Here is a 72,089-nt window from a genome sequence, read left to right as displayed (position 1 = left end):
TGCTTTTCCTGGCATGTGACGGGATAGCGTTCGATATCAGAGAATCCAGAACAGCCAGACGCGAATGGGAGGCTAACAGTCTAGGGGTGAACGTGCATGCAGAAAGACGTAAATACTGAGGGAACATGTTGTAAACAGTACTAATGTAAATTAGGTTATCTTTCAATTAAGTGTTGTTATTGTTCAAAGTAACTGTGAATAAAAATCGTACAGAGTGAACAAGGATAATTCTAGTGATAAATAAAGAAAATTTTTGAGTTCTCACAGCCAATAGCTAAGTAGCCTATTAATTATTTGTAGCGATCCCCGTTGCAGACAGTGTGAATCCTGTCAACAGAACTAAGCTACTGTGATATCTTCTGCGCAAAGGACACGTCCATAAAAGGTGCAGGGAGAGTGGAAAGGACATTGGAGACGTGTGTTTGAAGCAACACCTCAGTGAAATGTCCGACTGTTGGAACTAGTGCACATCACTTTTTTGGCAGGATTGCCTAGACGGAACGTTGCCAGTTGAATACCGACGTCAACAAGTAATGCACCGTCTCACCAAGAAACTAGTCCTCGTTAGTGATTATGGAGGCCAACTGTCACACCTTGTCGAAGGGTAAAGAGATTATCCTGGGCGCAGGAACACTATCATTCGACACTCGATGGGCGGAAAAAATTTCCCTAATTGATGAGTTGCGGAATACATTGACAGTTGGCTGCCACGAGACAGGAATAAATTAAACAGTATCAAGCATGTGTAATAGATAAAAGCTGGAAGTCCTTAGAACAACCTGAGCGAGAATGGGAAGCCACAGACGGAGGAAATATGAATGTCCAGTCCAGCAGTATCACATAAAATATGGAAATGCTGTGCAGTAAGAGAAATGATTGCGCAAGCTAGAAAGACTTTCAGAGTTTAAAAATTGGCAATCAAAAAGCTGCAGTTCCATAACGTTACGTTACCGAGTGCGGGTAGGTTTGTGAAGAGTCAGTAAAAGGAGCAGTTTTAATACGAGACGGCCACAGTCACAAGGCTGGTTACCTATGGTCGCAAGGACAACGGCGCGAGATGGCCAAAGCTGTAGGAGCCACTGGCGACAGTAGAGCACTTATGAAAGCGGTGGTAGACTCGCCTTCTGGGTGAGACGAGGTTCCATTTGAACTCGTATCGTGTTAACGGTGAATTATTTACACAACTAATTCAGCTACGAGTAGGGTGTGTCGATAACAAAATGAGGTATGGTGAGGTATTCTTGTACCTGTTTCTTCCTAGTCTCTGATGTCATCTATCAAACATAAATTAATCAGTCTTCTAGGGCTTTTCCTATTATTACATACTAGTCATATGCCTGGTTACATGGGCAATCAATCTCAATTTCACTTTCATTGTCATCACCGTTAAGACGGAAATCTCTTTGCTTTTCTGTGTCTCAAATATTCTTCATCACTGTCGTTGAAACGGAGAAAAGGGAATAAAAATGCAATATGGAAACAGAAGAACGTAGAAGGATTGGTCGACTGTGAAAGCAACGCGTTCAGAACATCGACTGGTATGTAAATGATTACTTTGTGCGACACGTGAACGGCCAACGGAGTGAACTAGTGTTGCTCCAGCTTAGTGTTGTTAATAGGTATGCCAGAGTATGTAAGTTGCATGAACAGCCTTAGACGTTGAGCGAGGGACACCGAGAAGCCGCGTACTGGTGAGATACAGGCAGTGCAGAGGTTGAAGGCGGCCTCATTATGAGTCCCCATATGGCCAGCCACTCCAATCGTGCAACATCCAGATTTCAGGGGAATTTGGACTTGACAGTGACTCGAAGTTGGAAAGCATAATAACGTGGTGCAGGCATACTGTTATTCCGGTCCACCATGTATGACCAAAACAAAATACTGTCGCCGTATAAAGCAACAAACCTATCGTAACACATTCACGTCTGCGTCACCGTCTTTAAACAAGTAATGAACTGCGAAATTTACTCAGTGCAACATCTTGTATCGTCCCGACTCATTGGTAGGAGACTAGTAGCAGACATTAACAGTATAACACAAGTGACACGGTTTGAAGAGGTGCCGTGTCTGGGAAGATGGACTGTTGAAGAATGGCGTTGCACTGTGTTCAGCGACGAATCGTGTTTCTGTCCTACCACAGATGATTATCTTCGGCGAGTATGCCATTGTAGAGAGCGATTTCATTTTTTCAATTGTTTTGGAGAGGTACAGCGGTGTGATGGTGACGTGAGCCACCAGGTTTGGTTTCAGCGATCTCTGATGTCACTACAGTGCGGCACGGACTTCCTGCGTCTTCGCATGTTACCTCTGATGTGGTGCGATTTTTCAACAGGACAAATCCCGTACACACATGGTACTTATCTTCATGAAATGTCTGGGTGATGTAGAGATATTCCCCTGGTCTGTTAGGTCCCAAGTTCTGTCCTCAATACAAAAGTTGTGGGCTCAGCTGGGAAGTTAATTGGGACACCTTGTAATTATACGGGACATGAAGGACCTGTTATTACAGTTGTGGGCCAGAATGCCCTAGGAGAGGATACAACGGTCTTTTGGTTCCTATCGCAATTATTTACAGTTACACGAGATCTTCTATTCCCGATAGTCACACTCTATGTTAGTACGATTAAAGTAATAGACGGCTAAAAGAATGGGGTCGTAATCGACTTTCAGACGTCTTGATTTAGACTGAGTTTAGTTTCTCCTATATCTGTAAAAGCTAATGCTAAGTAAATATTTCTTTTCTTTTGTGAGCTATTTTTTCCAGGTGAACCTCTTGAGCGTTCAGCTGTATTTATTAACAAAATGTTCCAAAAGTTCCAATCTTTTTTCTTTGTTTGTGATTTTCAGCTATATATTATACTATAGATTTTGAAGTTAACGCTAACTCAATCCACAATCGTCCAAATGGCTGTCCAAAACATTCGATTGTGTAGTAAATCTTTTTCTCTTGTATTGTCTCGTTTTGGCACACCGGTCCTCCTAGTTCACCCGCCGGACAGATTCGATTCGGAAGTCGTGCTTTAACACTCACGGCTGCCCGGCCGGGTAATCGACTACACAGTACGTCAACCATCTGAAGTACACCGATCATAGAAGATAGAATCTGTAACCCAGCATTAGATACAGACAATTCAAGAAAGAGCCAACAACTACTATACTGGCATGGAGACCCATACACCTGTCTGTTTCTGTTATGTTCAAACAACACCGAGAACTACCGTTTTACTTTTGGTCAACACTCAAGATATCCAGCACCCATTTGCACAAAGCCTTCTCACAGCTGCCATGTATAACGCACCTTTCTTTCTTTCTTCTGATATGTCTATGGCATTAGCCATTTAATTAACCTTTCAGCACTGATCGCTCCACTCCATGATACGCATTTTTTCGAGGTTTCGCACCTGTGGTTGCAGGGTTGGAATGTCCTACCAGTGGATAACCTTCAAGACAAGTACGGTCACCTTCGAGTTCCTAAATTTAGCAAATTTCGAACATTTTTTTTTATTTACATTTATAGCATGCGAAGTTCAAAACTCAAATATCGGTCCTCGAAATCAAATCGAGGCAGCTCTCAAAAACTCTCGGAAAAATTGACTTTTAAATTTTCTGAGCCTATTTTACAGGCAGTGTGCCTCTGTGATAAATGCTCTCATTCCACGTGGGTGGCCTTTGCTTAATTGCAAGCTAGGGTAACTTTCAAACAAACTTACAAGTTTCACAAGCGTTTCCGTAAAGCCTAAAACACAGAGATAAAAAAATTATTTGGTAATTTCTTAATTTTACACACTCCCTATTAACAATATTTTATAAAAGATCAATAATTAAGAGTTATATTTGAAATGAAACAAGGATTTTTTGGGTAATATGTGATTAGAACTAAGAAGACGAGCAATTTTCATAAACACAGCAATTAGATACCCTATTTAATGAATTTCGTATATAAAGGGTGTAGGTATTCGAACTGAATGGAAAAAGAAATTTAAAAAATTAGAACCGAAACGAGACACTAACCAGCGATACAGCGATTACCAGAGTCGAGCGGTACCGGAAATGACTGAACTGCGTGGGAGGGGGTACTTGCCACTCTACGAGCTATAAACTATTCTTTCCGCTTCCACTCACGCATGGAGAGCGGACGGAATGAGTGCTGAAAGGTCCTTGTGTGCACAGTAGTCATTGGGCTAATATCCTCTTACCGTTCCTGACGCAGCGATACATAGCATATTCTTAGATTATCCGTTAGTACCACTAATTGAAACTGCCTAGTAGACCTTCGCAGGACGTTAACCTATCCTCAAGCGTCCGTCAGCTCAACTTTTTCACCACATCCTGTGAGTCAAACTTGTAGGTACCGAGGGGATCTGGCTAGGACAGGCGGGAATGCGGGCACATATAGAGAATTTTTTGAAATAATCATCATTTTCTTCAGGTGCTAGGCTCTTTGGTCTTTTCCACATTAGAATTGTTCACACCATCTCTTTAAGGAATGATCAACATTCCTCTGTCCTATTTGGTTATCTAGTACTAGTAAATCCACCCATTCTTCAAATAATGGAATTCCCATGTATTAAAAAGCTTCAGACGTCGGATTACTTTAGAGATGAGTTATTGTGTTAAATATTTGACTTTAACCGTGTGAACGAGAGGTTTAGGAAGGATTCTAGATTATGCTTGAAGTTTGTTGAGAGTCGTTAAGCAATCTCACTATAGAACACTGGATGAATGTAGGTCAGCTAATTTTCGCTGCATTTTAAACAACAGCTAAATTTTGTCGCATCTCACTGCTAATGACATCACATCTCCTCAATTCTGCAGCTACAGCTGGTAAACAAACATGCAGAAACACGGAAAACGATTAATTACCATGATTTATACAGTGCAGGAAAGTATTTTGTGTTCAAACCAACTTTGTCTCCTCGGAATGGATAAACATAGGTCCTGCGTGGTTTTGAAGGGAATCAAATACCACTCTTTCTGCAAGATGGTGTCAAGTTCGAGAAACGACGATGGAGGTGGATAATACTCGTCCTGAAAGTAGATCACAACGCTCCAGTAATACTGAGACCTGGTAACTGTGATGGCCAGAACACATGCGACAATGCCTTCTCTTAATCAGAAAAGTAGTTCTGGACGTTGCGAGCAGTGTGAATAGGGGTCCTGGAAGTCAGCATCACCATTGAGGAACAGTCATTGTACCGTGGGATGGATATTGTTGTTGTGGTCTTCAGTCCAGAGACTGGTTTGATGCAGCTCTCCATGCTGCTTTTCATCTCCCAGTACCTACTGCAACCTACATTCTTCTGAATCTGTTTAGTATATTCATCTCTTGGTATCCCTCTACTATTTTTACCCACCACTCTGCCCTCCAGTTCTAAATTGGTGATCCCGTGATGCCTCAGAATATGCCCTACCAACCGATCTCTTCTTCTAGTCAAGTTGTGCCGCAAATTTCTCTTTTGTCCAATTCTATTCAGTACCTCCTCATTAGCTATGTGATCTACCCGGATATGATCAGCAAAATGATCTCGTAATGAAGGGCAATAATACGATTTTACAGAGTATTTAAGTAGCCCATGGAATATCACGATATGGCTGTCCAAATTATCGCCAAACCCCGTAATGTTTTACTCTTGGCACGTTAACTTAGCCAGAAGTTGGAAAGACTGTGCAAGAAGACTCATCCGACCGAATGACTTTCTTCCATTGCTCCTTACTCAAGGTTTAGTACCTTCGGCTGCTTGTTCTCCTGTCACGAGCCTTTTCGTCAGTGATGAGTCGTTTTGAAATTCCATTTCGACCTGCAGTTCCCTGCTGATGGAGCTTCCTTCACGTTTTCTGGGTGGTACAAGTGTTCACGAACACGCAATTCAGCTCTGCAGTGTTTTTTTCACCTGTCGTTCTCTTATATTTAGTCACAATCCTCTTAAATGACAGTGCCTCGAAATACCAAACACTGAAGCACCCACCAAATCAGCACCAACAATGTGTCCAAGCTCATTAACAAAGCTCCGATATAATGTACTCACAACTATACGGAACGCCTTCGTAACCACGGCTAACACTTGCAACCTACTGAGGCCATTGCATTGAGGATACTGCAAGGTGCCGGTCGCGCTCAGGCGTAACGGCGCAACATGCAATCTTGACTAGTATCTGCATTTATGTTCAAGCATCAATTTCTCGCGGTGTCGCCATACTTTTTTTCTGCAACGCGTGTACACACTGTGGTATATGTGGAAGCTGTCTAGAAAATGGATTGCGAATTGAGACAGTAGAAAAAAGTAAGAAATTAAAATGCTGTATCTGATGCTGTAGTTTAATGGCATGAGCAGTGGAAACGTAGTAAGCAATTAAATTCTTTTCTTTGACCTTTTCGTGGGGGCGGAGGAGGTTGTTAGCAAGAAAAAATTTCACGAACATTCTCAATTACGTGTAAAGTGCATTAGAAGTAGCTAAGTGCTCTCATTCTTAAATAATTGATGAATATAATCCAGGTATTCGCGAGCCTTCAGTTACGCTGCCTAAAGACTAACAATCGGTTTCTGGCAGTAATACTTGTCTTTATTGTCTTTAACTTATAACATAAGATTATCCTCTTTAAGAGTATATTGTGGCAGCACTTTGAATATTTAATTTTAGAAAACAATTACGCGAAATATTGAAAATCTAATTTTAGTTTCCCGTCCTAACTGTCAGGTACGCAAAATGCACGTGTAATGTGTTCTGGGATAGCTGTTCAAAAAATCTCTATCTGTTTAATAAAATCCCTACCCTATCCCATTAACGAACATAAAATGGACATTGCCTCTCCAGCTCAATATGTATTTTTCAATTCCATTTATTTCATTCAATTCTTGTCTCATATCGGTGATTTTCTTATGGCCCAGTGATGAATATGCCGCACTTTTTGTAACATAAGAATTCATATAAATTTACAGATTATATTCTTTAGATGGAATACAAATATTTGCGCGCCCAGGTTGGCTTGTGAGACCGTCATCTGTTCGATGTGCTCACGATGATACACCCATTTTCACTGTCGGAAAAAAATCCAAGAAATAAAATAGGTAGAACTGTCACCGCCAGCTGAAAGCCAGTGCTAGATAGAGCGTTCAGCCTTTATTCTACGCTCCGGGCGACGTTCAGTTGCCAACACGTGATGGCTACCCGCAGCGGTACGTAGTTGCTTGTTTGTCGGCACGTTCCGTAGGGATAGACTAACCTTACGGGAGCGACTATACTATTCAGCTCATAGACCACGACGAATTGTACTTGAACATTGCATGGGAATATGAAAGTGAAATATTTGGGGAAAAAATGTAAATTTTAAGTAGAAATTACATTGTTCAGGAAACCTGCACACAAACGCCATTCGTATTGTGACCATTCGTGCTGCTCTTCCGTCAATATGTTCAATATAACTCGTTAATCATATTTGTTATAGATCCCTTACACTCTTGTAGGATAGGTCGCACGACATTTCTGTAAGCAGTCTCCTTTGTAGACTGACTCATTTCCACTTTGTACTGGAATAAAATGAACTCTGCTACTCGCTTTATGTACGGGTTCATATCCACAATAGTTTATCCACTTGACTACACAACAGTTTCGGAGGCAGTGTACACAAATTTATAAAGAAGTCAGACCCATTTTTCACCATGGCTGTATTTCGATCATAACAGTCACTGATTTCTCACAGTCGTCTGATTTTTGTGATGTGTCGGCTCCAAGTGCTTGCACGTAAACTTGTAATTTTAAACAGACACCCAACGCGAGTCTATGGAGAGTGCATCTTCTATTAAAATGCATAATATGTGTAACTTTGTCACATGTGTAAATGACCTAGTAGGTAATGCAGTTTCTATAAGACTTTTCGTGAATGATGCTGTTGTTTACAGAGAATTCACAACGCTAGAAAATTGCAGCGAAATGCTTGAAGAGATACAGAGGACCGACGCTTAGATCAGGGAGTGGTAGTTGACGCTCAACATAAACTAATGTAACGTGCTGCGTGGACATACACAGAGAGATTGTGGTATGATTACGTGTTTGCGGAACATCACTGAAAGCAGTTACTTCTGTATATCTAGAAGCACGCGCAAGGGGCGATTTAAAATGAAACGACCATATAAAATGAATCGCAGCTACAGCAAACGCAATCCTGGAAACTCTCAGGAAGTGTAGTCCTTCAAAAAGGGAAGTAGCTTACAGAACGCTTTTTCGACCAATATTTGAACAAACTAGACAGGATTGATAGAGGAAGCAGAGATGAAGAAGAAGAGAGCAGCAAATTCCGTTACGGATTCATGTAATAAGCGCTAAAGCGCCAAGTCGATGCTGAGCCAACTCCAGCGGTTGCAAGCGATGCGTTCCTCCACACAGTGTGATTTAGTATTGAAGTTCGAGAGCATACATTTTTAGAAGATTCGAACACCATATTGCTTTGTCCTACGTGCATCCGGTCAAAAGACCGCGAAGATACAATTATAGTGAATTGAGCCCACACCGAGTCTTACCAGAAATCGTTCTTATTGCGAACCATTCGTGATTGCAACTGGAAAAGCTGAGAGTGAACTGTGCACAAAGTAGCCTCCACCACACACCTTACGGTGGCTTGCAGAGCATGAGTGGAGGTATAGCTACTGCGGTATTAGAGCAAAACTAAAACGCCCATACGCGTTGGAAGTTGTCTTCTAGAAACGTCTTTCGTAAACTGAAGCACCAAAGAAACGGGTATAGGCTAGTGTATTTAAATACTGAGATACGTAAACAGTCAGATTACGGCGCTACGGTCGGAGCGCCTATACAAGACAACAAGTGTCTGGCGTAGGTGTTAGATTCGTTACTGCGGCTACAATGGCAAGTTATCAAGATTTAAGTGAGTGTGAACTCACTCGGCGCATGAGCGGTGCGACACAGCATCTCTTAGGTAGCGATGAAGTGGAGATTTTCCCGTACTACCGTCTCAAACGTGTACCGTGAATATCAGGAATCGGGTAAAAAATGAGATCTCAGACACCGCTGCGGCCAGAAAAAGATCCTCCGAGAACGGGACCAACGACGACTGAAGAGGATCGTTCGATGTGACACTTCCGCAAGCTGCTGCAGATTTCAGTTCTTTGCCATCAACAAGTGTCAGCGTGCGAACCATTCAACGAAACATCATCGATAAGGGCTTTCGGAGCCGAAGGTCCACTCGCGTAACCTTGATGACTGCACGACACAACGGCTTGCGCCTCGCCTGGGCCCGCCAACACCGACATTGGACTGTTCATGACAGGAAAGATGCTGCCTGGTCGGACGAGTCTCATTTCAACTTTTATCGCGCGGTTGGAGGTGTACCGGTATGGTGACAGCCTCTTGAATCCATGGACCCTGCACGTCAAATGGTTCAAGTGGCTCTGAGCACTATGGGACTTAACATCTGAGTTCATCAGTCCCCTAGAACTTAGAACTACTTAAACCCAACTAACCTAAGGGCATCACACACATCCATGCCCGAGGCAGGATTAGAACCTGCGACAGTAGTAGTCACGCGGTTCCTGACTGAGGCACTTAGAACCGCTCGGCCACCGCGGCCGGCCCTGCACATCAGCAGGGGACAAGCTGGTAGAAGCTCTGTAATGATGTGAGGCGTGTGCACAGTTGGAATGATATGGGACCCATGATATGACTAGATACGATTCTGACAGGTGGCACGTACTTAAGCATCCTGTCTTCGTCAGCTGCATCCATTCACGTCCATTGTGCATTCCGACGGACTTGAGCAATTCCAGCAGGACAATGCAACACCCCACATGTCCATATTTACTACAGAGTGGATCCAGGAACACTCTTCTGAGTTCAGACACTTCCGCAGGCCACCAAACTTCCCACACATTAACATTATTGTGCATATCTGAGATGCTTTGTAACGTGTTGTTCAGAAGAGATCTCCACCCCCTCGTATTCTTACGATTTGTGGACAGCCCTGCAGGATACATAGAATCAGTTACCTTCAGCACTACTTCAGACATCATTCGGGTCCACGCCACGTCGTGCTGCGGCACTTAACGTGCTCGCGGGGCGCTACACGATATTAGGTGGCTGTACCAATTTGTTTGGCTCTTAGTGCTTTTATGTAGCGATACGCTAGTTGCTAGTCACTCACAGGGCTCAAAGACTATCTAATCCCTGGTCTCGTTTGCTAGTGAAGTCACACCTTTGGTTGTGTATTACGCAGTATATCTCCAAGCTTGCTTTCAGCACATAGCCTTGTCAGCAAAATCAGGCTACATGGCGCAATAGTCGTATTAGGCCATGTGGACCGCTCTTATTCTGCCGCTATCCATCGTCGCTGCCTGAATCAGTTAACATTGTTGCACTTGCCGGTGGTATGTTAAGATCTGACATTTTTGCCTTGTGTGTTGGAAATGGAAATGAGCGTTTGGCGTCATTGGCCGGGAGGCCCCTCGCGGGGCAGGTCCGGCCGCCATATCGCAGGTCTTATTACATTCGGCGCCACATTGGGCGACCTGCACGCCGGATGGGGATGAAATGATGAGGAACACAACACAACACCCAGTCCCTGAGCGGAGAAAATCTCCGACCCAGCCGGGAATCGAACCCGGGCCCAGAGGACGGCAATCCGTCACGCTGACCACTCAGCTACTGGGGCGGACACCTTGTGTGTTTATAAGATGGGTATTTTAGCTGTAGTATTCAGGATTTGTTGTTAGTCTTTTGCTTCCTCACGTTGCATTAGTGTAATTCTATAAGCCTGTTACATGATATTTTAGGTTTTCAGAGGTCTTTTCAGTGGGAGCGAGGTCAGCCCATTATTTGGTGACATTTCTCATATGCCTAGCGAGGATTAGTATCTACTTCGGATTGATCCATTACCGTATATTAGTCATTTTTCATTTTAATGCCTCACTCACTAATTACTATTACTGGCACGCGATGGTATATGGGAGACACCTTTTCTGTTTTTGAGAATCTGTGTTATAGCGTACTCACGTGGTCCCTTGGAAGACGTTGGTATTTACCATTCATAAACTTTCGTGCCTATTTATTGAACAATAGATAAATTTAATCTCAAGTCTCTCATGAATTATTTTCTTCCAGGAATTATCTCTCAGTTTACGACTTTTATGTTCAATACGCATGTCCTGGTTAGGCTGTGCTCAAGTTAATATCGGGTGCGTGCACAGCCTACTGCAAATGATTTGCAGTCTTGAAAACATCGAGATTTGCATCTTTTTCTGTATTTCATGCTTTACATCTATGTTTCACGTGTCTTTGCTACAAGAATAGACTCTGCTACACTTGAAGGTTGTGTTATAATGGCTGATTATTTTGTATGTAATTTCCTTTTAGTTCAGCACATATTGCAGACCCCTTTATATATTGCTTCGCGTTATGCAAATAAGTTTGCCACCTAATCTGTCTTTAACAGAGGTCAGATCAGTTTCAGATCCATTGAAGGTCAAATTTTTACACAAAAATTAGAATATTAACGAGGCGTTACCACCGGAGCCATAAATGCTAACCATTCAGGATAAATTGAAATGGGTAATAAATGAATTTCATAAAATAACACAACTGCCGTAATGCTTAAACATAAAAACTCATGATACATCACACCTAACACTGCTTTTCGCCCAGTGTCACGTATCATGAGTATATTTATGTAGATACACTGCTACCTCAGTACTGTTATTTAAGTCGTTGACGACATTGGAAATCTGTTCCCGTTCGAGTCTATTACAACAGCATTTTATATATTTAAATTACATAAACACGTTATACGCATATTGGGTTACTTTGTGAAATTGCAAGTGTAAACAACTGAAAATCACATATCGCCCAAAACAGTTGATCGTGTGGAATAATTAGCAGTGATCCCAATAGTGCTAAGTTGGAATATGTAATTGTCTTTTAATAAGTTCGTGACAGTTATGAAGAAAATTTATGAAACAAATCCACCCTGCAGTTTAACTTGACAGAAATATTCACTATGACTAAAAAGAAACCAACTTACGAGAAACTACATTTCATTGAAGTGGTCGCTACCTCCGTCTTGACTAGGAAATACTATTTTACTTGGGATGTGCGACTAAGTAACTAGTGAAATAGTGGAGGAATTACGACCGTTATTCATTATTCACTGTGTTCATACAGTCAACGTTTATGCTTCTAACAGCAAAGGTAATTCCTCATACTTGCGGATTCACACCCATCGATACACTTGTGTGGAAGGAGAGCCCAGTAATAACTTTCCGAGAAACGTTTCCTAAATTGAAAGTCAAAAATGTGAAAATATGTGTGCGAAGTACTCGTATAAGTATATCACCCGTTACTGAACAGCGTCGGGAACACCCTCTTCCAAGGATTGAAAGGTAAACCGTGAATGGAAAATTATCTCTAATGGAACCTCCTCATTGTGGAAATGAACTTCAGTCGTCAAGAAATGCGCCTTTCAGCTACCGCGTTCATGCGGAATGCTGATAAATTTGTCATTTTTTAAGTGAATGCGAGTGTACTGCTGTGATTGTCATGTTTCAACTAACAGCGCATCCATCTCGGAATATCTGATTTAATAGCAGCAGCTGTTTAGTACGTAGGAATATGTCCAAGCGACTGAGATATTGATGAGTCTGAGGACTATTAGTGCTCGGTAAAGAGGTACTTCGTATCAGATGTGTACTTTCTGCGCAAAATATTCGTACCTAGTAGGAAAGTGTACCAGGGAATTGGAAACAGAAACATGTCGCTCGAAAATAGTGACGTCCGAAAATGTCTGATAAAGACAAAGAAAGTGTTATGTTAGTACAGAAATGGCATAGACCAAGATAATAGGCAAGATATATCTGACACAGTCATATAATCAGATAGAAGTTACAGTCTACCGGCTGCCTTACAGAGTTCAATCCATAACTAAAATGATCGATAGTGAAAGAAAACATTTCTGACATCAGATAGTATGAGGTGTGAGAAGCCACAACATTGGTCTGATGATTTTGTATCGCCCTTAACACGCTGAATGTTTTCGGTGTGAAATTATGCAGCTAGAACGGAGGAAGACATTACCTGACATAAACCGCAGGTGGTAAGTCTTTCATCACAAAAAAGAATGATAACTAATTTTCACTTACCTGCCGGATAATCGATTCAGTACTTCCTTGCAAACATAGCAAAAATAATATTTTTGGAAAAAGTTCATATTATATCTTCATTGCGAGTGGTACTTGAAATATCACAACTGTCGCTAGATCTTACCAGGCAGGAGTGAGATGGAGCATTTCTTTTCCTAGGTTCGCAGACTATTCCCGTCATTTGCATACGGACGAAAATGAACGGCACTAGCGTTAATATACTTCGGAGGAGTTTCAGAACTGCGGCTGCTCTTTCTAAAGAAATGCTTCTCTCCTTAGGCAACAATTTAAGTAATTGTTTTCAAAATACATCCATTGATCTTAGTTTTATTGTGTTATACATCATTTATCATCATATACCAAAAATATACGAATGACATGGAACTACAGCAGACATTTGTGTATTTAGTACAAAGCATATAGAACATAATGTACCGTAGACAACTGCTTCTCCAATAACCGTTTCGGGAGTTTCTTCTGGAATAGGACCATATTAAAGGAAATGAGCTACAATGAAAATTAAAAACATTTGAAATACTTAACGAATGAGCACTTATCTACATCTACATGACTACCCTGCAATTCACATTTAAGTGCTTGGCAGAGGGTTCATCGAACCACAATCATACTATCTCTCTACCATTCCACTCCCGAACAGCGCGGGAAAAACGAACACCTAAACCTTTCTGTTCGAGCTCTGATTTCTCTTATTTTATTTTGATGATCATTCCTACCTATGTAGGTTGGGCTCAACAAAATATTTTCGCATTCGGAAGAGAAAGTTGGTGACGGAAATTTCGTAAATAGATATCGCCGCGACGAAAAACGTCTTTGCTTTAATGACTTCCATCCCAACACGCGTATCATATCTGCCACACTCTCTCCCATATTACGCGATAATACAAAACGAGCTGCGCTTTTTTGAACCCTTCCGATGTCGTCCGTCAATCCCACCTGGTAAGGACCCCGCACAGTGCAGCAATATTCTAACAGAGGACGAACGAGTGCAGTGTAAGCTCTCTTTAGTGGACTTGTTGCATCTTCTAAGTGTCCTGCCAATGAAACGCAACCTTTGGCTCGCCTTCCCTGCAATATTATCCACGTGGTCTTTCCAACTGAAGTTGTTCGTAATTTTAACACCCAGGTACATAGTTGAATTGACAGCCTTGAGAATTGTACTATTTATCGAGTAATCGAATTCCAACGGATTTCTTTTGGAACTCATGTGGATCACCTCACACTTTTCGTTATTTAGCGTCAACTGCCACCTGCCACACCATACAGCAATCTTTTCTAAATCGCTTTGCAACTGATACTGGTCTTCGTATGACCTTACTAGACGGTAAATTACAGCATCATCTGCGAACAACCTAAGAGAACTGCTCAGATTGTCACCCAGGTCATTTATATAGATCAGGAACAGCAGAGGTCCCAGGACGCTTCCCTGGGGAACACCTGGTATCACTTCAGTTTTACTCGATGTTTTCACGTCTATTAATACGAACTGCGACCTTCCTGACAGAAAATCACGAATCCAGTCGCACAACTGAGACGATACCCCATAGGCCCGCAGCTTGATTAGAAGTCGCTTGTAAGGAACGGTGTCAAAAGCTTTCCGGAAATCTAGAAATACGGAATCAACTTGAGATCCCCTGTCGATAGCGGCCATAACTTCATGCGAATAAAGAGCTAGCTGCGTTGCCCAAGAACGATGTTTTCTGAAACCATGCTGATTACGTATCAATAGATCGTTCCCATCGAGGTGATTCATAATGTTTGAACACAGTATATGCTGCAAAACCCTACTGCAAACCGACGTCAATGATATAGGTCTTTAGTTCGATGGATTACTCCTACTACCCTTCTTAAACACTGGTGCGACCTGCGCAATTTTCCAATCTGTAGGTACAGATCTATCGGTGAGCGAGCGGTTGTATATGATTGCTAAGTAGGGAGCTATTGTATCAGTGTAATCTGAAAGGAACCTAATCGGTATACTATCTGGACCTGAAGACTTGCCCGTATCAAGCGATTTAAGTTGCTTCGCAACCCCTAAGGTATCTACTTCTAAGAAACTCATGCTAGCAGCTGTTCGTGTTTCAAATTCTGGAACATTACATTCGTTTTCCCTGGTGAAGGAATTTCGGAAAACTGCGTTCAATAACTCCGCTTTAGCGGCACAGTCGTCGGTAACAGTACCATCGGCACTGCGCAGCGAGGGTTGTGACTGCGTCTTGCCGCTTGTGTACTTTACATACGACCAGAATTTCTTCGGATTTTCTACCAAATTTCGAGACAATGTTTCGTTGTGGAACCTATTAGAGGCATCTCGCATTGAAGTCCGTGCCAAGTTTCGCACGTCTGTAAATTTTAGGCAATCTTCGGTATTTCGCGTTCTTCAGAACTTCGCATGCTTTTTCCGTTGCCTCTGCAACAGCGTTCGGACCTGTTTTGTGTACCATGGGGGATCAGTTCCATCTCTTACCAATTTATGAGGTATGAATCTCTCAATTGTTGTTGCTACTATATCTTTGAATTTGAGCCACATCTCGTCTAAATTTGCATAGTCAGTTCGGAAGGAATGGAGATTGTCTCTTAGGAAGGCTTCTAGTGACACTTTATCCGCTTTTTTAAATAAAATTATTTTGCGTTTGTTTCTGGTGGATTTGGAAGAAACTGTATTGAGTCTAGCTACAACGACCTTGTGATCACTAATCCCTGTATCAGTCATGATGCTCTCTATTAGCTCTGGATTGTTTGTGGCTAAGAGGTCAAGTGTGTTTTCGCAACCATTTACAATTCCCGTGGGTTCCTGGACTAACTGCTCGAAATAATTTTCGGAGAAAGCATTTAGGACAATCTCGGAAGATGTTTTCTGCCTACCACCGGTTTTAAACAAGTATTTTTGCCAACATATCGAGGGAAGTTTGAGGTCCCCACCAACTATAACCGTATGAGTGGGGTATTTATTTGTTACGAGACTCAAATTTTCTCTGAACTGTTCAGCAACTATACCATCGGAGTCTGGGAGTCGGTAGAAGGAACCAATTTTTAACTTAGTTCGGCTGTTAAGTATGACCTCCACCCATACCAATTCGCACGGAATATCTACTCCAATTTCACTACAAGGTAAACCACTACTGACAGACACAAACACTCCACCACCAATTCTGCCTAATCTACCTTTCCTGAACACCGTCTGAGACTTCGTAAAAATTTCTGCAGAACTTATTTCAGGCTTTAGCCAGCTTTCTGTACCTATAACCTTATGGATAAGTTATAAAATAAACAACATCTTTCTTTCGCAACTTTTAAGCAATCTTCTGCCGCGATGCTTTCCGGAAATTTTACATATCACGTTCTACTTCTCTGTTAAGCTACTCCGAGTTCGGGCAGGAAATACAGAAGATTGTGCGTTTCAGCTCATTCACGTTTTATAATACTGAAAAAGCTATATGACAGAACTTCGTAGCTATTTTGGAACTTAAGTCGCCTTTATGTAGCTGCTATTTACTTTCACATCTTCACATTAAAAAAAAAAAATGGTTCAAATAGCTCCAAACACTATGGGACTTAACATCTGAGGTCATCAGTCCCCTAGAACTTAGAACTACTTAAACCTAACTAACCTAATGACACCACACACATACATGTTCGAGGCAGGATTCGAACCTGTGACCGTAGCGGTCGCGCAGTTTCAGACTGAAGCACCTAGAACCGCTCGGCCACAGAGGCCGGCCACTTCTTCACATTAGTTCTTATTACAAAATATTCGTTGTCCAAATACCAAACACAAGATAAAGATAGCAATAGAATACAAAGTGGAATCATAACAGTGCTAATAAAAAAACTGCGTGTCTGATCCAAAACTACTCGCAAAACTGTCACCTGGCAATGAGCGAGCAGTTCGACAAGTTGGTGATATCTACAATAAAATACAAAAAGAATAATTCTGTAATGACACTTTTAAATTGTGCAAAGTACACGTTTTCTCATGTCATTTCGACATAAAAGAACGATTATAAGGTCCTAAGACTAAGTCGTAAAAAGGAGGATTGTTTCGTCTTGGGGCATGACCGACGCAGCGTCATATGAACAGAAAAAAATATCATCGACGAAGGATCTACGTAAACCTATCCTAACAAAAATGTAAGACAGTATACATAATAGATTTTCGTCGCATAAATGAACTCTTAACGCATTTGGAGAAGAAACGGTAAAACATGTGTAAAACTGATTATTTATTGATTAGGTGGTCTTGAAACAAAAGTTTCAGCGTTGTCTTTACTCTTCATGTAGTACTGTTATCAGAATTTTACTTCAGAGCTTCAGTGCTGAAATCACATGCTAATGAGCGGAATTACTGATATGCACATTAGTCGGGCAATAAACGCTTCGCTCATCGCATATGTCGCTTAGGGGACATGATACATCACAAAGACCGGTAGATAGCAACTTTTCCCTCGCTTAATATACGGTGGGAATAAGACAAAAATTCGCTGATTTTGGTAAGGAATACCCTCTGTCACCCACAGTATTGAGATGTATGTCTATATAATTCTCTGTGACAGCTAGAACGGCTACATGAGTGCATAATTTTGTTCTTATTTAGTGCTTTTAGCAGAACTTGTAGGACATGTAAGTAGCGTGAACAGCGTCAGATTTTGGGTGATCATTGTGAAAGACACGGAGCTGCTGCGTACTCGTGTGAGAGATTGTTACCAACACTGTGTGCCTCCATTTGGCCGGCTCACCCGAAGTTCCGGGTATATCTGTGAGACTTTTCCTCATTTATGACAAGTGAAACTTAAAGGAGACCTCATATTCTTAAAATGATGTTGGACTGCAACTTTGGCTAACTCTGTGAGTGAGGGGTACGCTTTTGTATCATTCAAGGATTATTTAACTAAGTTCTTCGGCAACGAAAGTGATACAAATTTCATTGCACTTGCAGTCAAGGTGGTGGAAAAGTTCAAAACATTACGTGTTTGACGTGAGATTCATATTTCAACAATCCCCCCTGTTTTTTACTTGACTAAGTGACGAGTGCGAGGGATAAGGCAATCGCTCCTGCAAGAGTAACAAAACAACTAAGGAAAGGTATAGGAAATCGATAACACGGCCACTGACATACTAATACAATGGGAGATTACTGCTGGTCAGTTTATTGACATGTACAACAAACATCACGACTGATACGATAAAGAATGAGGAGATTCTTTGCAGAATCGAAGAAGAGAGGAACACACGGAAAACAATGACAAGAAAAAGGGTAGAATGATCAGGATGACAGGGCATGTCTTAAGGCATCAGGAAATAACCCCCATGGTACTAAAGGGAAACGTATGGGGTATCAGTACTATGGGCGTAGGGGCAGACAGAGATCTGAGCACATCCGACAAATAAATGAAGATGTGGGGAGCAAGTGCTACCCTGAAATGAAGAGGTTGTCGCAGGAGAGGGATTCCTGGAGGGCTGCAACAAAACCAGGCATAACTGAGGAGTAAAAGAACCAAAATAAGGTCTTCATTGGGGAAAGAAGCTATAGTACATGAATTAAGGAGGACAAAAGGAAATATAAATCCAATGGCACCTGACTACTACATAACTGAAGAAAGTGTTTCTAAAATTCAATAATACATTCATAATACTGAAAAATTAAATTTCTTCATTCGAATTACATTTATTTGGCTAAGTTCCTTCTCAAGCTGAACATCAACTGCTAACATCTATTGTGAGAATTTATTGTAAATACTTATTATCCATCGTGATCTAAACACGAGTATATAATCAGACAAAATTCAAAATAACTCCAATGAGGTGACATTATCATCATATCACTCTTTCATTTTCTTCTCCCTCTATTTAGGTTTCCTAGGCTTGACATGAGCGAATAGAGAACCAAGAGGTACAAGCAGTCTCTGCACGTAAAAGAAAACGAATACTTTTCTTTTTTGTCTTTCTTTTTACTTTCACAAATGTGCTGTCGTGAAGTGTCATAAGGCCTTCAGGTACCGGAAAAACACCTATGATCTCTCATAACTGTAACATATAGTAGGAATTAAATTATATGGTTCCAGGGATCTTTTAACGTCTAAAACACCTATTATGTACATATGAAGACTGAAGCAGTGAATGAAAATTTTTACGAATGCCGGGATTCGAATCCGAGCTATCTACCCACTCAGCAGACGCGCTCTCAAGTACGCTCTCGTGACCCTTGGCTTGCACAACTCCAGAGACCACCCTTGAAGGCTTGCAAATTCCCATTCGCACGTTAGTCCACTTGGTACCCCCCTAAACTGGAACATCATTGTAGAGGATCTCCAATTTTACTGAAATATCACCTCAACGTCAAACGTAACGGAGGATATTGTCTCAAACATACGTGGTGTACTGATCAAGGAGGCCTGGAAGTGCAGCCCGTGCTGCTGTGTAAAGCATCGGTGTCAGTGTGGCATAGTGGCTAGTGTATCTACTTAGTAAGCAGCTGACCAGGATTAGAATCCCAACCATATAAAAACTTTATGTCGTTGTTTCAGTCTCCATATGTACGTACAGTACGAAGCTACATTCTTATTAGAGCTACACTACTTCATGAGTTCTCGTAACAGCAATAGTAGGGCTACGCGTAAGTTCTCAGCCAAGTTGAAGGAGACACGAAAGTTTTGATTTCGCGTTGCTGTTACGCGTTATACAGCGACTGAAAAAGTTTACGATGGATGATATCACACACATATTTTGGAGTTCTCGTTTATTTTCAACAATGAAGACAGGAGCAACTTAGTTCAAACGTTTTTATTGAAGATGAAAAGTTTGAAACGAGTCCCAGAGGAAGCCGCCCAGATTAAAAATCGAAAAGTAGCGGATTAACATATTCCGATAGACGATTAAAAGTGTACGAAATGACGTGAAGAGTTAACAATGGGAAAGGTATACACGGATTGGCTGCGCAGTTCTTCAATTTTGAGCAACGTACTGTCGCGAAATCAACTTCTCAGGAATATTTAAACCGATTTAATGAGTGTCAGCAGATTCTGTGAACTGTTTGATATTGCGTTTGAAAATTGAATCCACTGTTACACTCTCTAAACGAAACTACTACTTGGGAGCTAGTATCCGACACCCAAATCGATCGATATCATCTGCTGACAAGACGATGTTCGGTCTTCTGTGGTACGCAAAAGAGTTTATTCATACACATCATCTTTAAAAGCGTAAAATAAATATGAACACTGGATGAGTATTCTGGATGCGAGAGATGAAATGAATTAGGAGCAGAGTGCTCGATTGTAAAAGGAGAACATCACATTCTAGAGAATCATTTCCCTGCCTGCAGAGGTGGTTTCACAATAGCAAAACTAAAAAATTTGAAGTACGAATGATGGAACGACCACAGAATGAACTGTACAGTGTACCTTCCAACTTACAACTCGTTACACTTCTGAAGAAAGTTGTGGCCGTGAAAAGGTTTGTAAGTCTTTGTGAAATTTTGTCATAGACTAACGAACCAAAGTCAAGAAGTACATTAGTAGTTTAACTGCAAACGACTTCCTTCGTGGGTGAACAGAAGTATCTTAGTATTCGTTCGACCAACCTCAATTGTTGATCTGCCTTTCCCGTGGGTTAATCATGTAGTCAGTCCATCTTATAGTCTGATTATGTATTAGGAAACTGTTGACGGTAGTCACTGCTTCCAGTAACTGATAAATCGTCCGGTCCAATGACATTCTGTATTTTCGTTTGTAAACCAGTGTCCATCACATTTACTTGGGGTTTGGTTCAGCTACTAGTCTGTGCACCAAGTAGTGGAAGTCGTCTTCCTGGTCCGAAGCTCGTGGTCTCGCGGTCGCGTTCACGCTTTCCAAGCACGGGGTCCCATTTCTGGGATTTTCACCTGCCTCGAGATGACTGGGTGTTGTTCCGTCCTCATCATTTCATCATCATTCATGAAGGTGACGAGATTGGACAGAGCAAAGTTTGGGAATTTCTACAGGCGCTGATAACCGCGTAGTTGAGAGCCCCGCAAACCAAACATCATCATCGTCTTCCTGCATACCGAAACATTTTTCTGACTTCGTCATCATCACCTATACAACTGCGTTGCTTGCTTGATGAGGACCACGTTCGATTTTCGAAATTTCGATCTTGAACGCTGACTCTCGTGACTTCGATTTCATCTGGCGTTTTAATTTATCTAAACATCTTTTGGAAATAGAGTGAGCCCAAAAATCTATCATTATGTGCAAATACTGGAGAAAGCGGTGCCTGGCGAATGATAGAGTCGAAATGGATAAATTATTAAGACAGTGGTGACTAAATACGTTAAATTTTTAAAATATTATTAACTGTACTGGATCTTTTGCCAGCAGCTTTCAAATTACTGGAATTTCTTTACTGGTTCAGTGCACACTTTAAAACATGTTCGTAAGCGTACACGAGATCTTAACTCCCAGCTTCGTATGTGTTTTCTACAGTTGCAGGTAAATTATAAAACGTTAATAAGGCGTGAAGAGCTCTTCAAACTAGTAATGCAATGTAATGTTTGTGGATCTGTGATAGGGGCGCGAAGGTAATAATGCACATAATGTAAAAAAGTTTGATTTTGGACTTACATATCTAGTTAAATTGTTATAGTAAGCTAATAACAACTGTCGTTGTTGCTTAATACAGAATCAGGAAGACAGTCAACCACATAGAGAAGGAAGAAACGTTGCAGTTTAACATTCTGTCAAAGATGCCCCAATTAAAGACGGAGCACCGCTTCCGATGGGACAAGTTTGGCTTATAAATCAACTGTGCCCTCGTTAAAGAAATGATATGTAAATATGCTGGAGTTAATTTGAAGAAACTGTGCAAAATGTAAATCATGATGATCATGCGGGGAGTTTAACTTTCATTCACCCGAATGCGATTCTGTTACCTCAACTGTTTTGCAACGTCATTTGTTATCAACTGTCAACATTGCTACATTAAATAATATATTCACACCGTCTATTGCGTCAAAGACATTGTGAGAGTGCTGTTATGGAAGTGGACCGTCCCTAATGAAACAGAAGTAACATTTCGTCCAACAGTAGTTCCCGAAGGATGTGAGCGCTGAATTGAGATCGTTGATATCTTTTTGGGAGAGAATAATGAATTTCTGCGGCTATTTAGGAATTATTGCGTTGAAATGACTCTTGAATACACGATGGCGGGTTTGCCAACAATCTTAACTTATGTATCTTTGGACTGTAATGAAAGTTTTTGATACTGTCTGCTTAGACATTCACTTTATAGATTCAGACATCAAATATTTCCTTCGTGTACTGTACAATGGTTCCACTCGTACCTTATTTCCTCCAAGACTGTGTAATTACCGGAACAGGAGGGTCACAGTGGGGGATGCAGTATCAGTGGTTCAACGAAGGTTAGTGTTGTTTCCTTACTTTTCTGATTATGTGGTAATGATGCATCGACTGTTCTCTCCCATTTCGAATATCACTTATGCGCAGAAGTTATATTTAAGTGCCTGTACAACATACCTGTGTACAACCATCCAGCTCATAAATGCTGACTAAAATATCTTGTTACGTTGATTGCTCAACGTAAGTTGAAACTTAACACATCGTATTCGGAAGCAATCCCAGTCGCTCACGGAAGATCTGTTACCCTCAGTTCACTGAATCTCTTCCACCGTTATTCCTATAAGAGTCAGAGAAAACTTTTAATTTCTTTCCAAAGGACTTGGGGATAATTTTGGAGCATCACTCAGCCTGGACTGAATACACAACTGCAGTCAGTAAGAAGGTATCAACGTCGCTTCTTTCTCTATAGATATATGAGAAAGTAATACCTCTCAAGTTTGAAAGAAAGTGGTAGACTCATTTATATTCCGATATTCCCGAAGGGCTTTGATATGAGAGCTCGAGCCAGCCGGAAATGGCGATGAATGGTTGTGTGCAACACGTTTGTGGGATTTGTTATTTTCATCATGCCACTCCAGCCCAGAAATAATTACCATCGCTATGTGCTATGAAGCCTATAGAGTAACATACCATGAGTTTTCCCTATGTCCTCTCAATCTCTGCATCGCGTCTAATTTATCTTCAACCCCTAAATTATTATCTGAACAGAACAGAAGGAACACTTATTGTCATAAACTAAAATCTTCTCTACCTACCATACAAGGCAGGCATCTTCTCAAATTCATTCCAACTTCGGAGAGATCTTCCGCAAAATAGCTGGGAAACTGAATTCATTTCAAACTTCAAATGACAGCTAATAGCCCACCTTCTATATCAATAGCTATCCTTTCCATATACTTCTCTGCAGTTCAAGCTTACCAGTTCCGGCCTTCCGCATCACATTTCCCACATACTTGTCTAAAGAGTATCTGTTCAAAATATTTTATTTCGTTAACACCGATTGTCTATCATTTCGGTTTTCTCCTCTTTCATTACCCCTAATTTTTCAGTTGATACTAAACGCGGTTTCAAAGATATCAAATAAACCAATAACACTGTTATTCTTACTGCCTTCTATTATTATTATTATTATTATCACTATTATTAATGCTAATTATTATTATTAATCATTGTTGTTATATGTGTTAGTAATTATAATTGTCCTCATAACAAATTCTCACACGTGTATAAAAAAACGACAAAGACACACAGAAATTGAGAATTTTTTGTAATTTACTTTGGTACTGGTTGTGCTTGACCCGAAGTGAGAGAGGACGTTAGGGCTCTAATTGGGCCAAACAAAATATTTTACGTTGCGTTCCCCATTAGACATCTTCCTGTTTTCTTCCTCGATAGCTGGCCAACGGCGTCTGAGTTCATGCGGCCAGTAATTATCCAGTGGACAACATCAGGACTGCACATTTCCACATTTAGGACATGACATTTGCAAGTGGTTGCATGATCGTTTTCTTGGCAGACGGATCCAACGTCCGCATTCGAGACATGAAGCCCCCATCAGTTTTATTGCTGTTGGACTGTGTAAAAATATGTACTGAGGAAAACGAAAAGCTATATGTAAGTGGGAAGCAACAATCCAGCAAATGCGAACTAATATTTTGAGAGAAATTAAATATTTGTGCAGCAGCGGTGGTAGAAACGGTTACCCGTGCCGCTCCGCGTTCGAGCTTGTTACGGCACATAAACAGAATTAGCTGTAGGAATGTTAATAGCAGCGTAAGCTACGCATGGACTGAAATACGTTTCCTTTCTGATATCTGTGTTGTCGAATGTTTCACGCTACATATTAAAACCATTAGTTGCAAGCGCACCAGATCAGTTACAAATGCCTATTGCCAGTGTAGTTGAACATGTAACAACTGAGATATTTTCAAGTGAATCTCAAACTGTAGAGTGGTTAGTTTTTAAGTTTCATTGTGCACATTACCGTATGAATACCAACGGTACAAACTGAAAAGAGGGTGTATCCTAGCAAACATTCAGTACGCATTTTTATTAAATGAAACGTTAATACTATTATCACATAGTATGACGTAGAACTGAGACTAAAACAGTTGAAGCCGACTTTCATTTACGTGTTCCTATATCCATGATCTGGTGTCAACGTTGGAATCATGCCTTACCCTGGATACCAGTCAACTATGTGAAGCAAAACGTTATGTACTTACATTTCTCGCTGTTTTATAATTTTACATATGTTGTTATGAAGGAGTTGATTATGTACAATAGTTGGTCTTAAGATCATTAGATAGCTGGAATAAATCATATTTTTTTAAAGCGGATGAGTTGAGATAAGTACATGATAATCAGTCGACTCAGTTACGCATACTTTGAAATTATGGTATGATAAACACAGCCTCTAGTGACTGAACCAAAAGCGTAAGAAAACTAGAAACAATTGAAGTGTCGTTAATTACTTTTTACAAAGTAAATACCCACAGCGTTTAGGAGAAGTGAGGATTCATGGAGAAAACAATTTTTTTAGAGCTCACAATGTATGTTCATACTAATTTCAACTCCTCTTTGTTTGTCGTTATTTTTTGCGATTGACTGTCAAGCATTTTTTATCTTCTTCTTCAGGCATATGCATACCAATACAAGTACGGTCCCCAACAAAGTCCATCGGATGTTAAATACAGTCATAGCATAAGTCTAAAATTATCTGAATATATCGCCTCTAGTTCAGAGAATTAGTAAAATGAACGTATCTGACACTGTCAGAATACGAGAAAGTGATCGTAAGCAGGTAATCAAATGTAAAATTATAAAAATTTTAAAAACATTCGGTGAAACTCCTTAAAATTTTCTAAGTTCTTCTGCATATTGTCTCAAAAGTATTTCTCATTAAAAAATTTTTACAAGTTGATGTCCAGTTTCGGTAGCATAACTACCATCTTCAAATCGCATGTAGTAATATAAATGTACAGTAATATAAATGTATAGTAATATAAATATATAGTAATATAAATATATAGTAATGTAAACATATAGTAATATAAATGTACTCGCAGTATACAACACTGTCGCAGCGTCCATAACATACTTATGATAAATCGTCAGGTAAAATATGCTGAGGCACGCTATCTGTAATAGCATTTGAAACAAAAAGCCAGTACTGCGTCGTAAAAATTTTATACATTAAAATGTCCATATAATTATTTTTGTTACACTTAGTAACTGCTAGCAGAGATTGGGAAGTAGGTTGCCCCTGCATCAGGAGTAAAACTTAAAATATTCTACATATGATCAGACGATGGTAGTTAGCTAATGAAACTGTTAATGTTAAATGAGATTAAGACAATAAACAAAAGAAATATGAAATTTTTTAAAAGTATTGTAGAAAGTTTTTAAAATTTCTGTAATTTCACATACATTATTTCTTCTTTTATCCTACAATTGTAGGAATATTTTATTCAGTGTTTCCCTGTATTCAGATAGGTAATTTCCGATCTCTGTTATGATTGTACGGATTATGTGTTGAGTATTTCGCTGTATTTCAAGTTATTGGCTGCGCTGACAACTGTATTTGACTTTGTATTGATATGCATGGGTCTGATGATGAAGACATGAAAAGCTTCGAAACGTAATGAAAATAATCACAAAGAAATACGGCCGAGTGAAAAATTTGTATGAAAATAGACTGTGCACTCAAAAATAAAATAATTTACAGCTGAGGTCGTCATTTTGCAAAGTCATGACAGCAGCAAGGTCAACCTCTAATACCTCTCACAGTTTCAATATGCGGCCGCAGTGCATTCCCTCATTGGAGCAGTGCTACTTGTCAGTCATCATCAGTGGCAGGCAGCAGCGGCCTTCGCCTACCTGACTGAGCTGCGGCTGCTGCTTCTACTGCTGCTGCTGCTGCTGCTTCTGTCGGCGTCCGGCGCAGAACTGGCGCGAGGGGCAGCCGACGCTGGGCGTCTGGCGTCGCGACGCAGCGCAGGCGTGTGGGGGTGGGAGTAGGCGGCGCGGGCTGCAGTGGGGGTGGGTGGGGGAGGGGGGAGGGGACGGGAGAAGCTCCTCTCGGCTCAGCACCTGCCGGCGCCAGCAGCTACCGTGGCCGTTACCATCAGCTGAAACGGGGGCGCAAACCTCTGCCGGGGCTAACTACGTCGCCTGCGGGACAGCTCTCTGCCCTCAAGGAGGGCCAAGCCCCTCAATTAAGGGAACCGCGCCCGCCTGCGAAACAAAGTAACGTAATAAAGAAAATACCGCTTCATAAGCGGCGGGTATCACCAGCTACACTTCTGCAGGAGAAAATATCCACGGGGAGATAAGACGTTCCGTGGGTAGCACCTTCGTTCGCGCGTATTACTTGGCTACGTACGTTAAGAGCGAGCGATGACGGTGACGATATACATTAACGTCTGCAAAAATCACAGTCCTCATCACAAAACTGAATATTATTTCTCATTTTGATGACGCATTATTACTGCAATCAGAACATCTAACACTGATAGAGACAGAGGTTGGTTGTGTCACTTTTTAAATTTAACCACTGCATTTTTATGTTAGTCTATGAAACTACAATGGTGACAGAATACTTGTTCAAATGGTTCAAAGGGCTCTGAGCACTATGGGACTTAACATCTGAGGTCATCAGTCCCCTAGAACCTAGAACTGCTTAAAATAACTAACCTAAGGACATCACACATATCCATGCCCGAGCCAGGATTCGAACCTGCGACCGTAGCAGTCGCGTGGTTCCGGACTGAAGCGCCTAGAACCGCTCGGCCACCATGGGCAGGCCAGAATAGTTGAGGCGAATAAGCTGTGGAAGAACCAGATTCCGTGCATAAGACGGATTACTTGTCAACTGAACTTAAATCGGCGTTTATCGTCGGTCTTTGATGAAGGCTTACACATTTTCCGCAGAAATAATATGTGTGACGTGGCTCAAAAACGAGGCAACAGCTTGAAGCGTATTATTATTATTTTCAATTATTCCCATTTAAAGAGAGTGTTTTAATTTGAATTCCTTTACGATGATTGTTTATGTTTCTTCTGAGCCCAAATTTTATTCATGTGTTCACTGTTTGTTTCTTTCGCTCCGCTGTCCATTTGCATCCTGGTCACTTCTGTATTGTGGTGTCAAATTTATGTTTTTCGATAATGTTCCTGAATTCAGTTCTATTTTCTGCATAGTTTGCTATTACGTTTGCTTGTCTGAGATCCTCTTCAACTTCTTTTATCCATTTTGTTTTTCCCCTGCCTGAGTTGATGACTTTAAGAATTCGCTTTGAAATTATGTTTTCATTAATTCTGTGGATATGTCCGTAAAACTGCATTCTTCTTTTCCTAATTGTATCCGTAATCTTTTCTGTGTATTTATATAATTCTGATGTTGGACTCATCTTCCAGATTCCATGCTCTTGTATCGGGCCAAAAATTTTCCTAAGAATTTTCCTTTCTTGTTTCTCTATTTCTTTGATTTTAGTTTGCCCACCTATTTGTGTTGTTTCAAATGCATGCAGTGCCTCCGAAAGTACGACAGTGTTGTAGTGTCTCAGTATTGCGTTAATGGATATGGACTTTTTGTTGTAATAGTTCCACGTGAGTTTATATGCTTTCTGTAGTTTTTTTTATTCTTTCCTCATTGCCCTTTAGGTTGATCCCTGATGGCTATATTATTTCTCCCAGATACTTAAAATATGGTACTTCTACGATTATTATTATTATTATTACTGTTTCCATAATTATTGTTACTGCTTGTATTATAATTATTGTTATTATTATAATGTAGGTCTGCATGCTTTCGCGGCTGTTCCCACTGACTGTAGGATCATCTAAGATGTTAGGATGCATCACATTTCTCTTCGAACTTCTTCACTGAGGAAGTTCGAAGAAGAATATGATGTGGCCAAACGACTCAATAGATTCTATGATCACCATCATTATTACTATTGCTTTTTATTATTATTCTTGCTCTTAAGAATTGTCAGCTAGTATATATTTGCTACGTTACAGGAATTCATTTCTCTCTGCTAAGTTTTCAACAGTTATTCCCAGCATGAAAATATCAGCTACGTAAAACTTAGGTAGCTGAAACTTATGCAGACATAGTAACATAAGTAGAAAAGGCAATGTGATTGAAATACTATTCTGTCTTTACCTTTTAGAGAAATAAATTGGCAGACAGATGGGCAAGAACCTCTCCATTTCTCCAGTGGGGTAGTGGGAGACAGAGAGAAAACATCGTGTCTTACCTTTCACAACTTCTTACTTGTCATTCAAGCTTCGAATACGGCTTCTTATACTTAGAATTACCGTAACCATCTCAGTACTTATATGAGCCATAGGATGTTTCAAATACAGCGTCACATATTCCTACCGTCGATAGTAAGTGGAAGAAAAGTTCGTATAATTAAGGGTCTGGAAATCAATATCTGTTCCCATATGGGCCTGTCTGCCCTCTCGTTCCCAGCAGCCTTTTACGCAGAAGTAAAGGCTGTAGGCAGTGGTGCATGTGGTTACCACGCATGTTGACACGTACTTCAGCTTTTCTTCGCGGTGAGTCACGCACTCATTCAGATACACTTCTCCCCATTCAACTGCGTCACAATCATTAGGAATACGGTCCTGTAACGTATGCACATTGTTAGGCGTCCACGAACGCTTGTAAATGTCCCAATAGGCCTAAATTCAACAGATTTACGTTCAGAGAACAGGCAGACCAGGCTATCAGACCTTATTTAACAATCCCCCAGTCATGAAACGGTGTAGTACTGTCACACCATCCGAGGAAAATTATCGCATGCCAAGTCGTGCACAAACAACAGTCGTCCTTTTACGAGCGTACTGTTCTTCAATGTCGCTGGTAATTCATAGCGCGAAAATGGACGGTACGTAGCACCTGTTAATCTGTTTGGCAAAGTGAATCCCTATGAGACTGCCACCCACGTTTCCTGCCCATACATCGGTACTGAAGCGATCTTGCTAACTCACATGCAACATTGATCGAAGATTTGCACCTCCTGACAGTGCATATCGTAGTTACTACGCCATCTCTTCTGAATGCCACCTTGCTACCTACACCACCGAATACTACACACTTATTTGTCACAAACAAAACACTCAGTATCTCAGCAGATGTGGTCTCTGGACATATTATAGGAAAATTCCGTCTGCTTTTGACCAATAGTGTGGGAACATGTGACAATACTTTTTTAAACGCAGTCTATCTGTTCCTTTTACTAACAAGTGAGCAGTCCAGTCCGACATGTCGAAACATGCCCTGAATTTTTTTACATAGAAAGAATACACCGACATAATGATCCTGTAAAATTTTAGCCGCTAGGACGCACTGCAAGTATTAAAAAATGTTAAAAACGGCAAATTCGTAGCTCACAAGGCGACTGCAGAAATGTACACCACTACTGCACCTGTGGCGGACTGCGCATGCGCAAAATAGCAGGCACGTATCCTTGATTGACGGCGAGGCGGTAAACATATACCACGACTCGGTGGTTGGTTCAAACGGCTCTGAGCACTATGGGACTTAACATCTGTGGTCATTAGTCCCCTAGAACTTAGAACTACTTAAACCTAACCAACCTAAGGACATCACACACATCGATGCCCGAGGCAGGATTCGAACCTGCGACCGTAGCAGTCGCGCGGTTCCGGACTGAGCGCCTAGAACCGCTAGACCACCGCGGCCGGCCGACTCGGTGGAATCGTAATTTGTACAGCGGATTTTAGTTTTCATTGATAATTTCCCTGAAAAAATAGTCCACAATTACTATTCACTGAAATTTGCAACTCATTTAATATCCAAAATAATTACCTGTAGCTTTTGTGGTAGCATATGCGGTAACATTGGAGATGAAACTGAATTAATAATAATTGTGTTTACAGCTTAATGTTAAGCATTGTACAAATTCGATTTTGCTTGATAAAACCTGATCATGAACTGAACAAATAGAAGAAAGACTTACACGAGGTAATAAATACACGCCAAAATGAAACTCTCGAAACTACGGAAGGAAATCTATGCTAAAGTTTCACTGTACAAAGTGGCCTCGAAAGCCCATTGGTACCTGCAACATCAGTCACAACCCAAAGGACCTTTAGAATAAAGATCTAAGCTCAGGGGAGTTTATTCGAGGTGTTAAACATGTAAAGCCGTTCGTGAGAGGCAGTCCACTGTTAACGACGGAGGTGTACGAGGCTGGGCCCACCGAATCGCAGCTGAGATGACCATTGCTGATTTCAAGTGTTCTTCGAACTGGATAAGCAGATTAAAAAAAAATCAATGTAGGAAGTCGCGAAAAAACGAATTTTGCTTCAAATAAAAGTGTAGAGGAAGTGCCATTAATTTTTACATGTGAGGACGGAGCCTGCTGTTTCCACCCATCTGCTGTGTCTGGCGCCGGCCGAAGTGGCCGTGCGGTTAAAGGCGCTGCAGTCTGGAACCGCGAGACCACTACGGTCGCAGGTTCGAATCCTGCCTCGGGCATGGATGTTTGTGATGTCCTTAGGTTAGTTAGGTTTAACTAGTTCTAAGTTCTAGGGGACTAATGACCTCAGCAGTTGAGTCCCATAGTGCTCAGAGCCATTTGAACCATTTTTTTGCTGTGTCTAGCGTCGATCATTGATATTTCATGAAAGAATAGCGAACAAATCGCAAGTTGTCATTTCAAGGAGAGAAAAGGAAAGAGTCTGTTCTGCAGTCGATTAATACTAAGACACAGTCCTCAGCTACAATCAGATCAATAAGTACGAGCAGATTACTATTTCCGCAGCTTTATATGTGTCTTGAGGGACCTCAAGGCATACGAGGGCTGAAAATAGGAAAGGACGGTTTAGTGGGAAAAATCTTACTATCGACCAATCGAAATCAGAAAAAATAGAAGGAAAACCGTTTAACATTTCATTCAAAACGGTTTTCTAAACAGGTGCAGAAGTTAATTGATTGCTGTTCTTGAGCTCTTGGCCCGGAAATTACGATACCTCTGCCCTTTAGGAGGACGACGAAAGGACTGTTGATATAAATTAGATTTCACGCTAAGCAAGTAACAGGACTCACGATAAAGAATGTTTTCTCCTGTGGAAAGTGTGTTTAAGGAAACTGTCGGAGCCACGCAGGATTAGCCGAGCAGTCTAGGGCGCTGCAGTCAAGGACTGTGCGGCTGGTCCCGGCGGAGGTTCGAGTCCTCCCTCGGGCATGGCTGTGTGTGTTTGTCATTAGAATAATTTAGGTTAAGTAGTGTGTAAGCTTACGGACTGATGACCTTAGCAGTTAAGTCCCACAAGATTTCACACAATTTGAACATTTGAAATTGTCGGACAATACAATTTGTTACAGCTCCATGTCATTTCTGTTTTATCTGAACCGTATTCTAAAATTTCAGTCATTTGTGCCACTTCAGTCTGCATTGGCACATTTCGCGAGTTGCTTTAAGTATGCACAGTATGCACCAGAATAATCAGAGCAACGGCCAAGATCATTTCTTATTCCATCGTATTTCTACGTAAAGAAAACTGTGAAGTACCTGCAAACACTAGTTTTTGTTTTGTCAGGTGCACCTGTAGTAAGGAAACTGTTTGTTTTCATAATTCAAATGACACTTCACGTAATTGTGAGGACTGTGGAAAATAAACAAGGAACTGTTTCATTGTTGCTATAATATGAATAACTCAAAAATCATCATAAGAAATATGCTACAGGAGATTTTATAAAACGATGTATGTGTAATGCGGCAGGGCGGGTTAGAAAACTGCGTCGTCTGTGTTTGTTCAGCGTCTCTCGTCGTATTGTTCGCTACAAAAGTTCCACCTTCCTCAGTACAGCATCAGTTCACCAGCCCGTTTCTCTGCACACGTAGATACTGTTCAGATGGCCTTAAAAGCAGCGTTGAAGAATAACACCGTCAATACTTACGTTTGCAAAGTCCGCGTAAACTCTGGCGGCAAGCTATCCTGTAATATTTCATAACACAATCTTCGGGTGGAGGACGAGTGCTTCATCTCTTTAGGAAAATGAGAAAATTCTACAACGAGTTACTTTATTTCTTTAGGTTCAAAATTGAACACTTGCAATCAGCCAGAATTTAATTAACGAATAATATCACTGACCTCAGCTCACAATTCATGCAACTCAGTATACACGATAGGCAGCCAGAAATGTACTTAAGTCCAACCCGAATTGTTACGCGATCTACGGTCAATACTCTGCTCCAATATATTAGTTTCACTTTCGGTCCTTTTCAGTAGATTTCTATTAACAGAAATTGCTCGCCAACTATTTCATAAACGGGTATGAAACATGCCACGCCGAATTCATAACAGTCCGAAAGTTCACACGTGTTTATCTTTCCAACAGATCACTTCACAAAGCTCAGATTTTCTCAATCTGTCTGTAAATGCAACGACTTTCACGGCAATACAATCCAGACGCGAGAAACCAGTAATTTCTTCATTTTACTCATAATGTAGACGGACACGCCCAACATGACCTGCACGTCCGATAGCTAGCCAGCGACTGCGTCACTGCCGTTCCTTCCTGGGCCTACAACTACTTGCAGTGCGCGCGAAATGCTTAACGCTGATTGGTTGTTCAAAATGACCAGTCAATCAAAACAATCCTCCGAGTTCTTTCTCGCGCTAAAACCGTCTTACCCCAATGAACATTCATAGATGCATTTACGTCACGTCATCATGCAAATAGTAATAAAATGTTTAACAAAACCAAACTAAAAGAAAACTAATCTTGAGATAACATTAGGAAACTATTACTCAGCAAATGGCTATTCTCGCTGCTTTCTTACAAAGCAAGTACCCTTAGACATACATCATTAGCAGAATGGGGAAATTACAGTTTTCATTGCAACTTGCTTGCTTAACACTTTCCCGTGATACAATTACGTAATGTTTAACCGGAGATAATATTGAAGTTTTTGGTATGTCCCACATACACACTCTCACTCATTCTCATTTATTCACACAACAACACATTAAATAAATACTGATCTTTTCTTAATCCTGTATTAGGAAAATGAAAAAATAGTTAACGCTTTTAATTATGAAAATTCAAACAAACTGACCTAACATTTTATGAACTTCAGTAATGATTCCAAATGATACTAAAAGACAAACTGTTATGATTCCTAAATAATTTTAATCTTACAAGTGTCGGTTTGTGGTGTTTTAGGTAATTTTCTCTAACTCTGAAAGTATGCCAGCTAAAAGGCTGAGATTTTTACACAATCTTCTTTTTAATATCAAAGGGCAGTATATTGGCTTTAACTAAATTCAATAATATTTAATATAGTTTATTTAGATTGTTAGTGGCTTCGTCACAGGGTTATTTGGTACCCGTGGTAGCGTTACGGAGATGTTTAGGAAATTCAAGTGGCAGGCTCTCCTAGAGAGGCGCTCTGCATCGCGGTGTAGCTTGCTCGCTAGGTTTCAAGAGGGTGCGTTTCTGGATGAGGTATCGAATGTATTGCTTCCCCCTACTTATACCTCCAGAGGAGATCACGAATATAAAATTAGAGAGATTCGAACGCGCACGGAGGCTTTTCGACAGTCGTTCTTCCCGCGAACCATACGCGACTGGAACAGAAAAGGGAGGTAACGACAGTGGCACGTAAAGTGCCCTCCGCCACACACCGTTGGGTGACTTGCAGAGTATAAATGTAGATCTAGAGTAGAATATTCTGTCGCTCGAATTGGCACAGGTGCCGCTTTCCACGGCTAGGCTAGCGACATGTGCGAATGAGTCACGCTAAGATACAAGCGGCTGTTTCTATCACCGCAAACGACTCTAAAGCTACGAGCCGTACCGCAAAGTAGGGCAATAAATGAAAGTTACAATTGATGAAAATCATCATTAATGCAACATCAAACACCGTCTTATTTTATTTACCACGGCTAGTAACACTGGTGAGAATTACATATGCGACAGTTTAGCTGCCGATACGAACTACCACTTAATCTGAACAATGATACGTGAATTTTTTTATGGTTTAGGTACTTCAAAGTCGTTTAACATTACGGGACGCCACGCCCTCTTGTCACGGCCGATCAGGCACCAGAGAGAAAGGTCTGTGCAAACCACTCAGAAGCTGTTCCTCGTGGAACAAAAACGAGTAACTTCAACAATTTTTAAAATTTATCACAGTGCATTCTTTTTGTTGCGTTGTTCATGCATAATAAGCTTCACGGTGGGTTTTGACAAGTCGGACTGAACCATTCCCTTGTAATATGTGATGGACCTACACTTAAATCTCAGTAATCCTAATACATGACCTATTAACAACGTACTTGCACCAAATGCCACGTGGTGTGTCAGAGGACTTGTGACTTTGTCGATCCGGTGGTACCCCGCTGCTAAGGTTACAAACCCTCACCCAATAACATCGTTGCCATCAATTGTTGCAGGCCCTTGTGCAAATATTACTCGATACTCCTTGGGCAGGTGCCTCTTATAGTACAAGGAGTGTTAAGTTCACAATAAAAATACTCACATGCCACTATAATATACTCGAACAGGGTGAGGGGTGACATTGTTACATTGAAGATTGTTTGAGATTATGTGCAAACCAAGACAGTCTTTCATTAAGAATATGTTACATTCCATTCAATAACCAATTTCTGTCGTGATGTTCATCATCAGATGAACCTGTCTCGTTAAACGTAGTAAAAGAAGCAAATAAAATATATGAGAAATTTAGTAACTTTAAGTAGACAGATCAATCAAATAGTCATAACTATCGAAACCAGTTACTGAACTGAATAAAAGAAATTTACGATCAGAGACTGTTTCGGTTTACATGTATAATCGGGAGTACTTGACTTCAGCATAACGCGCTAATAAATGATTCCCATAAGTTTTACTAGAATTATATTTACTGTTACACTAAAGAGCCAAAGGAACTGGTACACCTGCCTAATATCGTGGAGAGCCCCAGCGAGCACGCGAAAATGCCCCAGCAGGATCTGGCATGGACTCGACTAATGTCTGAAGTAGTGCTGGAGAGAACTCACACCATGAATCTTGCAGGGCTCTCCATAAATACGTAAGAGTACCAGGGGCTGGAGATCTCTTCTGAGCATCACATTGCAAGGCAACACAGATATTCACAATAAGGTTCATGTCTGGGGAGTTTGGTGGCCAGTGGAAGTGATTAAACTCGGAAAAGTGTTCCTAGAGAAACTCTGTAGCAATTCTAGACGTGTGGGGTGTTCCAATATCCTACTGGGATGGCCCAAGTCCATGATCAGACAGGATGCCTACGTACGTGTCACGTGTCAGAGTCGTATCTAGACGTATCACGGGTCCCATATCACTCCAACTGCACACGCCCCACACCATCACAGAGCCTACACCAGGTTAAAAAATCAACTGCTGACATGCAGGGTCCATGGATCCTTGAGACTGCCTCCACACCCGTACACGTCCGTCCGTTCGATACAATTTGAATCGAGACTCGCCCGACCAGGCATCATGTTTCCAGTCATCGACAATTCATTGTCGGTGTTGAAGGGCTGAGGCGAGGCGTAAAGCTTTCTGGCATGCAGTCATCAAGGATACACGAGTGGGCTTTCGGATGGGAAAAAAATGGCTCTGAGCACTATGGGACTTAACATCTGAGGTCATCAGTCCCCTAGACTTAGAACTACTTAAACCTAACTAACCTAAGAACATCACACACAGCCATGCCCGAGGCAGGATTCGAACCTGCGACCGTAGCAGCAGCGCGGTTCCGGACTGAAGCGCCTAGAACCGCTCGGCCACAATGGCCGGCTCGGACCGGAAAGCCTTTATCGATGATGTTTCGATGAAAGGTCCGTACGCTTGATGGTCCAGCATTGAAATCTGCAGAAATTTGCGGATGGGCTGCACTTCTTTCATGTTGAACGATTCTCTTCAGTCATCATTAGTCCCGTTCTTTCAAAACCTTTTTCCGGCCGCAGTGATGTCGGAGTTTTGATGTTTTACCAGATTCCTGATATTCCACTTCATCGCTACCTTGGGCCTGCTATGTCTCACCGCTCGTGCGCCGACTGTAGCACCACGTGAAATCTTGATAACTTGCCATTGGAGGAGCAGTAACCAACCTACGCCAGACACTTGTTGTCTTATATGGTCATCCGACCGCAGCGCCGTATCCTGTCTGTTTACTCATCTCTGTATTTGAATACACATCCCTATACAAGTTTCTTTATCGCTTCAGTGTATTTTCGGTAGTTCACAACGATCGTTATTTCCCATCATATCGTACAACGACATATCCAGGAAAGTAGCAACTTGTCTGTGCTCGTAATATTAAAGAAATCGTAGTATTACATGTTCTAGAGTAAAGCTGTAGTGGCGTCGTGCTTAAATAGCGTAACAGGCAGCGGGCAAGCTAGTGAGGCTGGGAAGTAAGCCAGACTTGAACTGTATTCACGCCATGGATGAACTCTGGATTAGGCAAGTTTCGCCTCAGAAAATGCAAAACACAAACATACGCCTCTAAAGCTTTTCCTGGTGTGGCAACCAGTCGATTGTACAAATAGCGAATACTGCCCTGGGTATCTCATGCCTGCTCCACCTGCTCACGTAATTCTTTAACAGTTATTAGTTGATGAGTCACACGACTCGCTTCTCGTCCAATCACATCCCACATGTGCTCGATTGGAGACAAGTCTGAAGGTCGTGCTTTCCCAGTAAAGTTGCTGCCACTCTTCAGTGCAGGCTGAGTTCCACGGGCAGCGTGTGGGTGAGCATTACCCTGTCAGAACACCACCACCTTCCTACTGCAATAATAGCAAAAGGATGGGTCTAACACCTTCTGCATTCACCGAGCGCTGGTTAGAGTCCCCTTCAGAAACTCCAAACGTGAGTGAGAGATGTAGCTTATGCCTCCTCAGACCATCAGGTCTAGGTTGAGGCCAGCGTGTTATGGACGAATGCGCTCTAAGAGACAGGGTTCACCAAGTCTCCTCATATGCGGATAAGGCTGTCACTTGCAAGCAGGCTGGATCTGCTTTCACCTCGCAAGACCACGACGCGCCATTCCGTCAAGCAAATGATCCTCTGACGGTACCAGTCGAACCGGGCCCGTTGAATCTGTGACGTGAGTGGAAGACGGTGTGTGCCCGTACTCCCACCGCTAATAACAGGTTCGCATTTCGTAACATAATATCCCCCCCGGTGACTTATGACATCATCGGGTCAAAATCAACGTCGTCTATACAGGTGAACTAATTTTCTTTTCCGACAGTGTATCATTCTCATGAATTTTACTAGAACAATATTCACAGTCATATTCAGTGGTATAGAACTACCGATTTTTCCCGTTATATCATATTAAGACATACGCAGGGTAGTTGCAAGTTAAAGGTACCCATAATATTGATGGAATTGCAGTATTACTTTGGACTCAAACACCTAAAGCACAGCGCAATAGCCATCGAGACGAGGGGTGAGCCTGGCTTGAACTGGATCCACACGATGGATGAACGCTCGTTTAGGCAAATTTCGCCTTACAAAAGACATGTCTGCATGTAATTCTTCGACTTCTCCAGGTGAACTTCATGATGAAATAGCTTATGGGAGAATGGCCAGAGGTCAGTGTTCAACAAGCACAATATGTCGACAAATACCACGTGTGAAGTAACTGCTTGGGGGAGCAGCGCTCTGGTATCTCTGTGCTCCATCCCTCTCCCTGCAATCTCCCGTTCCATACACCGTCTGCATCGAACATCGCCCGTCCCACTTACAGACTCTGCTGTTCTATCTACCACCCGCATCCAATATCTCTCCCTTCTACTTGCAATCTGTAGTTGTAACTACCATCCACAAGCAACATCTCCCCCGCTCCCTAAAATATGTCATTCTATGCACTATCTGCACCCGTGTCTACCCCATCCCTTCAATCTGCCGTTGTATCCACAGTCTACATCCGACGAATTACTTCTCCATGCAACAGGCCATTCTATCCACCATCGACACCCAATATCTCCCCCCCTCCGCCATTTACTTTAATCTGCCTCTGTGCCCGCCATCTACAATCGACATCCCACACCCCTCTCTACAACGTGCCGTTAACAGGGGTTGCTGAACACTTCCTATCCAAATTACACGGAGTGAACTACGAAAACATTAAGGCTCTGATACGTATGTCTTACTTCTGGGACTTTCTAAGTAAAAACTTTATCAAGACTCGAGTAAGGGAACCGCTGATCAATCACGATAGTGGTTCAAATGGCTCTGAGCACTATGGGACTTAGCATCTATGGTCATCAGTCCCCTAGAACTTAGAACTACTTAAAGCTAACTAACCTAAGGACATCACACAACACCCAGTCACCACAAGGCAGAGAAAATCCCTGACCCCGCCGGGAATCGAACCCGGGAACCCGAGCGCGGGAAGTGAGAACGCTACCGCACAACCACGAGCTGCGGAAATCACGATAGTAGCTACATCTTTAGTTAGATCCGGAAACTCAACAATTAGTGTGATTAAAAGGAGGAACGAAATACTCCACATCGAACCAACTATGGGGGCACGCAGAGGAACAGCAGACGTGCCGCCAGCACGTGTCCCTCGCCAAGATCCTAGGACGGAGCTATTTGTCGATTGGAGGAGTGCGGGAGGAAATGTCGAAGTGCCGAATTGCTAATCGGAGGGATAGGGGGTGGGGGGTGGGGAGAGGTAATGACAGGCTCCCGGCGCCTAAGCCGTCAGTTCATCACCCGCATCTGCCGATTGCAATGTGGTCGCTTCCCGAAGTATTTTGCCCGTTGGCCACTGACATCCAACCGTTCACCCATGATCTATTTTGCCAGTACACAAACAGTAAATATATGATAACACTTAAGAGAGTTACTTGATTCATAGACAGATGGTGCACATTATTTGCCTGCGTAAGCCCTAGTTCGCTCCTGGCTCGGGTACGTCGGTAGTTTTCCTACTCCTCCATTTTCTTAATCTCGGTGGAATAAGACGCAGGCGTTGGTGACACGGAGTACCGAATAGTTGTCACTTGCCATGTTTTCTTGCCGCGTATCGATAGGGAGGAGTCGGCACAGTTCGTAATCCTCTCCTTCTTCTCACGCGGGACCGAACGGCGAATGGCAGATATTTCGCTAGAACACAGTATTACACAAGAATTTTTAACAGGCTTGCGGCAGATGATAGCTACATGGCAATGTCGTCTGGCGACCGTAGGAGCCTTGCCACTGCAGAGGCGGCTGCCGTAAGTTAGAATTGCCATGTCTCTCTCTAATGGCCTAAGTGACCAACTGGCGATTTTGTTTGATATTCTCATTTTAATATGAGAACGAGTACAGCTCTTGTAACTTTGGCTGTTTCCTAGTTGTATTTGTTCTGGAGTCACAGTCTCTCAGAATTTTTTAGATGACTTCATATTCATCATTAGGTGTATTGTTTATTACAATATCCACTACTGCAGTTTCGAGCTTAGGTCATTTCCATGTGTTTATCACTGCAAGCAGTATATACATCAATCGATATAGTCTTGAAGGTTAGACGTACATATTTCGTAGAGTAAAATTGAAAGAAATGAACCCTCGGTCACTATTTTTAGTCTTATTAACCAGGTTTCAACACTTCTAAGAGTGCCCTCATCAGAATTTAGATATTCAAAGTGGTTTATAACAATTACTAATGAATGGAAAAAAAAAATTGTATATAAAAAAGTGTAAGTACTGACTAACAATGCGAGACAGAGACAGTACTCACATGTCAAGTATATAATAAATAATACGCCAGAAGGGCTTTAGTCACAAAAAATTCAAAAGGAATGTCTAAAGGTGAGCCCCTAAGGGCTGCTCATACCTGTACAGCCACAGGTTGCAACTGACCGAGGCGCTCTCGTTAACAAGTACGGCAGCAGAACATAAAATTGCAGCGAGAGCGCCATCTAACGCACTTACCGTACTTGTTAACGCGAGCGCCTCAGTCAGTTGCAACCTGTGGCTGTACAGGTATGAGCAGCCCTTAGGGGCTCACCTAGAGACATTCCTTTTGAATTTTTTGTGACTAAAGCCCGTCTGGCGTATTATTTATTTTATACTTGACATGTGAGTACTGTCTCTGTCTGGCATTGTTAGTCAGTACTTAAACTTTGTTGTTGTTGTTGTTGTTGTCTTCAGTCCTGAGACTGGTTTGATGCAGCTCTCGATGCCACTCTATCTGGTGCAAGCTGCTTCGTCTCCCAGTACAAATTGCAGCCTACATCCTTCTGAATCTGTTTAGTGTATTCATCTCTTGGTCTCCTTCTACGATTTTTACCCTCCACGCTGCCCTCCAATACTAAATTGGTGATCTCTTGATGCCTCAGAACGTGTCCTACCAACCGATCCCTCCTTCTAGTCAAGTTGTGTCACAAACTCCTCTTTCCTCCAATCCTATTCAATACCTCCTCATTAGTTATGTGATCTACCCATCTAATCTTCAACATTCTTCTGTAGCACCGCATTTCGAAAGCTTCTATTCTGTTCTTGTCCAAACTATTTATCGTCCATGTTTCACTTCCATACATGGCTACACTCCATACAAATACTTTCAGAAATGACTTCCTGACACTTAAATCAATACTGGATGTCAACAAATTTCTCTTCTACAGAATCGCTTTCCTTGCTATTGCCAGCCTACATTTTATATCCTCTCTACTTCGATCATCATCAGTTATTTTGATCCCCAAATAGCAAAACTCCTTTACTACTTTAAATGTCTCATTTCCTAATCTAATTCTCTCAGCGTCACCCGACTTAATTCGACTACATTCCATTAGCCTCGTTTTGCTTTTGTTGATGTTCATCTTATATCCTTCCTTCAAGACACTGTCCATTCCGTTCAACTGCTCTTCCAAGTCCTTTGCTGTCTCTGACAGAATAACAATGTCATCGGCAAACCTCAAAGTTTTTATTTCCTCTTCTTGGATTTTAATACCTACTCCGAATTTTTCTTTTGTTTCATTTACTGCTTGCTCAATATACAGATGGAATAACATCGGGGAGAGGCTACAACCCTGTCTGACTCCCTTCCCAACCACTGCTTCCCTTTCATGTCCCTCGACTCTTATAACTGCCATCTGGTTTCTGTACAAATTGTAAATAGCCTTTCGCTCCCTGTATTTTACCCCTGCCACCTTCAGAATATGAAAGATAGTATTCCAGTCAACATTGTCAAAAGCTTTCTCTAAATCTACAAATGCTAGATATGTAGGTTTGCCTTTCCTTACTCTAGCTTCTAAGACAAGTCGTTGGGTCAGTATGGCCTCACGTGTTCCCTTATTTCTACGGAATCCAGACTCATCTTCCCCGAAGTCAGCTTCTACCAGTTTTCCATTCGTCTGTAAAGAATTCGCATTAGTATTTTGGAGCCGTGACTTATTAAACTGATAGTTCGGTAATTTTCACATCTGTCAACGCCTGCTTTCTTTGGAATTGGAATTATTATATCCTTCTTGAAGTCTGAGTGTATTTCACCTGTCTCATACATTTTTCTCACCAGATGGTAGAGTTTTGTCATGACTGGCTCTCCCAAGGCTGTCAGTAGTTCTAATGCAATGTTGTCTACTCGCGGGGCCTTGTTTCGACTCAGGTCTTTCAGTGCTCTACCAAACTCTTCACGCAGTATCATATCTCCCACTTCATCTTCATCTACATCCTCTTCCCTTTCTATAACATTGCCCTCCAGTATATCGCCCTTGTATAGTCCCTCTGTATACTCCTTCCACCTTTCTGCTTTCCCTTCTTTGCTTAGAACTCGGTTTCCATCTTGATATTCATTCAAGTGGTTCTCTTTTCTCCAAAGGTCTCTTTAATTTTCATGTAGGCAGTATATATCTTACCCCTAGTGAGATAAGCCTCTACATCCTTACATTTGTCCTCTATCCATGCCTGCTTAGCCATTTTGCACTTCCTGACGATCTCATTTTTGAGACGTTTGTATTCCTTTTTGCCTGCATCACTTTTCTGCATTTTTGTACTTTCTCCTTTCATCAATTAAATTCAGTATTTCTTCTGTCACCCAAGGATTTCTACTAGCCCTCGTCTTTTTACCTACTTGATCCTCTGCTGCCTTCACTATCTCATCCCTCAATGCTACCCATTCTTCTTCAACTGTATTTCTTTCCCTCATTCTTGTCAATTGTTCCCTTATGCTTTCCCTGAAACTCTGTACAACCTCTGGTTTAGTCAGTTTATCCAGGTCCCATTTCCTTAAATCTCCACCTCTTTGCAGTTTCTGCAGTTTTAATTTACAGTTCATAACCAATAGATTGTGGTCAGAATCCACATCTGCCCCTGGAAATGTCCTACAATTTAAAACCTGGTTCCTAAATCTCTGTCTTACCATTATATAATCCATCTGAAACCTGTCAGTATCTCCAGGCTTCTTCCATGTATACAATCTTCTTTTATCATTCTTGAACCAAGTGTTAGTTATGATTAAGTTGTGCTCGGTGCAAAATTCTATAAGGCGGCTTCCTCTTTCGTTTCTTACCCCCCAATCTATATTCACCTACTACGTGTCCTTCTCTCCCTTTTCCTACTATCTAATTCCAGTCACCCATGACTATTAAATTTTCGTCTCCCTTCCCTCTCTGAATAATTTCTTTTATCTCATCATACATTTCCTCACTTTCTTCGTCATCTGCAGAGCTAGTTGACATATAGATATGTACTACTCTCGTAGGCGTGGGCTTCGTGTCTACCTTGGCCACAATAATGCGTTCACTATGTTGTTTGTAGTAGCTTACCCGAACTCCTATTTTTTATTCATTATTAAACCTTCTCCTGCATTACCCCTATTTGATTTTCTATTTATAACCCTGTATTCACCCTACCAAAGTCTTGTTCCTCCTGCCACCGAACTTCGCTAATTCCCAATATATTTAACTTTAACCTATCCATTTCCCTTTTTAAATTTTCTAATCTACCTGCCCGATTAAGTTACCTGACATTCCACGCTACGATCCGTACAACGCCAGTTTTCTTTCTCCTGATAACGACATCCTCTTGAGTAGTCCCCGCCCGGAGATCCGAATGGGGGACTGTTTTACCTCCGGAATATTTTACCCAAGAGGACGGCATCATCATTTATCCATACAGTAAAGCTGCATGCCCTCGGGAAAAATTACGGCCGTAGTTTCCCCTTGCTTTCTGCCGTTCGTAGTATCAGCACAGCAAGGCCGTTTTGGTTGATGTTACAATGCCAGATCAGTCAATCATCCAGACCGTTGCCCCTGCAACTAATGAAAAGGCTGCTGCCCCTCTTCAGGAAACATACGTTTGTCTGGCCTCTCAACAGATACCCCTCCGTTGTGGTTGCACCTACGGTACGGCTATCTGTATTGCTGAGGAGGCATGCAAGCCTCCCACCAATGGCAAGGTCTATGGTTCATTGGGGCGGACTTACTCTTTATATATATATATATATATATATATATATAACCAGGTTTCAACACATCTAAGAGTGCTTTCTTCAGAATTTAGATATTCAAAGTGGTTTATAGCATAATTACAAATTTATGGACAATTTTATATATATATATATATATATATATATATATATATATACATATATAAGTTGTAGGTTCAGCACACTCGTAAATGCTCCATGGGTTCTCTTTCATGAACGCATTTTTCTCGACTACATTCTGATAAATAGTCAGTTTTGCTGTATTAGGATTAACGGTAAATATATATATATATATATATATATATATATATATATATATATATATATATATATATATATATATATATATATATAATTGTCCATAAATTTGTATATATATATATAAAATTGTCCATAAATTTGTAATTATATATATATATATATATATATATATATATTTGTAATTATGTTATAAACCACTTTGAATATCTAAATTCTGAAGAAGGCACTCTTAGATGTGTTGAAACCTGGTTAATATGACTAAAAATTTTGACCTTGGTCTCATTTTTTTTGAATTTGAATTTATAAACGGTCACTGAACCAACCAGCCATGCTTAAAAAAAAGAATTTCGTAGTGTGTTCACGACTTATCTGGGATAAACATAAACTAAAAATTACTGACAAGAACTATTATGTGAGCCTCTAAGAGTCACGTCATCCTTTGTCACATACATCAGCCACATACAGTATTAAATATTTCATCTAGTTGAGCGAACCCATCGGATAATAACCCGATAATGCAGCATCTGTTTAAAAAATTCAGCCGTTACCGTTAATCCTAATACAGCCAAACTGACTATTTATCAGAATGTAGTCGAGAAAAATGCGTTCATGAAAGAGAACCCATGGAGCATTTACGAGTGTGCTGAACCTACAACTTGCTAGGATGGAAAAAAAAAGAGATGCAATGGCTACATTATCAGTGATGATCACAAACGGAAGTAGCGGGTACCGAATTCCTTGTAAACGGATTGCGTATCGAAAATACTGGTTTCATAGAGTACAAAATTCAATCGTTAATTTCACAGCTCTAGTCTACAGTGCCATTGACCTCATTAGCGGATATCTTTTTTTTCGCAAGATTCCACGTAATGCATTGGATAAGGACCCCTCCGCTAAAAATTAATCTCTATCCTCTCGCCCTCACCTCCTCTCCACCCTTTAATGGAATTGATATGGTTCACTTTCAAAGGCTCCCATAAACTGGAGAAAATTTCATTAACTTTTCAGCACTTATCATGTGCATCCCATTTCCATTGCTAGAGGACCTGTCAGACTGCACAACTGCATATTATTTGTCTTATTACTCCTCTTATTTTTTCATTCTGCACTATTTTACAGGCTTTAAAACAGTAAATTACAGCCTTGCACTGAACCGAAATTTCTTTCAAATGTTTGCCAGTGTTTGTTGTATATTCTATATTATCCTCAGTATGTAAAATTCGAGATTGTGTATAAGGTGTAATGGTGGATTTAATCATCACGTTTGGCGTTTTTTTGACTGTTGCTCAAAAAAAGGCTGAAAAAATGCGTTCAAAGCGGTTGCGCGAAATACATAACCGAACAGGCTACTTCTTTTAATCTCTAGCCGGTGGGTACATAACACATTATGACTCCGGTTTATTGGCGCGAAATATTCGTCTTTATATGAACTGTGACCCATTATTGAACAAAACGACGATGTGACAAAATTCAGTAAACATGACGTACTTGTTACGTCGCTCCTTTAATGGAAACAGCCACGTGGCATATGTAAATTCATAATAAAAGACCTATTTGCCCTGAATATTTAATCAACACCAAATAATCCGATAGACCGCAGTAATAGTAGTTATTTCTGGCAACGAGTAACGTAACCTTACTCTTCATTTACTTCTTCATTCGCATTTGCATTCCCTATAGACACTGACGAGCCAAAATAATTTGATTACCTCCTTAATAACTAGTCTGTCCGTCTTTGGAACGAAATACATCACTCATCCTGCGTATCAGGCATCCGACAGTTTGTTGGTAGATTTGTGGACGTAGGAGCTTAAGATGTCTACGCACAGGTAATGTAATTCGCGTAAATAACGGGCCACTAATTTGCGTACTCGGTGATATCGCCCTTTAGCGTTTGTTCCGTAGGTTTTACACCAGGCGAATGTGGTTGCCGAGACATCAGCATAAGTTCACTATAATATTCCTCAAAGACATCAGAGTGAGTTCATATACAGTTCTGGCTCCATGACACGGACATTTATGCTGCTGAAAGATGACATCGCCGTCGGCGAAGACATCACAGCATGAAGTGATGCAGGTGGTACGTAGCTGTCAGCGTGTCTTCAGTTTCTACCACAGGTCCCATGATAGCTCAACACAATGTCTCCCATTGCATAGAACTGCTCCAACCAGCCTGCGTCCATGGCGCACTGAGCGATTTGAGACCACGTTCAACTTGATGTCTGCGTTTGTGGAGCCGACCATCGACCTGGTGTAGCAAAACTGTGATTCAAACGAGGAACCGACAAGTTTCAATTGATCTACTGCTGAATCCGGTTGTTTCCGTGGCCACTGCAATCGTAATTGACGATGTAGTGGGGTCGTCAAATGGACACATAGTGATGGTCTGCTGCGGAGCTCCATGTTCAACAGTGTTCGATGAACAGTGCTCGTCGCGCATGAACCAGCATTGTCTTCTTTCCACAGAGATGCCACACATCACTGTTTATCATAAGCTAGAGACCAGACAAGCCTCCGAACTCCACATTCTGTGACGAGTCGTGGACGTCCAATCGTTTAGCGCCTAGTGGAAGTTTTACTCTCCTACTACCTTTTTTCGTAGATCCTCACGACTGTAGCACAATATTCGACCAGCTTCGTTGTTTCAGAGATATTCGTTTACAGGTTTTGTTTAATGATTATCTGCTGTTCGTCAAAGTTGCTTATCTCAATGGAATTTCCTATTTGCGGCCCATATCTTCACTGGAATTATCTCCCTTTCGTGTCTGCTCTGCTTATATATTTTCGTTACTCCGTCACGTGCCCGCAACGCCACGAAGCGGCATCCAATCTTGCGGTGGGCCGTGGTCACAATGATTTGGCTTATCAGTGTAAATGAGAGGACGTTGGAAGCATTCTGGCTATTACAGAAGCACAGCGTCTGCCAAGGGAGTCAGAGTGGGGACCACGCTCAGAACCATCACGCAGCAGGACGCCCAAGGGAGACGCAGGTCGGTATCCATGGACCGTAAAGCTCATTGTGTTGGAGCGCTAGGGCACCAAAGGCATCGTGAATGAACACAGATAGTATTTTTTCAGGCGAAAGCACCCTGCCACGAAACATTATACTTACGAGAGCTGGAGGAAGAGGGACATTCTTTCCACAAGGAACTGTTATGCACAAAAGTAGAAAGCTTAGATTTTCTGTGCAGAGTAGCTGATGCCACTGATAAATATCCCGAAAATCGAATGTCGACCTGCTGTATTATGTCTTAGATGGTGTGAGATGCAACTGGACGTGTTCGCTTTATAAAAACCAAACGTTTATTTTGAGCCTGGTACCCACGCCAAAGTCAGCGTCACCAAATGCCATTCAGTGGCTGGAACTTCGGTAATTCAAAACATTATTCGCCATTAAAAGATACACCACCTTTATTTCACTCAGAATTTAGGGGATTGACAACAACAATTTAGGATTTGAACAAGGATAAAAGTTTTTTTACTTTACTATCCCAGAAAACAGTGAGTAGACGCTAATTTTAGCACCTTGAAATACATGATGAAACCTTTCAAGTTTCCAAGTGAAGTATACATTTATAACAACTCGAAATTACATAAAATAATAACTATGCCCAAGTTAAAGCCACAGGGACATCAATTAACAGTATTAAACAATAAAAGTACTAATCCATGGAAAAAACAGCCATTAAAGTACAAACAAATGAAAGAGCCACAGAAATAGTAGTAAAATCATAAAAGTATTAAAATTGGAAAGACACTTAACCCTTCTTTGATTGTGACAGCAGGGTGATCAAAAAATATTAATCTGCAGGATACACGCAGAGAAAACTGCCTGAAATAATGGATGTCCCTTCCAATGTATCTGCCACCTGTGTCAAAACATCAAGGTGTTGGCCTAAAACGGCTGGTAGCACTGAACGCTGGCTGTGATTGCGAAACAAAAATCCAGTGCAGGAACACGTCAAAACAAAGCAACAGTATAACATTTACAAAACCTGTTCATAACAAATGTGTGCCCAGACGCACCAGTAGAACAGACATAAGTCTTTATTTGATAAACAGTAATCACTCAGTACCAGCTTCGATACGAAATAGAGAGCTTATTGAGCGAGCTACAGTTAATAGAAATAACGCATATGTAAAATTTACTCCCTAACTTTGATCATGAATGTGACAATTGTCCATTAAAAACCTTTATGGCCGAATTAAAGAGAAAATGTTGTCCTAATTACAAGCTGCCACTTCAATCGGCTTTTAATGACACTTACCAGCAATCAGTATACATGAGTAGGGCACATTAAAAATGCTTTTCATTTGTGGCTCAATAAACGGCTCATGTGTGATATAAGAATCAGTCGTGTTGGATAACATTAATAAGCAAAGGTTAGACACAGAGTTGTTTAAAGGAAATCACATTCATCCGTATTTCACAATTGCAAATATGGCCTTTGAATCTTTTCGAGTAATGCTTCTAAAGCTGTATGCAACCATGCTCTAGGCTTCAGATCTTTGATTAGTAATCAAAACGTCCTTGGTGCTAGGATCGAAACCCACCCCTGATTTCTGATTTAATTTTCATTAATAATCAGCAATGGCGACCGAAGACTTCCTGTGTAAGAAGTCGCTCTCATTCTGTCAGACGCTTTGTCAAAGAGGGCGGAAGAGCGGAAAGGGTTCAGCGCACTCTCATACTTTTGTTGTGGGAAACAGCCCCTGAAGGCGGAAGAATCAACAGTGACTATCGGCATGAGAATGCAGAAGCCAATGGAAACTACTGCATTACTCACAACCTGTATCCACAGGACATGTAACATGTAACCGACAACGTGTCATGATGATCTCCCCACTTACAAAAATTCCGGAGTAGTCCCCCACTCGGAACTCCGGGAGGGGACTGCAAAAGGGCAGCTGACCGTTATAAAAAGACAGAACAATCATTGTAAGGATAATGTCCTACGAGTTCGGGCGTGGAATGTCAGAAGCTTGTATGCGGTAGCCAAGATATAAAATCTTAAAAGTGAAATGCTGAGGCCCAATCTAAATACAGTCGGGATCATGGGGGTCAATCAGGTGAAAGATAAGATATCTGGTCAGATAAGTATAGGGTAATATCAACAGCAGCAGAAAATATTATAAAATATTATAACGGGAGTAGGATTCGTTATGGATAGAGAGGTAGGACAAAGAGTATCTTACAGTGAACAGTTCAGTGATAGAACTGTTCAAGGCAGAATCGACAGCGAACCATCACGAATGACAATAGTTCAGGTAAATACGCCGACGATGCAAGTTTAAGATGAAAAGATAGCGGGCCGGCCTGTGTGGCCGAGCGGTTCTAGGCTCTTCAGTCTCGAACCGCGCGACCGATACGGTTGCAGGTTCGAATCCTGCCTCGGGCATGGATGTGTGTGATGTCCTTAAGTTAGTTAGGTTTAAGTAGTTGTAAGTTCTAGGGGACTGATGACCTCAGATGATAAGTCCCATAGTGCTCAGAGCCATTTGAACAGATAGCGTATATGAAGATATTCAAAGGGTAATACAGTACATATAGGGAGGTGAAAATCTAATAGTTATGGGAACTGGAATACAAATGTAGGGGAAAAAGTAGAAGAAAAGATTAGAGGAGAATATAGTCTTGGGACAAGGAATGAGGAAGGATAAAGACTGAGTTCTGTAGTAAATTTGAGCTAGTAACAGTGAATATTCTGTTCAACAGTCACAAGAGGACGTTTACTTGGAAAAGACCGCGTGATATGGGAAGATTTTAGTTAGATTACATCATGGTCAGACAGAGATTCCGAAATCAGATATTGGATTGCCCAGCGTACCCAGGAGCATTCGTAGACTGATATCACTATGTAGTAGTGACTAAGAGTAGGCTGAAGTTCAAGAGATTAGTCAGGAAGAAACAATATGCATAGAATTGGAATACAGAAGTATTAAGGGATGACTAGATACGCTTGAAGGTATCTAAGGCTATACATACAGCAATAAGGAACACCTCAGTTGGCGATACAGTTGAAGAGGAACGAATATCTCTAAAAAGGGCAATCACAGAAGATGGAAAGAATATAGGTACAAAGAAGGTAACTACGAAGAAACCACAGGTAACAGAAAAAGTACTACAGTTGATCGATGACATAGAGAAGTACAAAAATGTTCGGGGACATTCAGAAATACAAAAGCACAAGTCGCTGAGGAATGAAATAAATAGGAAGTGAGGGAAAGCTAAGATGAAATGACGGCAGGAAAAATGTGAAGAAATCGAAAAAGAAATCATCGTCAGAAGGACTGACTCCTCATACAGAAAAGTCAAAACAGCCCTCAGTGACATAAAAGGCAAGGGCGGTAACATTAAGAGTGCAACGGGAATTCAACTGTTAAATACAGAGGAGAGAGCTGGTAGGTGGAAAGCGTACGTTGATGTCCTCTACGCTCGGGAAGATTTATCTGATGTAATAGAAGAAGAACCAGGAGTCGATTTAGAAGAGATTGGCGATCCAGTATTGGAATCAGAATTTAAAAGTGCTTTGGAGGACTTAATATCGAACAAAGCAAAAGGGATAGATAACATTCCAACAGAATTCCTGAAATAATTGGGAGAAGTGGCAACAAAACAAATATTCACGCTGGTGTGTAGAATGTATGAGCCTGGCGAGAAAGCATCTGAGTTTCGGAAAAATGTCATCCACGCACTTCCGAAGACTGCAAAAGCTGACAAGTAGGAGAACTATCTCCCAATCAGCTTAACAGCTCAAACATTCAATTACTGACAAGACTAATGTAGAGAAGAATGGAAAAGAAAATTGAGGATGTGCCAGATGACGATCGGTTTGACTTTGGAAATGGTAAAGGCATCAGAGAGACAATTTTGACCTTGCGGTTGATAATGGAAGCAAGAGTAAAGAAAAACAAAAATACGTTCGTAGGATTTGTCGATATGGAAAAAGCGTTCGACAACTTAAAATGGTGCAAGATGTTCGAAATACTGAGAAATATAGGTATAAGCTATATGGAGAGACGGGTAATATACAATAAGTACAAGAGCCAAGGAGGAAAAAATAAGAGTGGACAACCAAGAACGAAGCGCAGGGTTTAAAAAGAGTGTAAGACAGGAATGTAATCTTTCCCCCACACTGTTCAGTCGGTACATCGAAGTAACAATGACGGTCTAACATTCTGCGTGGTTTCTGCGACTTCTGTTGCATGGGGGCTTAATTATTATAATGAATGCAAATATATTTTAATTTTCAGTAGCTGAATGTCCGGCTACGAAGTCTCGTAACCGGTTGGCCCTGTCTGGTATTAGTACGCAATCTGACTGCTTAGAACAACAACAAAGAATGAAACGAAATTTCCATTAACACAATTAATTAATTAAGTCCCCAGCAACTATGAAAGCTACATAACAACAAGGCACAAGTGTCGCTGTTCTGTGTGTGGAAGTGTGGTTCAACGTACTCATCTGGCACGGTTCTTCCTCAATACGACAAGACATTTTAAATACCATTTATACTGAAGTAATAAAAAAACAGAAATACTATAATTGCACATAGAAACCAGAAATACAGTATAATACAAGAACACGACCAGATGCTTTGTTGACTGAACCTGTGACCAAGAGGCATTATTGTTTAAGACATTGAAATAATGAAAAAAGAAAGGAATTTTATTACCTTCATATATATTGACGAAAAGCACACTCTGATCATTACAGCATCCCCAATCCAACAACATCTGGTGTCTAGCCCATCAAAACAATACTACAACTTCTGAACAAGCACTCACTACCGCAACTTCTCAACTACGACACGCTACTGCAACATCTCAACAAGCACTGCCTACTGCTACTTCTCAATAAGCACTGCCAGTGGAGGCGGCGGAATAATACTCTTTGGCGCAATCTCTGGCGCTGTGGCTCAGTGTAGCCACCTTTCATATGCCCCTCCTCCACGGGCCAGAATTTGATGGTATTTTTGCCAGCATTGGTGGTGAAAATACCACCAAATTCGTCCAAAAAAATACAGACAAAAATTAAAAAGTAATATTAATAAGTAAATATCGCATAACTAAATAAATTTTGGCTTTGCACTGACCCTTCAATAACCTAATATATAAAATACAGTAAGGAATATAAATGCTTGCATACATATGATTATACATAATAGTATACACAAGTATCATGTGGTTAAACAATTCAATCAATAGCGTCAGCAATGACGAATAGGTGCAGCTAAGAATATCATAACATCTCATAAACAGTAAACACACAGAATATCAGTTCTTACAAACATTCACATAAAACTCTTTCAATAGTTCAATAAACAAGCAGGACTCCTCAGAGTAGTTGACAATTCCAACAGTAGCACCCAGCAATGATCAACAGGTGCAAATAGCAGTCTCATAATATTTCAACAGCTCCAACAGTGGCACCCAAAAATGGCGAGCAGGCTCAGACACCAACAAGTGACATCATTTCAGCAGAAGCAGTCCATCAGTGGCACCCAGTAATGTTTAACAGGTGCAGACACCAACAAGTGACATCATTTCAGTAGTAACTGTCCATCAGTGGCACCCAGTAATGTTGAACAGGTGCAGACACCAACAAGTGACATCATTTCAGTAGAAGCAGTTCATCAGTGGCACCCAGCAATGTTGAACAGGTGCAGACCGCAACAAGTGACATCATTTCAGTAGAAGCAGTTCCATTAGTGGCACCCAGCAATGTTGAACAGGTGCAGACACCAACAAATGACATCATTTCAGTAGAAGCAGTCCATCAGTGACACCCAGCAATGTTGAACAGGTGCAGACACCAACAAATGACATCATTTCAGTAGAAGCAGTCCATCAGTGGCACCCAGTAATGTTGAGCAGGTGCAGACACCAACAAGTGACATCATTTCAGTAGAAGCAGTTCATCAGTGGCACCCAGCAATGTTGAACAGGTGCAGACACCAACAAGTGACATCATTTCAGTAGAAGCAGTCCATCAGTGGCACCCAGTAATGTTGACCAGGTGCAGACACCAACAGACACCAACTTGTGTATCAAGTAGTAGTGGCAGCAATGTATAACAGTCAATAATAGTTAGTCAACGTCGTAGTCATCATGTCAAGACCAATGTTTGCCAAGCCAAATCAAAATGTACGGTTACTGAACAACTGTCAGTGTGCCAAGATATGCAAATGCTTCCTCTCTCCAAAAAAAAAAAAAAAAAAAAAAAAAAAAAAAAAAAAAAAAAAAAAAAGTGAAATATATATACTGCTTACTGATTTAACAAAGTGTGTGTGCAGACAATCTTCTTTCCACTTGAGTGTTCTAGTCTGCTATCTTCATCCTCCTTGTTCCATATAGACCAACGAACAAACAAAAAAAAAATGCTCCTCACTTACCTCACCTCTTATCCACCAAAATTCCAATAATCATTACCATCACATAATCTTAATACTTCAATAATACCTCTTACGTCGATACATATAAAGCTTATCATCAATATCATTTACCTTACCTCTTGTCCACCAAATCTCCAATAATCATCAACTCACACAATCTCAATACCTCAATAATACCTCTTCAATACGTCGACACATATAAACCTTATCGCCAATATAATTTCACTTCCATAACAACTCTTTCCTCTAGTCAGTCTCCTCGAACAAGTACAGATAAAATCCTAGTGCAAACTTCAATTCATCATCCCATACAATCTGAAGACACAATGTCCACACACAACCTCTGTGTAATCCATCTTACCCAAATCTTCTACTCATTATGAATTATGAAAAACATTTTGGTTACCTTGTCCATCATTAAATAAAAGAAATGCATACATGACCTCTAACAGCCTTTAGTTTGAATAACTGTCAGTAAGTAAGTACGAGTACAGAGTGTGAATGATCGTAATATTTCACAGTGTGTACACCACTTCAAGAATCATGGCCAAACAGAAGCAAACATGTGGAGTTTTTTTTTGTTCAAGTGTCACTAGCTATTTCAATTGCTCACGAAGAATGCAGTGTAATAACTGTAAATGACATAAACCTGGTGTTGGTATATCATGTCGTTAGCTTCTTTTCTATTAGCACAAATTTATACAGCTTCCATAAAACCTCCAGCTCATTTGACTTCAATGAAGTTTCTTGTACCAATGTCGTCTGTAGAATTATAGCAGTTCATTTTATTATCTTAAAATATAAAGCACTGAGCGTAAGCAAAACATGCAATAGCGAGTAAATATACCAGTAGAGAACAGAATGTCAACAAGTGGATGCAGCGCAATCCCTATAACGAGGCTCTGCCAAGCGAACAGTCTATAATTAATACCATAGTGTGACCTAAACTCCATGTTTGTACACAGTATATCAGCAATTCTATATACCAAATTAAAGAGTAGTTATGACAACAAAAGAGAAATGTGTAAATATGCAATCCATACGCAAAGCAGCAAATATATATCTTACATAATAAACAGGTCATTAGCATCGTATCAGCATAGGCAAATAAATGTTCATAGGTAATCTTAATACATAGACATGAAGGCACAAGTAGACAAATCACAAAGTATAACCTACATACATAACCATATCAGCACAATTAATCAGGTGACAATTATAATTTTAATAAATAAGCACAGCAGGCAAATAATAAAAAAATATGTGACATCATTGAAAAAGCAGGGCAGCCAAGCGATGCATAATATACATAATTAACAACCCTGTTAATTAATCAATCATTGTCAAAATCAGTTAACACAAAGTATAAATCACGTAATCGCGAGCAGCAAATTACGTCTAAAGTACGTACCTAAGTGGAAATATGTTACCTGAAAATTAAACTCAATTAATAGTTACCTTTTTAGTTTATAACTTTCTTCTTCGAAATTACATTCTTCCTGAAATTTTCTCGATAGCAAGTCCTCTTAACGTCGGACACACACAGAATTTACCTTAAGTTCTTATATATTTTACACAACCGTATCCTGAAAAATACTGAACGTTAATAACATAATTTATCAAGTTCCTGTAGCTTTATACTGAATTTAATCGGAGAAATTAGACTGTGTATTTGTTTACGGCTGTCAGTGCATTCGCACTGAGCGCTCGATCAGTTGTAGGCACGCGTGACGTAGGAAGTAATTGTTTGCGGTCGACGACTGCCTTGTGCGGCGCGCAGACTTGACTGTTGCTTTGAGTATGTGCCGCCGCCGGAACACGGCGCGGTATCCTCATATTCTCCGTGTGTTTACGTGTAACTGTCAGTTTCTCAAAAGTATTGTCATTACACAAAAATTTTAACGTTCGATGTGTGATGTATTCCCTTAGAGCGCCGAGATTTAAGAGTTTCTACATCGACAGCATTATCATGAATAATTTTGCGAATCCTATATGGACCGTTATAAAGCAGAAAAAATTGGCGACACAAGCTCTTTCCTTTGTGAGACAAACGGTGAGACTTAATTAACACCTTTTGACCAACCAACAAGGTGTTCAAACGACCAGGACGTTTAGCTGATTTCTCTCTTCTAGCAGCCGCAGATGCAATATTTTGTAGAGCCAGGTGGACAACTTCAGAATGCCGCAGTTTCTGTGAAGACGGAAAAGGAACGATTTCAGAAAAGCGATTTGTCAGTGCTTTATTTTTTAATATCAATATAGGCGGTAAAGAAGTTGAATCATTAGGGAGTTCATTCAGAATGTTTTGAAAAATATGAAGATACTGATCCCACGTTCTGTGATTCTGATGACAGTAAAGACGACACAATTTATTGATTTCCTTCATACATCTCTCTGAAGCGTTAGACTGGCGGTGAAAAAGTGAAATGAAAATTGGTTTAATCTTACGACGCCGTAGAGTACGAAGCCAAATTTTAGAACGAAATTGTGATCCATTATCTGATATAATCTTATCAACATGACTCACTTCTTTAAGAAAATGTTTGATGAAAGCGTTAGATACTGAACGAGATGTTGCTTTGCGTAAAGGTGTAAAACACACATATTTTGATGTCAATTCCACTGCTACCAAAATGTACGTAAAACCATTAGTAGAACGAACCACTGGACCGAACAAATCGACTGCAACCATCTCCTTTAATTTTGCTGGAATGATAGGAAACAACGGTGCTCTGTGAGAAATAGTTGGCGGCTTAGCCTTTTGACATAATTTGCATTTGGCAAGAACAGATCAAATACGTTTTTCCATATTACTGAAGTAGCAATTTTATCGTAATTTATGAAAGCATTTTCTGGGACCAAAGTGTGCATAACTGAAATGTGTATACCAAATCAATTTATTGACCCACTCATCAGGAATACAAACTAACCAAACAGAGGTGTCGACCGATTTTCGTTTAAAAAGAGTATCATTGCGAACTAAATAATACTGTCTAATCGCTACGCTTTCCTTTTTCCTCCAATTCTCCTTAATGTCCTTCCAGATTGGATCCTTATTTTGCTCCTTAGCGATGTCCTGCAGCGAAGACGAAATAAAATTCTCAAACGCAACGCCTTGAATATACATCAAACAATAATTGTTTTCTTTGCAGTCCTCCTCAGGACTTTGTTTCAAACCCATAGGTGCACGTGATTAAGCATCAGCAACAATATTTGAAGAACCCTGTATGTAACCAATATTAAAATCAAATTCCTGTAGATACAGCGCCTATCGTGACAATCTTCCATGTGTTAATTTTGCTGACATAAGAAATTCCAGAGCTCGATGATCGGTGTAAACCTTAGTATGTCTGCCATACAAAAGTATGCGAAATTTTGTGAAAGCCCATACAACAGCCAAGGCCTAAAGTTCCGTAATCGAATAATTCTTTTCTGATTTAGAGAGAACACGACTTCCAAATGCAATAGTTTTCTGTACTACAACGCCGTTTTCTTCTATCTCTTGAAATAAATGTGCACCTAGGCCTTTGTATGATGAGTCCGTCGCCAAACAAAAATCTTTAGATAAATCCGGATGTGAAAGAAGTGGAGCAGCAACTTAAGCATCACGAAGTTGTTCAAATTCTGATTGAGCTTCCTCATCCCAACACCAATTAGAATTATTTCCAGACAGTTCACATAAACGAGGTGTGGCCAAATTGTCCAATGTAACAAAGCGTCTAAGAAAGTTAGAGACACCAAGGAAACTACGAACATCACGTTTTGTAGTAGGAACAGCATAATTACGAATAGCGTCTAGTTTTTCTGGATCAGGAAGAATACCTTCTGTAGAAATAATATGACCAAGAAATTTCACCTGAGAACGACCAAATTCACATTTTTCCAAGTTCACTGTGATGCAAACTCTTGCAAAAATACGTAATAATGAATCCAAAATTTTGTTATGCTCACTCCAAGAACGTTTAGCAATAAGAATATCGTCAACATATGAAGTAATATTGTCACGAAGATAAACAGGTAAAATTTCGTTTAAACTACGAATTAATGCTGCAGAAGATATAGTAAGTCCAGACGGTAATTTCCAAAATCACTTCTGGGTAAAATAGTCATATCCGGTTATTCTTTACCGACTCCCTAGATAGATGGATAGTTGAAGAGTTGTTTTTATAGATACAAAGAATAGCAAAAGAGTAGGTAGCAGTGCAGAAAACTAAAAGGGAAACAGCACTACTACAGCTCGGGGCCCTGTGCACGCTACGGCACATATTCACTTAGTGTAGTGAATCCCCTGAGGACATTAATAGCCGCACATAAATTCCAGTTTGTGACTTAGTGGCCAGTTTGGTGGAAGTGCGTACATAAATTGATCTAACCATGAACATGGATGTATGTCATTCTTAGAATTGCGAAAGATCTTAAATTTCTGGACAGTTAAAAAGTGTTTATAGTCAAAGTTTTCTCCTCGTGGCGACAAATACCTACCGCATCTGTCCCAGTCCCAATGTCGATTATTGTCAAGTTCGCGCGCCTGACGCTCTCTTGTTGCTTCTCGTAAATGAAATAAATTACTTTCTTCAAAACCCGCTGCTATCTGTGATTCTAAATTTCTTCTACTGTCTTTTCCTACGATTTCGCTTTCAATTTGTTTGACTTGCTTTCCTAATGCCTCAAATTCCCTTTTAACGCGTTCATTAAATTTTCCCTGATTTTCAACTTGTTTATTTGTGTTCTGGTACTCTTCTGTTTCTGCAAATGGCCATGGAGCTGTATCATCTGAATCTCTGTCCCCATTTAAACTGAGACTTGTCAATTTATCTGCAATCTCCTCAACTCTTTCCGATAAGTCAACTATTTGTTCTTTCTGTTTATTTACATCTTCTGTAAGTGTCGCGACTCGGGTTTCAGTATCGACACATTTAGTAGTTAACTGTTCATACTCTTGTGTTAAGTTATTTATTCTGTCATTTGGTACGGATTCCTCGATTCTTTCAATTATTTCTTCCTTATCGTGTGCACGTTGTAAATTTAACTCTGAAAATTCTGTACTATCACACGATCTCTTTCTTCCCGTTCTCTATCCTGTTCCTTTTGTCTAATTTCTATTGAAATTAAACTATTATTGTGAGCATTCAAAATCTGTTGTAGTTCTTCTCTAATTTCTTTCTTTAATTCATCTTTCATGTTTTTGAAGCATGTCCATATCCGTGAGTCTAACCGTGTTTCCATTGTTCCCATATCAGTTTCTAACCGTGTTGCCAAAGTTCCCATCTCTGTTTTTAATTCAGGTCCTAACTGTGATCCCAGCGAGTCTAACCGTGTTTCCATTGTTCCCATCTCAGTTTTAATTGTTCCTATTTGTGAGTCTAACCGTGTTGCCAAAGTTCCCATCTCTGTTTTAAATTCCGATCGTAACTGTGATCTCACTGTTTTTAATTCAGATCCCAAATTAAATATTGCACTCATCAACCGCTCCATATTAACTGGTTCGAAATTCTTTTCGCTCCTAACATTTCCCGCAAGACCAACCTCTTCCGTCAAAGCTGTAAAGCTATCTGTGTTCGATACTATTCCAGAGTCTTCTGTCGTTAATCTCGTATTCTGAAAATGTTTTGGTTGTGAAAAATTTTGAACTGGTTCTGGACTATTTTCCCTGCTTATTAAATTGTTTTCAACTCCATTATTCATCATCCTGTTCTCCTGTGTTGGCGAGTTAACCATGTTAACAATTTCGTCATTCTCACTATTCATCATTTTTGCCTTTTTCATCGATCGCGTAATCATTTACAAAACATACAAAACTCGTCACTATACGAAAATTACACACAATGACACTTTATCACCAACAATACCATTCACACGAAATGCTTCCCTCAAACACGATTAACGAACAATTGAAATCTTCATAATTGTACAAAATTGTCAAACCCGTATACAAGACAACAAAAATTAAATTCTGCAAAAAAATACCATTAGAAGAATGACAATTACCAAATCTACACATGCAATATAGACTACAATTACTAAACTACAAATTACTACAACAATAGTACTGTCTGCTATTTTTGCAATCAGAATAATTCTGGGACGATCCAAAGCAGCGGTCGCCACATGCATGGGGGCTTAATTATTATAATGAATGCAAATACTTTTTAATTTTCAGTAGCTGAATGTCCAGCTACAAAGTCTCGTAACCAGTTGGCCCTGTATGGTATTAGTACGCAATCTGACTGCTTAGAACAACAACAAAGGATGAAACGAAATTTCCGTTAACACAATTAATTAATTAAGTCCCCAGCAACTATGAAAGCTACAAAACAACAAGGCACAAGTGTCGCTGTTCTGTGTGTGGAAGTGTGATTCAACGTACTCATCTGGCACGGTTCTTCCTCAATACGACAAGATATTTTAAATACCATTTATACTGAATTAATAAAAAAAAACAGAAATACTATAATTGCACATAGAAACCAGAGATACAGTCTAATACAAGAACACGAGCCAGATGCTTTGTTGACTGAACCTGTGACCAAGAGGCATTATTGTTTAAGACATTGAAATAATGAAAAAAGAAAGGAATTTTTTACCTTCATATATATTGACGAAAAGCAGACTCTAATCACTACAGCATCCCCAATCCAACAACATCTGGTGTCTAGCCCATCAAAACAATACTACAACTTCTGAACAAGCACTCACTACCGCAGCTTCTCAACTACAATACGCTACTGCAACATCTCATCAAGCACTGCCTACTGCTACTTCTCAATAAGCACTGCCAGTGGAGGCGGCGGAATAACACTCTTTGGCGCAATCTCTGGCGCTGTGGCTCAGTGTACCCACCTTTCACTATATCGTGTCTCCCTACCACTTTCGCGCAACGATGCTCTGAGCGTGTTTTTTAGGGAATTGACTAGTTTGAACCTGGGACCTGTTGCTGGTAAGGAGACGCCAGACCACACATGACATGTAGAATTCAGAAGAGTTGAGTGAGACTAGCGATGATATAACTAAATACTTAATGATTTCAGCGTCAGCTCCACTGCACTCCCTGTAAAAGAATCTTAATACGAGGTGCATTCAAGTTCTAAGGCCTCCGATTTTTTTTCTCCGGACTGGAAAGAGATAGAAACATGCACATTGTTTTAAAATGAGGCCCCGTTCATTGTCAATACGTCCCAGAGATGGCAGCACCGTACGGCAGATGGAATTTTACCGCCAGCGGCGAGAATGAGAACTGTTTTAAATACTTAAAATGGCGACGTTTTCCTTACTTGAACAGCGTGCAATCACTCGTTTTCTGAATTTGCGTGGTGTGAAACCAATTGAAATTCATCGACAGTTGAAGGAGACATGTGGTGATGGAGTTATGGATCTGTCGAAAGTGCGTTCGTGGGTGCGACAGTTTACTGAAGGCAGAAAATCGTGTGACAACAAACCGAAACAACCTCGAGCTCGCACAAGCCGGTCTGACGACATGATCGAGAAAGTGGAGAGAATTGTTTTGGGGCATCGCCGAATGACTGTTGAACAGATCGCCTCCAGAGTTGGCATTTCTGTGGGTTCTGCATGACGACCTGAAAATGCGAGAAATGTCATCCAGAAGGGTGCCACGAATGCTGACGGACGACCACATGGCTGCCCATGTGGCATGTTGCCAATCAATGTTGACGAGCAACGACAGCATGAATGGGACTTTCTTTTCATTGATTGTGACAATGGATGAGACGTGGATGTCATTTTTCAATCCAGAAACAAAGCGCCAGTCAGCTCAATGGAAGCACACAGATTCACCGCCACCAAAAAAATTCGGATAACCGCCAGTGCTGAAAAAATGATGGTGTCAATGTTCTGGGACAGCGATGGTGTAATCCTTACCCAGTTCGTTCCAAAGGGCACTATGGTAACAGGTGCATCCTACGAAAATGTTTTGAAGAACAAATTCCTTCCTGCACTGCAACAAAAACATCTGGGAACTGCTGCGCGTGTCCTGTATCACCAAGACAACGCACCCGCACATCGAGCTAACGTTATGCAACAGTTTCTTCGTGATATCAACTTTGAAGTGATTCCTCATGCTCCCTACTCACCTGACCTGGCTCCTAGTGACTTTTGGCTTTTTCCAACAATGAAAGACACTCTCCGTGGCCGCACATTCACCAGCCGTGCTGCTATTGCCCCAACGGTTTTCCAGTGGTCAAAACAGACTCCTAAAGAAGCCTTCGCCGCTGCCATGGAATCATGGCGTCAGCGTTGTGAAAAATGTGTATGTCTGCAGGGCGATTACGTCGAGAAGTAACGCCAGTTTCATCGATTTCGGGTGAGTAGTTAATTAGAAAAAAAATCGGAGGCCTTAGAACTTGAATGCACCTCGTACTAACTAAAGTTAGTGGAAGGGTTTCAAGGCTTTTATATTTTTAGTTAGCTGGTAAAATAACGTCGAAAAAGCAGTTAAGTTTACCATTAAAAATTTTATTTTACTCACAAAACGTTGTTTGTAATTTGCACTATTGATAAAAGGAAATGCTTTAATACAGAATGGTAAAAACCAACTGCATTCAACAAAAATGTGAACGAATATTACCTGAATGGGTTTCCAAGTTCTGCAATGGATCGAAGGATGACCTATGCCATATGACATTTATAATCTAGGTTTAAATTAAGTTTCACAAAAGAGAAAACTATCAAAATGGTCTACAGTGACCCTCAATTATCTTTAATTACTTATCTAACTTGTCGTAAATTACAGTGGCTGATGTGGCTTCTGAATAACTATATAACAGAAAAATTTTTACATTTCAGATTTTTACTTCAAGTGGCAAATGTGAACACCATGAGCTTTAATTGACGATCGACACTAGTATTACGCAAAAAGGGGGTGTAATAGATGAGACTTCTGCAGTTCTCAGTGAAGCTTTATGCGCTGTTATGCTGCATTGCGTGCGTTCATTACCTTGTCGGTGTTCGTCAGGGGGCGGTGGGCAGCACAGCTCCGCTCACCTCGCCGTCTCGGAAGCAACTCTCACTAACTTCTCCTTACTACAATTTACCGAAGTTGGTTTAAAAAAAGTATCTGGCTGTGTTTTCATCTGACCAATCAGGGTCTCAATGTTAACCTTAAGCTCTGCCTACAAAAATTCTGTCTAACCAATGAGAAACGTTATGCTTTTTGTGGTGGGGCAATGTTTTTAAAGTTTGCAACGTAACAGAGACGAGAAAAAGTCCCACGCTAAAACTTGCAGCTGATGTGGTCGTTTTAATGTTATCGTAAGATCTATACTGTTCTTCTGGAGGGCTCTATCTTTCAACATAGGCTGGGGGGTGGTCCTGACGTAACAGAGACGCGAAAAAGTCTAACGCTAAAACATGAGGCTGGGGTTCTGCTCTCGGCTTCTGTTCTCGTTTCTCCCCTCGCAACTGCGTCTATCTCACGGTGGGATGGTATGACATGCATTTAGGCATTCTTGTGTCAGTCTGTGGTATTCCATTTGCTCACTCGTTACTCGTATTGCTTTGGTTAATTTAATGTCACGATTTATTCGGAGCTATGTGACATACTACTGGATTTGCTTATCGTGTCAGGGTTTTCATGGAAGGTGTTGGATTTGCCTGACACCTTACAACGGAAATTAAAAAAGATGTTCAGGAGTGAATTAAAAATTCAAAATGAAGGGTTATTAATGATATGATTCGTTAATGACACTGCTGTCCTGAGTCAAAGTGAAGAGTTAGATGATATACAGAACGGAATGAACAGTTCTAATGGGTACAGTATATGGTTGAGAGAAAATCAAAGAAAGACGAAACTAATGAGAAGTAGCAGAAATGAGAACAGCGAAAAACTTAGCATTGGGATTCATGGTGACAAGTAGATGAAGTTAAGGAATTCTGTTACATTGGTATCAAAATAACCAATGACGAACAGAGCAAGGAGGGTATCAAAAGCAGACTAGTCCTGGCGGATTGGGCTTTTTTGGCCAAGGGAAGTCTACTAGTATCAAATATAGGCCTTAGTGTGAGGAAGAAATTTCTAGGAATGTAGGTGTGGAGTACAGCATTGTATGGTAGTGAAACATGGACTTGGGAAACCAGCGCAGAAGAGAATCGAAACATTTGAAATGTGGTGTTACAGGCGAATGTTGAAACGTAGGTCAACAGGTAAAGTAAGGAATGAGGAGGTTCTGCGCAGAATCGGAGAGGAAATGAATATGTGGAAAACACCAATAAGGAGAAGGGACAGGATGATAGGACACCTGTTAAGATATCAGGCAATGACTTTCATGGTACTAGAGGGAGCTGTAGAGTGCAAAAACTCTAGAGGAAGACAGTGTTTGGAACGCATCTGGCAAATAAATGAGGACGTAGCTTGCAGGTGCTACTCTGAGATGTAGAGGTTGGTAAGGGAGAGGAATTAAAAAAAAAATGGTTCAAATGGCTCTGAGAACTATGGGACTTAACATCTCAGGTCATCAGCCCCCTAGAACTTAGAACTACTTAAACCTAACTAACCTACAGACATCACACACATCCATGCCCGAGGCAGGATTCGAACCTGCGACCGTAGCGGTCGCGCGGTTCCTGACTGAAGTGGCTAGAACCGCTCGTCCACAACGGTCGGATGGAGAGGAATTCGTGGCGGGCCACATGAAAACAGTCAGAAGGCTGATAAAAAAAACTTCTTAAGCTAAGAGGATGAAAAAATCAAGTGCAGCAGTACATTAAAAATTGTGACGATAACATATGAGTTACATTTCGCTTCAGCACATTTGAGACTAAAATCTTTCAACTGTATACACATTATCTTTCTTTTTTCTTTATTGCTGTTTCACCCAGTTGCCACATATGGCCAGGGGCAGGGGTGGGCCCTCAGTCGTTAAATACTCCGTTCTGGAGCCTAGAGCACTCTTAAAACTATCAGAAAGGCGAAAGGGAATACGAGGACTGTTTTTAGTTTTGTGATTAAAAGGAGTGAAGACAGGTAGTTAAGTGGACGAAAAATATATACAGTTTATAAACACAGTTGCAATGTGGCGAGGATCTTCTAGCAGAAGGCGCTGAAGCACTGCAGTTTCACTTAAAATGTGAAACATCTATTCTGGATGAGAAGTATTGTAGGAGGAGATGATATGCTCCATACGGTTGAGAGATTTGGAAAATGAGAGGGATGTGTTAGATAGGTAAACTAAGGAAATGGTAGGTGGGAGCAGAAATTGATAGTGCAAATACAGACATTTTGAAAGATAGAGTGAGACGAGTAGTGTGCTGTGTGGATATTTTAGTGGTTACAAGAAGAGAGATATAAAGATGGATGGAGAGGGAAAAGGAGAGAGGAGCCCTCATGTGGAGTGGGGAAAGTGAGGATAAGTTATAGTTGATAGGAGCAACAAACGACAGGACGGTTCTAATTGTCTTGGAGAGGGAGTTGGTTGAAATTGCATTTGGATAGGATATGGTGTATGTGTAGACGTTTGTGAAGGCACTGCTAAATACCAGGGTCGGTGATCAAATGGGAGACAATATGAAGTTTATGTAGGTGTTTGTAAAGGCAAGATAAATTTCCAGGGCTGGTGATCAGAAGGGAGATAGTGGGGTTATTGAAATTTAGTTTTGCGATGGTATAGGAGATGTATAAATTTTCAATGCGGGTGAGAAGGGGTGGGAATATTAGGAGCTGGTTTGACAATCCATGTGGAGGAACGTAAATAAATGTGGAAAGGGAGATAGAGTGCGTGGCGTTCCGAGAATTTGAAAGGACTCGTAGAACTTGGAGAGGTGGAGGTCACTGCTACTTTTACGTAGCAGACGATGAGTTTGGCAAGTGTCTTACAGGTGTGGAGAAGGGGCGGGGGGAGTGCAGTTCCCAAGTTCGGGCTGTTAGTAGTTTTAATCGATTGTGGGATTTCAGTTGGATTGTTAGTAGGTGAGGTTTTCACGTTAGTTTCTAGTCGAGGGCTAGTCACAGGTATTTTAGTGCATTAGCACATAAGCCTTTTCCATGTAGAAAAACAGGAACATCACATGAGTGCAAAGCTCTGTGTATCATGAAATGATACAAATTATGTGAACTAATACCAATTTTTACATAATTCACACAAATCACTACAAATCAATCTTCTAACACACAGATATGAACTGGGGTCACTGGTGCAGAAGTACACTCACAAGTTACAGTGTCTGTGCACTTATCTGAGATAGAGTATTCCAGCGATGTCAATTGTAAGCTGCATATCGCAATATCTGTTGACACCATGCAGCTTTCTGTGTGGTGATAGCGTCGTAATGTACAAAGGTATGTGATAGTAAAATTAAGTTCTCATATGATAGTGCAAAAGTAGGTACTTTGTCTGTTTAGAACGTCTCTCACTGACTTGGTTACTCATATAGACCATCGGAACAGAAATCTTACATCGTTGTGTACATACTGCATCCCGCAGAATTCCAGCAGTTGCTTCAGTTTACAAGCTCCGTGCAAGGTGTCACTGTTCGCATCTTGTAACACATCCATTCTGAAATTAGCACTACCACAGATATAATCCTAAAATCTCCGAGACTACTTATAGCCTCACTGCAGAAGTCCTTTATCTGACTGGAAGTGATCCCACCTACCTGTGCTCCTTATCACCTCCTGCACCAAATCTCATCCTGAGAACCCTGTCTGCATCTAAGAATTGTCCAAGACCACTTCTGAACTTCCCAAAGAAAAATTATGATGAGGCTCAGCACGAATTCCTCTCTATGGCAACCGCTTGGTGTCAGAGTAGCACTAGCAGTCTACATCACTAAGTATTTACTTGATGGATTCCTATCTCTGTTTTCCTCCTGTGTTCACCATGCAACCCTTTACATCACTATTGTCTCCACACTCCACAGATATTATCCTGAGCTTTTGAAAACCTCCTGAATCCAACATTTCCTCAAACTGCGCAAGTTTCTTAGTGATACCCGCTATTGCCGATCCATATAATTCAACTTAGTGTTCAGCAAAGTCCTCAAATCCATTCTTTCCTGAATCATCCATCAACACCAAAACCAATACCACCTACTTCCCAATTACCAGTGTTACTTCAGTTCCAATTTCTCCTCTGATGGCCAGCTCCTGCACCAGAAGTATTTATTATCTCATTAACTCATTTTCCCTAAATCCACTCTTTTTTACCCCCTCAACTTAGAGAAAATCTACGACCATTTATGGCACTACAGTCTCCTTTTAAAACTCCGGACATACACACATCTAATTAACAATAACTACCTATATTGCATCTTTCCAATCAAATAGCCCAACAATACCAATACTTGCACGTTCTATTCCATTGCCAGAGTTCCCTAAGGCTCTGTCCTCCATTATTTACACTGTTGATGTGTCCAAACCTCCCTTACCAGTCCAACTTCTTCAGTATGCTGATGACACTGTTTTCCTTGTCTTTTACCCTACATTCCAAAAATTCCAACGATACTTTCAAAGCCACCTCAATCAGTGTACGTGCTGGTGTAACAAATGACTCCTCAATATCACCCCTCCAAAACTCAGGCAATAATTATAGAACGAACTTCCCACACCTTCTGTTTCCATAACACCTACCTTGCCATCGAGGATCATGTTATCCAGTTAACTAACACACAAAAAATTTTGTACTAACCCTCGACCGCAACTAATGCAAAAACCTCATTTACTAACCATTCCAGAGAAAGCCCACAAAAACTACTACAACTTTAAATAGGCTAAAGTTGGGTATTACGCACCTCACTATTTTCCATACATTCAAAATCCTGATCTGACCTATCCTCTTCATGTATCTTCACCTCGTCAGCGTACTATAAGTCCTTCCAAAACCTTGAACGCCATGCACTCTCGCTTCCCATATTAATTCACTTTCTCCGACATGGATTCTCTACCATCTAATCACATTCACACCCATTCTTACCAACGTCGAATAACTCTGCATATCCTATTCTATCAACAAACTAGATTCTAATAACCCTATTGTCTCCTCTCTGATCACCCAAGCTGGTATGCTACAGCGCCCTTAGAAACATGTCCTGTAAACCCATCACCTACATCCTATCATAACGCACCTTGAACTGGTTCCCTCCACTAGACAATGAAAACAACTCAGACATTCATCCTTCCTGCAAATGTCAGCTTTCCTCACCTATTTACACTCCACATCAGGTTTCCCTTTCTCTCCTCCCTCTCTATTTTATTCTGCCTTTCCTCTCCTGATACTGTACGCCTAACAAACCACCAGTCTCTTCCTTCTTTTCCATCTTCCCCAATACTCGCCTTACTGCACACCCTCTTTCAATAGATATCAACCAATGGCTTGCAAATCTATACCCACTATCATTGAGCGGTACAATCTCCTCAGAGCTTGTTCACCCAGTGCAGGTACTTCAGTTCTTTACTGAAAGTCCAGTGCTTCATTTTCAACGAACGTTGCCATTTCGTTTTCCATTTAAAGTTTTTAACTTTACCTGTCATAGTTTTTATTTTATTTTCTAACCTTCAGCGGAGAAAGCAACGGTGTTTATTTGTAATCACAAATTCATTGCACTTAATTTCTTTTTTTTATTTCAGAATCCCTGTATAATTTATTAGTTTCTTAATTAATTTTGCAAATTTTCTATGCTGAAGAGATGGACACTTAACCGTCCATATGGAGAGATGCGACGAAATAACGTAAAGGGAAAAAGACATACGTTGCAATGGATGCAAGAACATAGAAAGTGCAAAATACTCTCTAGTGATTCATCCAAAGGCGCAGCACAAAAGAACTGGATAATATATCAAAAGACGCCACCTTGCAAATACAGGATATGTCTTTTTACTGAGGCCTAATATGAGAAATGTAATGATGTAAAAACGTATGTGCATGTAGTTTCAAAGTGCTTGAATAGCAAACGAGAGAAGTAGAGGAAATAAATTTACAATATTACTGCATAATGCACTGCTGAAATGGATTAGATAATCCAAGAAACACTCTAAATGTAAAGTGAAGTATGGAGGATGAAATTAATTTTCAAAAATCATATGCAGAGGAGTGCACTAGATTCTCTCTCGTTATAACGTATAAAATTTGCAATACAACAAAAAATACCAAGAGCACTTACAAAACTTATTTCATAGTATTTATGAGAAGCTTGTAAAATAAGTAAGACAAGAGATTCTAAAAATAGATAAAATGAAGATAAAAATAAAAAGTGGTAGCGCATCTGATTCATCCATGTTACCAAATAAAAACGTCATAAGCACGATACATGTTTAAATCAAGGTACACACATTGCGGTATCAGATGGGAAAGGTTGCTTTCTGTCATTTGTACATAAAATACACCGAAAATGGTCTAAGTATTTTCTATTTCTTCAATCAGTTCGACCATTAAGTAAGTCGTTATGAAGATTTTTAATAAAGTTGTAAATTCCTATGTTTTAAAGAATGTTCATAATTCTACTTTTACTGGCTGTATGCAGTACAGTGGGCGTTGAAGCTATGTTGTTCACCATGTTTTTACGCTCACTTACATGTTTACTTATGGTAATTTATTTCCATCTTTACTTTATTTATTTTTACAGTGTCTTACGAGATGCATTTTGCCAGTTCTGCATAAATGTGATGCAACAAATTTTATAATACTGTATACTTATTTTTTGCACTTTTATCGATTGCATTTTAGGGACTTTGGAATTAAAAAGATATATTCTGTTTCTACGATTTAGCGTCTTCTTTTGTCGACATTTGTTGAGCTGTACTATTGGCTGTGTCATTGGCAGGTATTTTGTACCTTCTGCATTTTTTCATCAGTTGTAATGCATACGCAACAGGTTAATATGTAACATTTCTGTTACCATGCCCTGTATGAGTATTCAAGTCAGTGCGAGAGCTTTTAAAGAGATAACCTGTTTATTTCCAAGCTAGCTTGTGATAAATAAATTTTCCTTTTCTGTCCCCTTGTACATTACGACTCTATCATTACGTATAAAGCTGAATAGTGTCAACAGATGTAAAAATATGTTATGCTATGCAGCTTGTATTTGTTATAGTTGGAACGCACTGTCTTTGGTAAGTGAATAGACAGCCTAACTTGTGAATGTATTTTCGCACCAGTGGCCTTATTTTAAATGTAAACAATGTGTTAGAACACTGATTTGCAGCTGTTTGTGTGACGGTTGTTAACAGCTGACGTAGTTTATATTATTTTACGATGCACAGATGTTTGCTCTGCTGTGATGGTAGCGTATGTCGACAGTGAAAATGCTTATTTTTGATAATGACATGTATAAAATTCAGAGGATTTTCATGTCCAACATGTGCTGAGGCAAAATATAACTGATGTATTAATTTCACCATTTTTTGTAGTGTACCACTGTCTAAATGACATGTTTGTGGAATATCGCATTATTTTGTATTCCTTTAGTTTTTCCATTTCACTTGAAAATGGCCCAAAGGCCGAAACGGCAATTGTGAAATAAATTATTTCTACAGTCAACGGCGAAAATGTTGTCCATTAAAAAATTCTAGATAACTGTGAATTCCGACCATGAGAAGTTACCCAGAAAGACATGCTCAGCTGTGCTAACGAGGATACCGTCATTGGTCACAGAGATGGAGTGTGAGACGATATTTTCTTTGTGTCAAGTTAAGAACTCACCTTATTGGTTGAATGAATGTAGGTCAACTAAGGGAAAAGAATCAACGTGTGGTAAGGATCAATTTTACCGGTCAGTGCTCAAAAGATCTAAAGCCCAGCTAATCTGAACACAGTAAGAGACGCAAAATGTGGCAACATGAGCTTTGTTTGCAGCAAAAATGCGATCAGAATTCACTTCGTTTTCTAGTTGATCTTAGTCTTCTTCTTAATCCTTGAGATGCTTAGCCCTCAGACCTCTCCGACGATAGCCGCTGCCAGAACTGGTATATCGAGGAATTGTGGGAAATTCCTGGTCGAGCTGAACTTTTCCGTTGTCACCAGTGGTGCCACAAGTCACTGGTTCTGCAGCAACTTCAGTCTTCTCCTGGAGCACTATGGCGAGATCGAACTGCACCGCGAGGCAATGTGAAGAGGACTTACGGTCTTCTCATAACACTTCAAGTGTCACTCTGAAGACTTGCCTTTTTAATTTAATGATCAGTCTGCTTCCAACTCTATCCACAGGTGCTACGTATTCACTTCTGTAGTACTATTTCCTTTTCAGTTAACATTACGACAGTCACTGAGCTTTTCACGATTACAATTAATTGGCTTACACAGATATTAGAATCTCTCTCCCGACCCCTTTTGCCATGTAAGTGAAGGTCTTGTTACATTAATATTACCATTGTTTGTCAATTGCAAAATGTGTAACTTTTTCAGAATAAACGAAAATAGTTCTTATTCTTGGCTTATTTTGTAGCTGTAGAGATTCTAAATCATTATTTAGGTGAGTGATTAATGAATACATGTCAGATACAGTGTCCACTTCCACATTTTTACACAAAATAATCCCTATGCTGCCTCCATTAGCCTAAAGAACCAAATTTTCTCACATGCAATGCAGTAGTTAAAGGGGAATTTCACAAAAGGTAAATCAGGATAAGGCAAATCAACATTAATTCATCCCGTAAGTTTTACAACTGATCTTCGTACTCTATCAGTGTTGGTAAATCACGCCTTATAGGAGTGAATCGAGCAATACAGATGGAACGGCAGTACAACACCCATCAGCTGGAGAATGACTTAATGGCATAGTCTCGACGGTTTTGTCGGTACAAAATACAAGTCTTAAAGATTCACTGCGACCCACATCTACCTTGTTAGCCGAAAATTTCGTTTAAAATAATAAATACGATCCCTGCTGAAGGTTATTTAGGTTCTCTCACGCTTCGATATAAATGGTCACCATAAATGATTCATTCGTTTTTAAAGCTCTACATTTTCCAAGGTATTACATTTACAAATACGACTGATGCGAGAGTAGAACCATAATCTGCGCATGTTTGCATTTTGCGCTGTACAATGTTCCATGAGTGCGCCTCTGGTCACACGATACACATCCAGGCGGCAGTGTAGTCCGTTCCGTACCTTACGTAGCATCGTCGAGTAAACGGCTATTACAGCAGCACCGATACATTGTAATAGCTCTTCCAGTGTGGTTGAAAGTGAGGGTACGCAAACACGGTCCGTAATGAACACCCAAATTAGAAACTATCTTCCTGCGAAGTCATCACAGACGACTGCCCTGCGAAGGCACAACATTACCGGTACTGCCAAGGATTTTTCCTTGGTGGTACTACTGGTATGTGGTGTATTTAGCCTCGTGATGGCATTTGAGGTGTTACTTGACCAAGTAGTAGCGGATGCACGCTTTGGAAAGTGTGACAATGTGTACCTCCATACAGCATCCGCAAGACGCCGCTTGGTAAAAGACGACGGCGACCCGTAGACTTCACTTGAGCTTTCAGGGCTGGACGAGGAG

Source organism: Schistocerca piceifrons, chromosome 6 (genome assembly GCF_021461385.2).
Source record: "Schistocerca piceifrons isolate TAMUIC-IGC-003096 chromosome 6, iqSchPice1.1, whole genome shotgun sequence".
NCBI lineage: Eukaryota > Metazoa > Arthropoda > Insecta > Orthoptera > Acrididae > Schistocerca > Schistocerca piceifrons.
This window is presented reverse-complemented; position numbering follows the sequence as displayed.